This window comes from Schistocerca nitens, chromosome 1, assembly GCF_023898315.1.
Source record: "Schistocerca nitens isolate TAMUIC-IGC-003100 chromosome 1, iqSchNite1.1, whole genome shotgun sequence".
Lineage (NCBI taxonomy): Eukaryota > Metazoa > Arthropoda > Insecta > Orthoptera > Acrididae > Schistocerca > Schistocerca nitens.
Genome location: NC_064614.1, coordinates 609,222,335 through 609,294,423, shown reverse-complemented (window position 1 = coordinate 609,294,423; position 72,089 = coordinate 609,222,335). Strand labels below are relative to the sequence as shown.

At 42.3% G+C, this 72,089-nt stretch overlaps 1 protein-coding gene across 1 annotated transcript; it reads right to left on the bottom strand.

The window, feature by feature from the left end:
- Positions 1–32,205: 32,205 nt before the first annotated feature.
- LOC126236550 (uncharacterized) lies at positions 32,206–40,895 on the bottom strand. Its single transcript, XM_049945963.1, has 2 exons — positions 40,827–40,895; positions 32,206–32,780 (listed from the first exon to the last, which is right to left on the bottom strand). Exons 1-2 carry the CDS (start codon positions 40,893–40,895, stop codon positions 32,499–32,501), a joined length of 351 nt encoding a protein of 116 aa, XP_049801920.1. The 3' UTR covers positions 32,206–32,498.
- Positions 40,896–72,089: the final 31,194 nt, after the last annotated feature.

Below are 72,089 nucleotides of genomic sequence, written 5' to 3'. Positions count from 1 at the left end.
GGATAGCCATCTTGGTTTAGGTCATGGGTGGGAAGTGGGGAGGGCAACAGCGCCCTCTGGTAGCGGTGTTGTGAACTAGACCAGTTGGTCTCCGAACCTCAAGGTGAGCACCTACTGTTCATTGTGGAAAAGGGTGAAGTTAATATTGGTAGTTAGGCAATTTCAAAATAGGTAGGCAGTTCAAGCACAAGCAGCTATCTGTGCGAGTTCTGAAATGCATCTTCATGCCATGCTGCTGCATTGCCATTATTTGTTGATAAGTATTGTCCACATGCTCATCCATTTTATTTTCTTTCCACTCGTTGTGTAGCAGGCTATGGCTACAGTCCTCAGCTGTGTGCTTGCTTATTAAATTCATCCCTGGTCATCACCAGCATTTCATCAATTGTACATATGAATGCTTGTGGCAGAGTGGGTGAACATCTTGCCTTTTGCACTTCGGAAGACTGATAGGACCCCATCCTGCTGCATCTTCATTATTTGATGAAGAATATTCGTCTTCTTCATATATTCACCAAATATCATCGCTGCATGATTATAGCTAATATACCCATTAAACTCATCCTTCTCCAGCACAGACCTCTCAGCCATTGAACACACAGTACACAGTAAACAATTACGTCCATCCTTTCGGGAATCTCAGCACAGACTGAGCAAATTCCCCAGCATTTTTCCCTGGGCCACCATCTTCGATTACGTCACAGGAGGGGAAGGGGAGGGGAAGGACAAGAGCCAACAGCACCCTCTGGTGGTGTTGTGAACCAGGTCAGCTGGCCTCTGGACCTGAAGGTGAACACGCTGGATCGAGTTACTGTCTAGTGTTCAATCAGTGTTACCTCTAATTGTTTAAATAAACAATATACTACACTGCATACAAAATGAAGACTGCGGGCAGTCCAGCACAGACAGAGTCATAGCCCCACCATTTCCAGTTGGGTGAGGGAAGGGTTGGATTTAGGATAGTGGAGATAGCCTAATTAACCTATTTTCCCGCCATGATGTCAGAGTGACATTGTCACATCCATCTTGAATGAATTTGACAACAGTGTAGAGTGGGGTCTTATCAACTTTAGCCTACTACAGTCATGTGATGACAAAAGTCATGTAACTGGAATAACAATAAATTTGATTTGTTATTTTTATGTATAAAAATTGCCCATACCCTGGTCCCAAACAAATCTGATGCTCTCCCTGAAGCACGCAGAACTATAATGAAGAGGCCTACGCAGTTACTCTAGTTATAAAGGATGAAGAGGGGGGATGTATCTTATTAGTCCAGGGGAACTGATGGGGGAAGGCTTGCATGGGCAAGATGGCGATTCCCCGTGGTGAGGGGGAGTGGGGAGTGACCTTGCACAATTCCCTCAGGTGTGTAGGCTGGATGGTGCTTTCCCAGGGCGAGGGGTTGGGGTGACCTTGAAAATAACTAATGGCTGAAGTGTAAAATGATATTTTCCTTATCAGTGGATTAAACACGATATAAGTAGCTATAGCCTGATCATCAGTCATACCAGCAGTTGATGTACGTACACCTAGACCTACATATACGTCTGCAACAAGTATAAGAACATCAAGCAAGCTCCTTCCTATTTACCTATTATGATCAACAGCGGGATATTATTTTGGTGCCTGCCTGCTACTGTCATTTGGTCTATTCTGAATTTTAATAACTGTTGTTATCGTGCTTTTGGAATGTAACAAATTAATAATTCAAATGGTTCAAATGGTTCAAATGGCTCTGAGCACTATGCGACTTAAATTCTGAGGTCATCAGTCGCCTAGAACTTAGAACTAATTAAACCTAACTAACCTAATGACATCACGCACATCCATGCCCGAGGCAGGATTCGAACCTGCGACCGTAGAGGTCGCCCGGCTCCAGACTGTAGCGCCTAGAACCGCACGGCCACTTCGGCCGGCAATTAATAATTAGCACTTTCAGTATTTACTAGGTTCCAAGTGTTTGACGATTAAATTCTCATAGAGATTACTCTAATACTACTATGGCACCTCGTAATACGGGAGTACCTTTGAACTATCCTGGAGTTGGGTCTCTTATTCCTGCCATACGCCAATTTCTTGTGCCTCTGAGGACATTTCATTAAGTTCTGAATGTTGAATTTTTCCCTGTATTTTTACCCTTCCATGTTTCAACTGATTTGTTACGCTCTTCCATTTCATTTTTGAGCTGTAGCACCATCTTCATCTCTCCAGACTACTATACTCAAAGTTTTAAGAGGCATATGCTACGTATGAAGTAGTAGAAATGAGAACAGCGAGAAACTTAACATCAGGATTGATGGTCACGAAGTCAGTGAAGTTAAGGAATTCTGCTACCTAGGCAGTAAAATAACCAATGACGGACGGAGCAAGGAGGACATGAAAAGCAGACTCGCTATGGCAAAAAAGGCATTTCTGGCCAAGAGAAGGCTACTAATATCAAATACCGGCCCTAATTTGAGGAAGAAATTTCTGAGGATGTACGTCTGGAGTACAGCATTGTATGGTAGTGAAACATGGACTGTGGGAAAACCGGAACAGAAGAGAAACGAAGCATTTGAGATACGGTGCTATAGACGAATGTTGAAAATTAGGTGGACTGATAAGGTAAGGAATGAGGAGGTTCTACGCAGAATCGGAGAGGAAATGAATATGTGGAAAACACTGATAAGGAGAAGGGACAGGATGATAGGACACCTGCTGAGACATGAGGGAATGACTTCCATGGTACTAGAGGGAGCTGTAGAGGGGAAAAACTGTAGAGGAAGACAGAGATTGTAATACGTCAAGCAAATAATTGAGGACGTAGGTTGCAAGTGCTACTCTGAGATGAAGAGGTTAGCACAGGAAAGGAATTCGTGGCGGGCCGCATCAAACCAGTCAGTAGACTGATGACCAAAAAAAAAAAAATGCTACGTATCTATTAATTCTCATTCCCTCTACAATTAACCCATTTATTGCTTCCACTACTGCGAAATTAAGTAAACCTTACTGTTTTATCACATACTCCAACAGTCAGTCCCCCGGTTTTTCGTTGAGAGTGTTCCATATATAGGGTGGCTATCATCAAAAATGCAGTACTTAAGAGGGCCCCCATCAAAGACGAGTGATTGCAGAACAATAAAACTTCGTGGAAACATTTGTAAGGCCTGGAAACATTTGTAAGGCCACGCAGAAGTGAAATAACAAATAAACCATTGAATGAGACACTTTTTAACTTCCATATGAAAGAGTAACATTATTAAATGCATACCATCTTTACGTCCAAGTTACAAATGTTGATCAATGTGCTGACCATCAGTATCCATGATAGCCTGGAACACCACTAGAGATTGCTCTACTGCTCTACTGATGCCTCCTTCTCTATGCTTTTCAGCCACCAATGTGTGTTAGAGTTCTGACAATAAACTCGGTCTTCAGGTAATCTCACAGCCATAATTCACATGGTTTCAAATCTGATGATCTTAATGGCCATGCAGTTAGGAACGATCGCCCAGCGATTCGGTTTTCTCTGAATGTGTCATGGAGCAACCAAGTGACCCCGGAAGATGTGTGAGGTTGAGCTCAATACTGTGACAAAACAGCTAATTCCAAAGCATCTCTTTCCTATAGAATAGGGATCACGTGTTAGTGAAGCAGATCACAGTAATATCTGCCATTCAAGTTGCATGTCCTTGGTCCTTGGGGGTTTGAGTTCCTCTTACAACAACATACCAGTACTGGTGCCTAATGACTAATGACAAACCATGACGCTAACAATACTAACAAATCCTGCAGTGCCCAGTCTAAACATAATTCCTATCCTATCAAGTTGTGTACCCATATAGTTAATAGTTTTTCATCTACACTGGTTCAAGTAGCGAAAGGTTACATTTGGACAGCAGAACACATCAGTTTGGGAAAACAGGAAATTTCTAAGTTCGTCAGCTGAGCATTGCGTCTGCAACCTGGTCAGCTGCAGCGTGTGTCTTAAATAAGCATGCTTGGCGAGCAAATCGACAGAAGCAGCTCATAGGCAGTATGTGACTGCGAGCGATTCAGCAGAAAGTGTGCGACAGAAGCAGAGCTAGGTGAGGCCCGAAGCACCTCCACTGGTCGCTTTGCAACTTCACTCACTGTGGGTCTGCCAAGAGAGCTAACATTCAGAAACGAATAGTTGATAAAATGTAGCAATGAGACGGTTGATGGCTGGGAATACAGGGGGATGGTTTGGTCATTACAAATGATGTCTAATAGCAAAACCCTTCCCAACTATAATATATACCCCAGCCAATAGACCAGTAGGCACTCGATCAGAAGGATCGATGGGATTCGCCTCATTTGCACTTGATTCTTTGATTGCTGTTAGGTAAGTTTGCACAAGATTGTTCTACGTCGTTCTCCATTACATCTCTGTTACACTTCTGGGCGAAAATGACTGCATCTTCATGAGCCGCCAGGGGCCATCTTCGAGACTGGAACGGCTACTGCCACCGATGAGCCACCTAGAATACTGTCAACATGACACTGAGCTGGGACACAAGCTGCTCTAACATTGCAACCTCTGACCCACCAGTTTGCTGAAGGGTGGGTCAGAATTGGTGAACAACAAGACATCAAGACAATGCTGTTACCTGATGGGCAGTAGCATTGGTCACCATCACAATCGACAACATGGTAACATGCAATGCCTGGTAGGGCTGTAGCATTAGGTACTACGGCACCTGACAGATGCACAACAGGGTACATGGAGGACCACAGCAGCTGACGGGCATGGAGGTCCGCCCCCATGACCTAGCAGAGAATAGAAGACGCCATCTGGATTGTAAAACACCCGAATAATCATGTTTTACCACTGATTCTTCTGTCTGTTATTGCGCTTGCCAGTGCATTCAGGAGACTACCACCACCATTCTCAATACAGTAGGGGCACCATCTGGTTGTGCTGCGCCCTACAGTTTGACGTCAGAAGTGCTAACGACAGCTATCACTGCAGTCTGAGAACCTTGCCTGCAACAGTGTACCAATAGTCAACACCTAAAACAGCTGCGGGGTGCGGGGGCAACAACCACTAGTGCATATCGCAGGGAATTCCATCTGATTTTCCACAATGGGAGCGAATGGAGAACCCTGAGGATCTATCCACGCACCTCAGGATGCGATACACTTGCAAGAAGTATGTAGTGTGAGTAGGGCATCTTGGGAATTGGAAAACATTTTCAGCAGGTAATGAGTGTTACCGATGTGGGAAATAAGGCTTCTAAGTTCACAGCGTCACGCGTCACAGTGTTTTAATTGCCAGCGTTTTGGGCATAAAAATCGGGAGTTTAGGGCTAAGAGGCAGGAGAAACAAGTTGATGCTCAGAAACCGTTAAACAGCAATGGGGATGTTCCTGCCATCGGGAGTCATTCCTAGTAAACAGTGGTTCAAAAATGGTTCATATGGCTCTGAGCACTATGCGACTTAACTTCTGAGGTCATCAGTCGCCTAGAACTTAGAACTAATTAAACCTACCTAACCTAAGGACATCACAGACATCCATGCCCGAGGCAGGATTCGAACCTGCGACCGTAGCGGTCACGCAGTTCCAGACTGAAGCGTTTAGAACCGCACGGCCACGCCGGCCGGCCGTAAACAATGGTGCTAAGGAAGCTAGCGCAGAGGCATAGTGTTGTTTGATGGTTTGGGTGAAAAGTAAGAGGTGCAGAATTTTAGTGGACTCTAGGGCACACATATTAGTTGTCAGTCTGGCCTCATGGACAAGAGGGCACTGGAAACTCTGAAGTGCAGATTGTGCACAACAGGGGATAAAAAGTTAGACTGAGTAGGGACAACAACGCTCGAGTTTAAGATTGGGGATGTATGGTTCTGTGAGCAGATGGAAGTGTTGCCAGCTGTGGGGCAACGATATTCCTCAGTAACTGGGTTAGACTTTCTGATTAGGCGTCATGCTAAGATGAACCTATTGTAACACACACTAAGATAGTGCCAGTTAAACTTTGTACAGGTACATTAAAGGTGATTTCACATGACAGAGTAACAGCAGGTACAGGAAGCTTATCTGAGTACTGTTGGGTATTGATATGCCACAACATGGTTTACGTTCGGTGGAACTGCTGCCAAGTGAAGATGTGTTAGGTGTGAAGCCTTGCTTTGTTTGTATGAATATAGCAAATGCGAGGAACGTAAATGGACTAACTATGATACTGTTAAGCTTGGACAACTTCAGGCAAGTGGAAGTGGATCTCCCGAAGGAAGTGGTAGTTGCCACGGGAGGATATCGATAATTCGAGTTAGACCATCGGTGCACTTGTATTGCAGAATAATGTTGGTCATTTGAAAGTGGATGACTAGGTTAAGGTGGAGGCATTATTACTGAAGTGCAAAGATTTATTTGAAGTGGAAGAACCTTTGCCAGCTACATAAATAACTCAGAATCAGATTCTGACAGGGAATTATCTAACAGTATACCACAATCCATACAGATTGGGGAAGCATCTACAACTGGTAGTGGAGCAAGTAGTAGATCAGCAATCAGCCACAAATTTACTTTCAGTTCTTTTATTCAGAGGGTATCATTACCGGTTTCCAATCGTTGTGATTCATCCTCAGACGGTTTACACGCTTTCTTTATGATATGTGGTGTGTTTTTTATAGATTAATTGTCCTAAAATATAAATAATACATAATTATAAACACGCCACACACAGGTGGTTGCGTTACAGATTTTCGTTGCATGTGACTAACGTGAAACGTCAGTTTGGAGTGTTTGTTTTCATAACATTCGTCCAACAGATGTAAATGCATTCCCGCTGCATTATTATTGTTGCACACGTAAATTGTTCTCACTGAACACTTTATATTTGTCACTGAGAAGGTTTCTACCACGCACCACATGTTTTGACACATGCAAAGAGCTTACAAAAATATGAGTATCACAGATGCTATGATATATCGTAACATTTGACGATGAAGTCCTATGTTTGGAAAGGATCATATATTCATTTACGCAACTGTAATGCCTTTCACACTAGTACAGAGACATTGAATTTTTGAGTTGATATTGTTAAATTAATTATAAAGTTATTTTTAATATATATATATATATATATATATATATATAACTGTATAGGTAAATTAGTATATTATTTAATTACATTTAGCATCATGAGAATTGTTGTTGTTGTTGTTGTGGTCTTCAGTCCTGAGACTGGTTTGATGCAGCTCTCCATGCTACTCTACCCTGTGCAAGCCTCTTCATCTCCCTGTACCTACTGCAGCCTACATCCTTCTGAATCTGCTTAGTGTATTCATCTATTGGTCTCCCTCTACGATTTTTACCCTCCACGCTGCCCTCCAGTACTAAATCGGTGATCCCTTGTTGCGTCAGAACATGTCCTACCAACCGATCCCTTCTTATAGTCAAGTTGTGCCACAAGCTCCTCTTCTCCCCAATTCTATTCAATACCTCCCCATTAGTTATGTGATCTACCCATCTAATCTTCAGCATTCTTCTGTAGCACCACATTTCGAAAGCTTCTATTCTCTTCTTGTCCAAACTATTTATCGTCCATGTTCCACTTCCATACAAATACTTTCAGAAACGACTTCCTGACACTTAAATCTATACTATATTGTTAACAAATTTCTCTTCTTCAGAAACGCTTTCCTTGTCATTGCCAGTCTACATTTTATATCCTCTCTACTTCGACCATCACAGTTATTTTGCTCCCCAAATAGCAAAACTCCTTTACTACTTTAAGTGTCTCATTTCCTAATATAATTCCCTCAGCATCACCCGACTTAATTCGACTACATTCCATTATCCTCGTTTTGCTTTTGTTGATGTTCATCTTATACCCTCCTTTCAAGACACTATCCATTCCGTTCAACTGCTCTTACAGGTCCTTTGCTGTTTCTGACAGAATTACAATGTCATCGGCGAACCTCAAAGTTTTTATTTCTTCTCCTTGGATTTTAATACCTACTCCGACCTTTTCTTTTGTTTCCTTTACTGCTTGCTCAATATACAGATTTAATAGCATCGGGAAGAGGCTACAACCCTGTCTCACTCCCTTCCCAACCACTGCTTCCCTTTCTTGCCCCTCGACACTTATAACTGCCATCTGCTTTATGTACGAGTACAAACTGTAAATAGCCTTTCGCTCCCTGTATTTTACCCCTACCACCTTCAGAATTTGAAAGAGAGTATTCCAGTCAACATTGTCAAAACCTTTCTCTAAGTCTACAAATGCTAGAAACGTAGTTTTGCCTTTCCTTAATCTTTCTTCTAAGATAAGCTGTAGGGTCAGTATTGCCTCACGTGTTCCAACATTTCTACGGAATCCAAACAGATCTTCCCCGAGGTCGGCATCTACCAGTTTTTCCATTCGTCTGTTGTAAAGAATTCGTGTTAGTATTTTGCAGCTGTGATTTATTAAACTGATAGTTCGGTAATTTTCACATTTGTCAACACCTGCTTTCTTTGGGATTGGAATTATTATAATCTTCTTGAAGTCTGAGGGGATTTCGCCTGTCTCATACATCTTGCTCACCAGATGGTAGAGTTTTGTCAGGACTGGCTCTCCCAAGGCCGTCAGTAGTTCTAATGGAATGTTGTCTACTCCTGGGGCCTTGTTTCGACTTAGGACTTTCAGTGCTCTGCCAAACTCTTCACGCAGTATCATATCTCCCATTTCATCTTCATCTACCTCCTCTTCCATTTCCATAATATTGTCCTCAAGAACATCGCCCCTGTATAGACCCTCTATACAATCCTTCCACCTTTCTGCTTTCCCCTCTTTGCTTAGAACTGGGTTTCCATCTGAGCTCTTGATATTCATGCAAGTGGTTCTCTTTTCTCCAAAGGTCACTTTAATTTTCATGTAGGCAGTATCTATCTTACCCCTAGTGAGATAAGCCTCTACATCCTTACATTTGTCCTCCAGCCATCCCCGCTTAGCCATTTTGCACTTCCTGTCGATCTCATTTTTGAGACGTTCGTATTCCTTTTTGCCTGCTTCTCTTACTGCATTTTTGTATTTTCTCCTTTCATCAATTAAATTCAGTATCTCTTCTGTTACCCAAGGATTTCTACTAGCCCTCGTCTTTTTACCTACTTGATCCTCTGCTACATTCATTATTTCATTCCTCAAAGCTACCCATTCTTCTTCTACCGTATTTCTTTCCCCTATTCCTGTCAATTGTTCCCTTATGCTGTCCCTGAAACTCTGTACAACCTCTGGTTTAGTCGGTTTATCCAGGTCCCATCTCCTTAAATTCCCACCTTTTTACAGTTTCTTCAGTTTTAATCTACAGTTCATAACCAATAGATGGTGTTCAGAGTCCACATCTGCCCCTGGAAATTTCTTACAATTTAAAATCTGGTTCCTAAATTTCTGTCTTACCATTATATAATCTATTTGAAACCTTCTAGTATCTACAGGGTTCTTCCATGTATACAACCTTCTTTCATGATTCTTGGACCACGTCTTAGCTATGATTAAATTATGCTCTGTGCAAAATTCTACCAGGCGGCTTCCTCTTGCATTTCTTAGCCCCAATCCATATTTGCCTACTGCGTTTCCTTCTCTTCCTTTTCCTGCTGTCGAATTCCAGTCACTCATAACTATTCAATTTTCGTCTCCCTTCACTACCTGAATAATTTCTATTATCTCATCATACATTTCATCAATTTCTTCATCATCTGCAGAGCTAGTTGTCATATAAACATGTACTACTGTAGTAGGCATGGGCTTCGTGTCTATCTTGGCCACAATAATGCGTTCACTATGCTGTTTGTAGTAGCTTACCCGCACTCCTATTTTTTTATTCATTATTAAACCTACTCCTGCATTACCCCTATTTGATTTTGTATTTATAACCCTGTATTCACCTGACCAAAAGTCTTGTTCCTCCTGCCTCCGAACTTCACTAATTCCCACTATAACGTTATCCTATCCATTTCCCTTTTTAAATTTTTTAACCTACCTGCCCTATTAAGGTATCTGACATTCCACGCTCCGATCTGTAGAACGCCAGTTTTCTTTCTCGTGCTAACGACGTCCTCTTGAGCAGTCCCCGCCCGGAGATCCGAATGGGGGACTATTTTACCTCCGGAATATTTTACCCAAGAGGACGCCATCATCATTTAATCATACAGTAAAGCTGCATGCCCTCGGAAAAATTACGGCTATAGTTTCCCCTTGCTTTCAGCCGTTCGCAGTACCAGCACAGCAAGGCCGTTTTGGTTAGTGTTACAAGGCCAGATCAGTCAATCATCCAGACTGTTGCCCCTGCAACTACTGAAAAGGCTGCTGCCCCTCTTCAGGAACCACACGTTTGTCTGGCCTCTCAACAGATACCCCTCCGTTGTGGTTGCACCTACGGTACGGCTATCTGTATCGTTGAGGCACGCAAGCCTCCTCACCAACGGCAAGGTCCATGGTTCATGGGGGGTCATGAGAATTATAATATCATAAATTTGCTACTTGATCTGCAGATAGGTGTACTAATATTAGTTGCTTTGGAGGCTGGAAAGTAATTTTTGGAAATTTTTTAGGAAAAGGTAGTTAGCTAACTCTGTTTTTTCGTTAAGGATATAGTCTGGGGCGTTGTTTTTGTGTGTGTGTATTTCTAATTCTTCTAATATATTCATAGTGGTTCCTTTTTCTGCTAGATGCAAAATTTTTTAGTTGTCCTCAATGTTTCCCACTGAATGGTTTTCTTCTGCAATATGGGCTGCAAATGCTGTTTTGTTCAAGTTACCAAGTCTTAAAGCATCAATATGTTCTTTGTATCTAATTTCAAAACTTCTGCCTGTCTGTCCGATGTAGAATTTTGGGCATGTATCACATTTGAGTTTGTATATTCCTGATTTACGGTAGGGACTCGTGGAGGTATTTACATCATGGATTATTTTTTGTTGTAATTGACTATTTGTGGAAAAGCTGATCTTGTTGTTTTTCTTCTTTTTAAATAAGTTTGCTATTTTGGTATGAAAGTGGGCCTATGTATGGGAGAGTAGCATATTTAGGTTTGGCTTCAGTGGCACACTGATTTGGCTTGAAGTGACTGCTGTGATGTGGATCTGTGGTTTTTGTCTGCATTTTGTTGTGGAATTTTTCTAACATTGTGGGTTTATATTCATTATTATGAGCAACTGTTTTAATTATATTGATTTTTTTTTTTTTGGCAAGATGAGTTGCCAATACTGACATTTGTGGTGGTAGGTTTTCTGTAAATACTAAATTGATGTTTGTTGTTACTATTGCAAATTTTTAGGTCAAGAAAGTTAATGCTTTTATTATTAGTTTCATCTTCAACTGTGAATTTAATATTTTTGTGCATTTTGCTTAGATCTGCTGCTAATGTATCTATTTCCTTGCTTGTACCATCGAAAAGCAAGATTGTATCATCAACATATCTTCTGTAGTAGACTGTTTGAGATGTGGTGGTAGGTTGAGAAGAATTTTTGTTCTATATGGTTGATGTAAATGTCAGCCAACATCTCACCTAAGCTACTTCCCATTGCCAAACCATCATGTTGTTGGTACAGTTTGTTGTTGAAGCTAAAGTAATTATGCTCTAGAATAAGTGAAAGTATTTCTATGAGTTCACAGATCTCTGCAACACTAATTTTCTTATATTTAAGCAGATTGTTTCCTATAACGTTAACAGTCTCTTTGACAAGGATGTTCGTGTACAGGTTGAATATACCTAGTGATGCTAATTTACCTGTTGGTGGGATGTGGATGTCTTTAATTAAGCTGATGAGTTCATGTGTGTTATGTATGGTGTAGTTATTTTCAAATGTATAGTATTTGGTAATGAGGTCTTTTAATTTACGGCTTATGAAGTATGCAGGGCTGTTTCTTGAGTTAACAATCGGGCGAATGGGACAATTTTCTTTATGAACCTTTGGCTGTGCACGCAGTTTTGGTGCTGAGGGATTCATTGCTATGCAGTTACGTATTTCATATTTTTTCAGTAAAAAGTTACAGTTTTGTAGTAGCTTTCGGAGTTTAGATTGGAATTTTACTGTAGGATCTGTCTTTATTTCAGTAATATTGTCGCTATGGAAAAATTGCAAGGTTTTCTCTACATATTCTCTTTCATGCATTACGATTAAAGAATTTCCTTCGTTAGCTTTTACTATGAGTGCTTTACTTTCAGACAGTTTGCTGTTAATATTTTTCAAATCTTTAAGTTCAGTGTTTTTGAGGGTATTATTTGTTTGAAGTTGTTTCATTATCAGTTTATTTGTCTTGTACGCAACTGCATTTTTCTCACATGTGTCTAGTTTTGCTGTGTCACAAGCAAATTTTGTGCAGGCTATGGGATTTTTAACACTGTGATTATTGAGATTTGTTCCAATATTATGTTTCCGACCTTTATTTAATAAAGTGAGTTCACAGCTGCTAAATTGGATGTCAGTTGTATTAATAACAATATCAAAAAATTTATGTTGGCTTAGCTGTTTGTTTTTATCAACCTCTGAATTGTTCATAGATTTTAAGGCTTCAATTTTCTTTTTGTGTTTGGATAAGATAATCTTTTGTTCTTTATCTAATTTATCGTCTATGTGCTGTAGGATGTGTGAGAATTGTAAAGGTGAGAGGCTGTGTCCTAGCTGCAGATGCAAGTTGTACATGACATTGTTCAAGTTTCTTTTTTCTTGCATTGCATTTTAATCTCTGTTTTTAGCCATATATTTTCACATTTTTGCTTAGGAAATCTGGCAGCTTTAGTTTTGCAGTTAATTTTGACTTTGACACATTTCGGAACTATTTTAAGTGACATACACTCTTTGTTGAATTTAATGTTAAGAGACGTTTTCATTAGGTTAACTTTATGTTTATTGAAAGCATGTATATTTCTCATTACCTCGCGGGGTAAGCTTAATGCAATTTTGTCATATGATGACATGATGGAGACCGTGGCTGTTGTTTGAAGACAAATGTTGACGGTGTAAGGACAGCAACCAGCCACAAATTTACTTTCAGTTCCTTTATTCAAAGGGTACCGTTACCGGTTTCGAATCGTTGTGATTCATCCTCAGACGGTTTACACGCTTTCTTTATGACATGTGGTGTGTTTTTTACAGATTAATTGTCCAAAAATATAAATAATACATAATTATAAACACGCCACACACAGTTGGTTGCGTTACAGGTTTTCGTTCCATGTGACTTACGTGAAACGTCGGTTTGGAGTGTTTGTTTTCATAACATTCGTCCAACAGATGTAAATGCATTCTGAGCGGTGAGCAGCCGCGCGTCTGGTGTGAACTCTTAACTTTTCGCATAGTTAACGAGGTGGAGTATTGGTCTGGTAATTCGCGATGACATTGTGAATGATCGAACTGTGTCAAATGGATATGCGCTCGAGTGTAACAGTAATTCTAAATACGACCACTTTCGCTATTAGTTTGCTTTCTGAATAAACATTATTCTCGCCAAATCGCAACTGTGTGCACGTCATTTATGGGTCGTTAATTTAGTTCCCGATATTATTATTACTGTTACTATATGTTATATTAACTTTGTACTTCGCAAACTTGCCATTAGCCAGACAATTTAACCAAAGGGTCACAAGTGTCTAGTTTAGGGCGTGTAATGAGACACGTGAGGTTCATCGTCTAGACGAGTTTGAGCGAAGACATTTCGGCGTAGAGGAACCGCATGTGAAACCGAACATCTTTGGGACGTTTTCTCGCAGGATGTACTACTCGCAAACCATAAGTGGGCACTGAGGCTTATACTTGACATGTGGGGTTGGACGAAACGATGTGTGTTAGTTGCAAGAGGTGTTTTAAATTTGATTACAAAGCGACAAAGAATCAGATGTTAGCAGATATATGGGATAAATATCAAAAGCTAGACTTTTCTTGGAAGGGGTTAAGACTTCAGTTCCAAGAACTGACGGAAGTCATTCCAGAGACTCGGGTGTGAGTGAAGAGGGGTTGTTTGAATGCAGGGGGTAAACTGCTCGACTGTATTTGGGACAGCTGACAGGGAAAACATCGAAAATTTGAATAACACCATATGGAATGTACAGGAAATGGCCAGTAACACGATAAAATTAATGGATTTGTGTACGGCACAGATTAGTGGTATTGGTCTTAAGTTACTAAATATCACAAAGGTAATGCAGCAGGTAGAAACAGATTTGTAACAGTATGTGAAGCAAACAAGGGACACGCTAAACGGAGATCTAAAACATGCATGCGACTGAAGTACAACGTCTGATCTTTACACATAACGGATGTGCGCGTTCAGATCGTTAGACGTATAGTTGACAACATACGTAAGTGTGGGGCTGCCCCTGAGACGTGCATGGATAGCCAAATGGTAAGGCGACCGCTCACGACGAGCAGAAAATTCGGGTTCGAGTCCCGGACCGGCACAAATTTTTATTGTCGTTATTCAGGTCTACAGCCGATAGTAGCCATTACTCGCAATTGCAAATTCATCTGGTGTGTTTATAACGGCTGTGGTCGCCGCAGTGCATCGTCATCTGAATAACACAGGCATTGCAATATCGTAAAACATATACAGTCACACTTAAGACCGTTAGATGAGGAATTAGTAATGGCCAAATTATTGTGTGAATTAATTAATAGTATATGGGATGCTAGATTAGAGATTAGTGATTCACAGGAAGCGATTCACCGAGTTACACATTGACAATTAAGTATTACATCATTAACAGGACAACAGTTTTTAAACGGTCTGCAACAGATAGAGAAGGATTTCCCAGCAGGGTTACGACACATAGTCACATTACTAAGTAGCAGCGTAGCATTATTTTAAAGTGTTTCTAGGGTTAAGGTTTTTACATATAAAGATAGAATGTACACAGAACTACAGTTTCCTGTAACTGTATTAAATATGCACTACCATACTCTCTTTTAAATTCTGAAGGAGGCAGGGGTAAAACACAGGGAGCGAAAGGCTATTTACAATTTGTACAGAATCCAGATGGCAGTTGTAAGAGTCAAGGGGCATGAAAGGGAAGCAGTGCTTGGGAAGGGAGTGAGACAGGGTTGTAGCCTATCCCCGATGTTATTCAATCTATATATTGAGCAAGCATTAAAGGAAACAAAAGAAAAATTCGTAGTAGGAATTAAAGTCCATTGAGAAGAAATAAAAACTTTGAGGTTCGGCGATGAATGGTTCAAATAGCTCTGAGCACTATTGGACTTAACATCTGAGGTCATCAGTCCCCTAGAACTTAGAACTACTTAAACCTAACCAACCTAAGGCCATCACACACATCCATGGCCGAGGCAGGATTCGAACCTGCGACCGTAGTGGTCGCCCGGTTCTAGACTGAAGCGCCTAGAACCGCTCGGCCACGACGGCCGGCGTTCGCCTATAACTCTGTAATTCTGTCAGCAAAGGACTTGGAAGAGCAGTTGAACGGAATGGACAGTGTCATGAAAGGAGGATATAAGATGAACATCAACAAAAGCAAAACGAGGATAATGGAATGTAGTCGAATTAAGTCGGGTGATGCTGAGGGAATTAGATTAGGAAATGAGACACTTAAAGTAGTAAAGGAGTATTGCTTTTTGGGCAGCAAAATAACTGATGATGGTCGAAGTAGAGAGGATATAAAATGTAGACTGGCAATGGCGAGGAAAACCTTTCTGAAGAAGAGAAATTTGTTAACATCGAGTATAGGTTCAAGTGTCAGGAAGTCGTTTCTGAAAGTATTTGTATGGAGTGTGGCCATTTATGGAAGTGAAACATGGACGATAAATAGTTTAGTCAAGAAGAGAATAGAAGCTTCCGAAATATGGTGCTACAGAAGAATGCTGAAGATTAGATGGGTAGATCACATAACTAATGAGGAGGTATTGAATAGGATTGGGAAGAAGAGAAGTTTGTGGCACAACTTGACTAGAAGAAGGGATCGATTGGTAGGACATGTTCTGAGGCATCAAGGGATCACCAATTTAGCATTGGAGGGCAGCGTGGAGGGTAAAAATCATAGAGGGAGACCAAGAGATGAATACACTAAGCAGATTCAGAAGGATGTAGGTTGCAGTAGGTACTGGGAGATGAAGAAGCTTGCACAGGATAGGGTAGCATGGAGAGCTGCATCAAACCAGTCTCAGGACTGAAGACCAGCGTTATAGTGTACATCTGTCTCTTCTGAAATGGGAATGCGTTAATAAATGGGCGCAGGTTCAAACTCATAAAATAAAGTTGGTATCGGGTAAGAGGAATACCCATGACATGTCAGCAGCAGATTTCAGCAAGTATATCAGTGAGTTAGTTACCAGGTGTCCAGCACGAGTGGTACGTACTGACAGGGGATATGTGAGACTAGGCTGTTATTGGGTCAGATGGAAGCAACAGAGTGGAAGGAGTGGTATCTTTACCTGGGCCACATTTCCAGAGAATAGTTAATTATCGGATATATTTCTGTGACAGTAAATTGTTTTGAGACTGGCACTTTTATGGGTCTAGCAAATTTGTAGTTATAGGGGAACGGGCTATGATATTAGATTGCTTCGTATTATGATTACTGGAAGCACTATAATTGCAGATACGTGACCAGTGTTGTATCGACTGGAAACACCTTTGTGCATAGTACCGACACAAAATGTAACCAATGTGAACAATACTTTAGATTTCACGTTGTTACACTCAGTTGATGACCTGATGGAATCAGAAAGTGGAGAATGTCTAAGAAAGGAAAGGAAAGAAACTGATGATATTAACTGAATCAGGACTTTGTGTGGAATCGGCGGCAACGAGTGAAAATGTGCGGACTGGGACTCGACCACAGGATCTTCTGCTTACAGGCAATTACATTAACCGCTGTGCCCCCGAACACAATGTTTACTGCAAATGCCTGGACTAGCTCAGCGTGCTCCCCAGCCGAACCCCCACTCCCACCTACCCGCAGTCCCCGTCCATAATTTCAGAATCTTGCCAGGTGTCGAACGGTACTGTGCGTCCACACTGTACGTTGTTGATCGCCCATCGAGGCGAGCATGGACTGCAGATAGGTGGCACTAGGCGGAATGAGGGTCGGCTGGGGAGCGTGTCACGCATTTGCACTATGCACTGTGTCCATGTGATGCAGTGGTTAACGCTGCTGAGTAGTAAGCAGGGTTCGAGTCCCGGTCCATCACTCATTTTTACTCGTCGCCGCCGACTCCGCATAAAGTCCCAGTGCAGCTGACATCTTTAATTCCATCCCTTCCTTTTCCTTTCTCCTCCTCCACCGCCAAATTTAGATAATATGTATCGCAGCTGCGGATTCTGCATGATGACTGTTCTTTTGAACATCACCAGAATAACAAACACTACACATTCGTATAAGTATCAATGAGTCACATGTTACAACATGTGGAGGAGTATTACAGATCTAAATGGAACATGATAACGGTTGGTGTATCAACCACTAGTATTAACGTGTTGCTAGCATTTAGCCGGCCGCGGTGGTCTCGCGGTTCTAGGCGCTCAGTCCGGAGCCGCGCAACTGCTACGGTCGCAGGTTCGAATCCTGCCTCGGGCATGGATGTGTGTGATGTCCTTAGGTTAGTTAGGTTTAAGTAGTTCTAAGTTCTAGGGGACTGATGACCACAGATGTTAAGTCCCATAGTGCTCAGAGCCATTTTAGCTAGCATTTGTTTGTGAAGTGTGTTATATTCATAGAAAAAAGTTCAAATGGCTCTGAGCACTATGGGACTTAACTTCTGAGGTCATCAGTCCCCTAGAACTTAGAGCTACTTAAACCTAACTAACATAAGGACGTCACACACATCCATGCCCGAGGCAGGATTCGAACCTGCGACTGTAGTGCTTAGAAAAAGGGTCAGGGATGTAAATGGAAGACTGATTTACAATATTTCTGTAGAGTGGATTAACACAAACAGGTAAAAAGATAGACAACTGCCGGCCGCGGTGGCCGTGCGGTTCTGGCGCTGCAGTCCGGAACCGCGGGACTGCTACGGTCGCAGGTTCGAATCCTGCCTCGGGCATGGGTGTGTGTGATGTCCTTAGGTTAGTTAGGTTTAAGTAGTTCTAAGTTCTAGGGGACATGACCTAAGATGTTGAGTCCCATAGTACTCAGAGCCATTTTTGATAGACAACTGTGCGAGTAACCTACGTAAATAGGGTAAACACGAGTTAGTGATTAGCAAGTAGAACTATTCTTATAACTAGATGGTATGATAGACAAAGGAAATAAACAAAATTCGGGACGAATTTTCTAAAGGAGAGGAGGGTGTTCCACAGCAGAAGAGTTCAATTTGGAAAAGCAGAAAATTGCTAAATTCACCGGCCAAGTGCTGCGTTCAACAGCCGCAACAGCCGCGGCGTGTGTCGTAAGCGAGTATGCTTCTCGGCCAGTAGAAACAGTAAGCTCAGCCAGGCAGTGTGTGACTACAGGCAGTTCAGCGGGAAGTGCACGACACGCGACAGAGCTAGGCGAGCCTCGGTGGGACTCCATATCATTATGCAAGAATGAATCGTTAAATACGTGTAGTAGTGGGAGAGACTGTTGACGGGAAGGAATAGAGGAGCAAAGTTCGGTCATTATGAATGATGTCTAATAGGAAAATCCCTGCCCCAACCGTAAAAAAATACACCACCTGATAGACCGGTAGGCACTCGAGCAGAAGGATCAATGGAGTTCACCTCTTTTGCACTCAGTTCTCTGATTGCTGTTAGGTAACAGTACTCACGATTGTTCCAGTTCTCGGGTACATCTCTGGTACAGTACAGGGCGAAGATGACTGCATCTTCGACAGCTATCAGGAGCCATCTGCCAGACCAGAACGGCAACTGCCGCTGATGAGTGTGTCACCACAACGCCGATCTGGGGCATGAGCTACTCTGACGTTGCAGCCTTCGATTGACAACCGGCTTGCTGAACGGCAGGTGAGGGTCGGCGAACAGCTCGACATCAGGACAACGCAGTCACCTGACGGACAGTAGCGCCGGTCATCACGACAACCGACAACTCGGCAATATGCAGTTCCTGGTAAGGCAATAGCGTCAAGCATCACGACATCCGACAACTCGGCAATATGCAGTGCCTGGTAAGGCAATAGCGTCAAGCATCACGACATCCGACAACTCGGCAATATGCAGTGCCTGGTAAGGCAATTGCGTCAAGCATCACGACATCCGACAACTCGGCAATATGCAGTGCCTGGTAAGGCAATTGCGTCAAGCATCACGACATCCGACAACTCGGCAATATGCAGTGCCTGGTAAGGCAATAGCGTCAAGCATCACGACATCCGACAACTCGGCAATATGCAGTGCCTGGTAAGGCAATAGCGTCAAGCATCACGACATCCGGCAACTCGGCAATATGCAGTGCCTGGTAAGGCAATAGCGTCAAGCATCACGACATCCGACAACTGCGTAACGTGGTGTGGGAAGGCGAGAGGAGCCGCGAGAGGGACCGAGAACTCCCACATCCTCCCAGAAGTCCAGTCATGGGACGAAAGCAGCAGATGGACGTGAGAGTCCGATGCCAGGACCTACCAGAGAACAGAAGACGCCGTTTGGATTGTAAAATTACTAAATAAAAATGTCTTGCAATTGATTTTTCTGATACTGCGTCTGCAGACGCGTCCATGAACCTACCACGACGATCCTGAACACAGTAACTACCCTGTACTTCTTTATTTCACCCTTAGCATATGACATCTCTTCATTTTCTCTTCATACAACGAGATAGCGCACAGGCTGACACGCCGCAGTCGTGTTGTTGAGAAGGTAACTCGGTAACACCGCGATCAAGTGCAGAGGATCACACGATGCTGATCTTCTGCCTTGTCGTCCTCTCACGTATGGCGTCATTCCGGGCAGGTGTGAATGGCATGGGAGCACATCGCTCTCCCGACTTTTCTCGGCTTTCCAAACCTCGGAGCCGCTACAGCTCATTCACGTAACTCTCCAATTGGCACCATGAGGCTGAGTGGACCCTATTTCAGTTACGCCATCAAGGAAAACTCACTGACAGCGAAAGGAATTGCATCCTGGTCCTCTGCTTGGCAGTCAGCCACGCTGATCTCTCAGTCACGGCGGTGTCCTTATTTACAAGTTTGAGTTCCCTATCTAACGTGTAACGTTGTTGCTTTAATTTGCTATGAAAGTGGTACTGATAGACAATAAAAGCGGGTTAAAGCTGTGAGCTGTCTGGGGAAGTTAACCTTGCATTACCGAGCAACTGTTTCACCAGGTATCCAGTCTAGCTTACCAAATTCCCAACCAGACTAACACTAATTATAAGCTTTTAATAGTCATACGACAACCGGTGCTATATATATATATATATATATATATATATATATATATATATATATATATATAAGAGAATTTAAATAAAAAGAAATAAATCAGTTTATATTTGGGAATTTATTTTAACATTGATCATTGAAATTTCAGCATATTAAACTTGAGTCATAACTGAGCTGGTGCCTTATTTAGGATTGTGTAAATGTGAGTTTGTAATCTTACGGAACACATCAAATCGGGAGCCAAGATTGGGAGACAACATACAACACTGCATTCATAAAATAACACACGAAGAACGTTGAAACATATGCAAGAGGAAATTAACCATAACCAACCGATTTAATTTTCCCCCAAAGAAGTTACATTCGCAGCGCAATCCTGTCCGTCATGTAATTACCACACACTGGTATACTAAATTCATACTAACTCTCTGTGAAATCTTCCCGAAAAGAATAGCTGAGGGCTACTTTGATGATTACACCACATGCTTCACGTGGTCAACTTGGTTTACACAATGAGTGTAACTCCACAATAATTTTGATAATTAAAATAAATTACATCGAAACGCAATTTACAAAAGAAAAACCTCGAACCGGTTACTAACGTCTTACTATTAACCTGATGGGTCAAACAATTGTATAAGCACGTGGTACTGGTCTCACAAAGTACACCCCACATGGGTTGAACATAAAGAAAAGTTGCTATATTAAAAAATATTGTCAAGACGAGACGTTATAATCTCACGCACATTCGCATTTAAGATTGATGATGCTAGTTAGAGTTACTGATCAACACGTGGTTCCACTTTACTCTCAAAGTAGTGACAAAGCAACTACCGGAATATATTCTGAACTTCACACTCGAATTACACTGCGTTGCAATTTAAGATAACATTAGATATTTTAGAGCTAAACCTGAAATGAAGGTGATTAAATTTTCAGTTGGGCTGAACTTAAGAAATCCATTGTCCTACGGACTTAGCAGACACGCGCTTAGCCAGAGATCTTACCACTTCAGACGCTCGCCGCGGACAGACTGACCTGGTCTCCTACCTGAGGGGTGCCTCACAAATACAAACGGAAGTGACCAGAGAGGCAGCTTCCTATACCAACATGACAAGGGACGGACAGGGCCATACTAAGGATAGAAACCTCTTTGCTTTTAGAAAGCGTAGCTACCTGTTCCGACGTTGGTCCTACTGTTCTCTAGCAGACAGGCTTGTCTGCTACCATCCAGCATGCAACTAGAAATACATTTGCTCATTCATCCTCTCACACAGAAGGGAAGGGGGATGACAGTATCTTATCATATACAGTATATAAAAGAAAGCGGATGTAGGTTCCGTATGAGACTGTGTGACATGAATTAAATATAAACTGTGTTTTAAAGTGTAGTAGTGTGACAGATCGTTCTTGTTTATGTGTAAAAGTAACACGTTCCACTACTCAGTCTCCTCCCAGACAGTCAGAAACGTCACAGTAAATTTAGAAAAGGAATTTATGCCGTAAATGACAACAGATTTAAGAAATTAACATGAATGGAATCCAACAGACACCTTTCAAACGGACTTTCGACTTACAGGGTGATTATAATTAAAGTTAAACTTTCAAAACGCCGTAGAAATAACACGACTGGTCAGAATGATGTCAAATCCCAATCGAATATTATCGGAGGAGGAGGAAAACGTATGGCAGAAGAAAAAAATAGTGTGAAAATTGACCAATAAATGGCGCTGTATGTGTCAGAATGTGCAAATGAAAACACGTGTCATGCGCAAGAATCATCGAAGTTGGTATAAACACGCCGGGTACACGGCTTTTCCTCCTTTCGCGACTGCGACGTTCGCCATGACTGTCTCAATGCAGGATAGCGCTCTGCTCGTAAAGCTGTAGTACAAGAACGATGACTGTGCACACGTCGCTCTGCAGAAGTTCCGGACACTGAAGGGTTCGAAAAAAGGTGTTGGTCCGATGACTGCCGTGGGTCTGGAGACAGTGATTCGGAAATTCGAAAACACGGGTTCTTTTGGTGTGCTACCTGGTAGAGGGAGGAAACGAATTGATTCGTCGTCAGTGGAAGTAGTGGCCACAGCAATGCAGGAGGAGACGAGTGGTGGTGTGCAAACGTGTAGTGAACGGAGAATTGCTCAAACATTGTACATAACCGTGAGCGTAAAATCCTACGAAACATCCTTCTTTGTTATGCATTCAAAATTACCCTCGTACACGAGTTGCTTCCTGTTGACCTGCCAGCAGGACAGACCTTCGCCTTAGAATTTCTTGCTTGTATGGAAGTGGACAATGATTGGCCGTGGAAGATTTTGTGGACAGACGAAGCCCACTTCCATCTAACACGGTATGTCAATACACAGAATTGTTGAATATGGGTAGCGGAAAATCCACACGCATATCACCCAGAACCGCTTAATCCTGGAAAGGTCACTGTGAGGTGCGGGTTTACGGCATCACTTATCACAGGGCCTTATTTTTTCGAAGAGACAAGTGCTTCCGGTCCTGTGACCTGTACCGTCACTGTTAAGCGCTATGTCTTTTGCGCATCCACGTCAATACAGCTCTCCAACAGTGTGGATGGGATCATTTTTATACAAGATGGCTCATCGCCGCACATTGCACATCCGGTTAAGCAGCTAGTGAAGCGTCATTTTGGAAATGGTAGAATTATCAGCCGCAATTTCCCTACAGTCTGGCCGTCCCGATCACCTGATCTTAATCCCTGTGACTTCTGGCTGTGGGGCGATCGGAAAGATGCTGTGTTCAGTGTTCCGACTGCAAACTTAGCTGCATTGAAGGCACGCATTGCGCAACACATTCTGGACGTGGCCCCAGAAACACTTCCATCAGTTGTGGAACATGCTGTTTCTTGTTTTCAACTTGCAGAAAACGGTGAACAGCATATTGAACATGTTTTGCGCTAGTGACACGGAAATTAATAATCCTATTTGATTTTGATTGATGCTTTTTATGCCGTTTTTGGCCTCAGGACAGTTAAAAACCGATTTTTCACATCCGATGTGATATGACCTTGCCGTGGTGGATGGGCTTACATAACTAAGAGTATCACACCTGTACACTCACGGACACTGGGTAGTACAGTTTGTTTAACGTCAAACGTACACTCTAGGCATTGTTGTACGATTCATTTGTCATTTGTAGTCGACCGCTGTTAAATTATGATGCTTACAGCGCCGTCTACTTCTACATTTTGTAACTATTTATTTTTCTTCTGCCATACGTTTTCCTCCTTCTCCGATAGTATTACGTTGCAATTTGACGTCATTTTGACCAGTGGTGTTATTTCTACAGCGGTTTGAAAGTTTAACTTTAATTATAATCACCCTGTAGTAGGAAAATTTAATACATTCCTTCTGTAGTGAACATTTTGCGTCTTCGACGGGCAAGTGATGAACAATGCTGATGTCGACTGTCTTTCCTGACCTTTCACTTGCGTTATCCCTCCTCCTTTTTTTGTAAACAGTGTAGAGTGCTTTTATTACCTTATCGACATGAAACTTTAAATCGTCTAGTCCCTTGTCACTTTTTATTTAAAATTAGTTTTTATACCAATAAAGTGTTACTTCAGTTAGTGATATCATGCAAAATCTGAAATATGTGCTGGTGTCCTACGAATGTAATACTCCATATAAACAAAGACACCACAATAGACTCTTGCCAATATCTGCGTAACGTTGCTTATAATGTATAGAGAAATGAAATGCACTTACTCGACTGCGAACCGTGGAAATCTGTATCGTCAACTGTAACAGAACGTGTACTGATAAATTTGTGAAATAATTAATCTGTTTCTCTCCTGTAAGTGGCGGAATTTCGTTGGACAACAGTTCGAGTCATTAAAAGGCCTACCTCTGGAATACATCCGTTAGTAGATTTTTAGCAATCCATACCTATTGCCATCCTGTGTACCTATCTAGAAAGACCGAGTGGCTTGGTGGTTAAAGCTCCGGACTTCAATTCGGAAGGAGAGGGGTTCAGATCCCCGCCTAGTCATACTCGTTTTGATTTTCCGCAATTTACCTAAAACGCAGAAGACAAATGCCGGTATGGTTCTTTTGAAGAAGTACACAGACGGTGTCCTTCTCCATCTACGAGTACGTCCACTCAGTGACTGAGCTTCATTTCTGATGACCTCTTCGTCGAAGGTACGGCAAATACTAAACCCCCTTCCTTACATTCTTTATACTCTAAACACAACTTTAAATAGTCATTTTTCTTTTCTGTAAGATGACAAAAAAATAACACACTACTCTCCTCTCCTGTGAAACACCTGTGCCACGCCAAAGATTTCGAAATCGCGCTTCGTCAGACTACAATAAAATAAAATAATTGTAGAAAAATTTAATATTTATGGCCAACAAACACTAACTGCTTGTGCAATTTCAGATGCTACTCCATTTTGTTTCGTTGTACTTACTATATGCTACTGAACAATGGGAACCATATAAAACCTTTGTATCTAGAATAAAATTCGAGGCGTACATGTCCTTCGGATTAAAAATTTCTTTATCGAGGCAGTTCAGACAGACAAAAAATTTTAATCTCAAACTTTGAAATAAATGCTAATAAATTTGCTCAAAATTTAAAAAAAAAAAAAAAAGACTGCCGTGTGTCATCTAGATAATAGAAAACTTACGTGATTAGTACAACACAGTTTGAGAGCAGTCAGAAGTTCCAAAGTTCCATTATCAGCTGTAACGAAACGCCGCTTGAGATTCGTACAAAATGAAGGAGGAAAAAGCAAAACGTTAATGTATAAGGAAAGACAACATACAAACTAAATACAACAACAAAGTTAAACCAGAGGGAACGACAATATACAGAAATCCTCTGCTCCAGCAACAAAATCAGTTACAAGTCCAAATCAATGCACATGAGCAACATAATAAAACCCGAAATCAGGTTAATGAACTAGAGGAACGGACTTGGAGTACTGTGGCAGGGAGGAGCTGGTACAGAAGAAACCAGAGTAATTATAAAACCATAATGGGTACCAAAAAAGACGAAGAAATGCAAGCAGCAGAAACGACAGCGTGGCTATACATCAGTAACTTAAAGAGAACCACCACAACTGCTACAGTAGTGAAATACCTTAACAAGAACGGAATACTGGGACAACTAGAATGTGAAGAACTGCGCACACTGGGCGACAAAAAAGCTTTCAAAGTAGGCATTCCGTTTGAAAAGCTACAAATCACACAAGAACCAGAATTCTGGCCAGAAAACATAAAAGTACGTCGATTTCGTTTCCCAAGACGATCAATGAAAGAGGGAGCAGAGCTCAACTAAACTAAGAAGAAAACCAGAAGAGCAAGAAATAAAAGCAGTCTTGTGGAATACAGAGGGAGTAAAAAGTGCTCTTAACCTAGCACCAACAGACATTCTGCAAAACTCGGACCTTGCAATTCTGACAGAAACCTTCCTGATAGACAGCTGGCAACATAAAGATTTCTATAATTATCACCTAATGGCAAAGAAGGGAGAAAAAGGACGACCCATGGGAGGAATATCTATCCTACTGAAACCCTGGATGACGCCCACCAAAAAAATCATAAAACAAGAAAATAGTATGCTAATAGAAGCGGCAAACATAAATATAATTGCAGCCTATTTTAAACCGCACACAAATGCTGTAGAAATAATTGACGAAATAGTCACACTCATCAAACAATGCGACAGCAAACCCACCATTATTGCAGGCGATCTCAACTGCAGAATAGACACAGAAAACTATAAAACAAAACTAGTCGTTGAAACCCTAGAAGAAGATGGTTTCACCCTACTTAACGATAGACAGATACCTACATACATATGCCACAATGGGAAGAGCACCATTGATATCGCATTAACAAGAGGAGACATAGAAGGAAGTATTCAACCAATATGGCATGACTCCATTACTCCTATACGAAAGCACACTCCAATGAAGATAAAAATAAATATCGTCACGTCACCGCCAGCAAGAAAGACCCACCAAATCACACAAAGAAAAATTGATATAGAAAAATTAACAAACGAGCAAGAACAATTAACAGAAATAGAAACTTTCATAGAGGAAGGAGACCTCGAAAAAGCAACAGACCAAATAGAAGACGTCCTAAAAAATTCAGTGATACAAACAACCCCCAAAACAAGGATGGCCAAAAGATGGTTCGATGCTGAATGCTACAGCAAAAGGAACACTGTTCTAAGAATCCTCCACAGACTAAGAAACCAGCATGACGAGGAAACATACAAACTGTACGCATAAGAGAGGAGAATCTACAAAAAACTAATAGAAGAGAAGAAAAAAGAATACATAGAAAGTGAGGCAAAAAGAGAAGCGGATGAAGCAGAGAAAGACCCATACATAGCAGCAAGACCAAGAAAAATGGCTCATACACCAAATATAGACCTGAAGGAATGGGAAGACCACTTCAGTAAGATACTGAACAAACGAGGACTCAAAACACCCCCAAAGAAAGAGAAACAACATCAAACTAAGGAAAAAGACAATACATGGGATCCCCTAAATGAAGATGATCTGAAAGAATTAATAAAAGCACTGAAGAATAAGAAAGCAGCAGGACCTGATAATATATATAATGAACATATAAAAGATGCAAAAGAGGCCCTCCAACACATATGGACCAAACTGTTTAACAAATGCCTGGAACTTGGAAGAATTCCGACACAATGGAGACACTCGACAATAAAAGTTCTCTACGAAGGTAGAGGAGACCCAATGGACCCAAACAAGTACAGAGGCATAGCCTTCGAAAATACTCAATTCAAGATGTTTTCAAAAATAATAACACAAAAAATCCAAGCCTCTGTGGACAGTCATCTCCCAGAACGACAAATGGGTTTCAGATCTGGAAGATCAACACTTACGGCAGTCAGGCTTCTTCTAAACAACATCGATGATGCACTACAAAAGAAACAAATGTTCTACACAGTGTTCATAGACTTTACCAAAGCCTTTGACCTATTGGAAAGAGAGCTCATAGTCCGAAAACTGGAAAACACAATGGGAGAAGATAGCGTATGGGCAAGAATAATCAAATCGATCCTCGAATACAACTTAATTACAGTATCAGACAAGCTCTCTTTTTCGAACCCCATTCTGCAATCGAACGGAGTCTTACAGGGTGACCCAATGAGCCCTTTGCTGTACATTCTTGCCACTGAAGAAGTACTCCGAATTGGAGAAAATGAAGAAGATGTGTATGTATATGCATACGCTGACGACATAGCCATAGGTTCAACAGATATACAGAAGCTGCAGAGAATCATTGAGAAAATAGACAGATGGTGCAGTGAACACAAACTACACATAAACATAACAAAGACAGAAATGGTAATTTTCAGAAAAGGAGGAAAAACACCCAAGAATGCGGAAATCAGTATCAGAGGACAAAAAATAAAAATCTCATCAGACTTTAAATACCTAGGAGTGACACTGCAACCAACAGCCAAATGCTTCACAAAACATACAACAGAACGTGCAGCCCAAGCAATAATAGCAATACAGGACATCAAAAACATCCACCTACTCAGTCTAGAAACAGCCATGAAATTATTCAACACAAAAATCTTGCCAATCCTGGCCTATGGGATGGAGGTTATATGGGACCACCTGACAGAAAAAAATCTAGAAACACTAGAAAAGGTAAAATCGACCTATCTAAAAAGAGCACTAGGTCTCTCAAAGACAACAAGATCTAGACTAGTGTACCTGCTAGCGAAAGAGACATTCCTAACGGAAGACATCAGACTTCGATATATGATGCCACACACCAGGGCTTCCAGAAAGCAACTGAAGATCATGGAGGACATACGAGAAAAAATATGGCCGGAGTTTTATGGCACCGAAGCAATGACGAACCGCTCATGGACAGCACCAAACTTCGAACAGCGACATGTCGTAACTAGACTTTCTATTCACGGCTTTCATCATCTGATCTGCAAGAACAAAACTTATCATGACCCAACCGAAACATGTGTATGTGAACTGTGTAACGAAGCCTGTGAACGATATCACATAGAACTGTGCAGTAAAAGAGTGAAATCGATAAATGAATATGCAAAAATGTAAAATGTAAATGTGAAATATTAAGCAAAGTAACTGTATATGGCTATTTGGCTGCAATTTTATTAAAAAAAAATAAGGAAAGACAAGTGGTGCGCAAAAAAGGCGGCAATAATTTCAGCAGCGAGAGGGAAGCGGTTTGTTGTTATAGCAGATTGCAAAAGAACCAATCTGAAATGTTTAATGATTTTTACGAAATGGATTACTTTAGAGCAAGCAGATAGTGTTGCAAAGTGGAATGTGATATTCAGAAACTGAGAAAAGACTTGATAATCGTATGTGTGGAGGATAAAGACCAGTAATCTCTTTTAAGGTAGATGGGGATGAGTAGGTGTATGGTTTTCGACTGAATGGAAAAATAATTCAGTAACTGCGAAATATTTTCACCAATATTGACAGAACAAATAACATGTCATCGAGTGACAGGAGAAACAAAAAGAGACTTAAAGTCATCTCTTTGTGAAGTTTTTTATTTAAAAAAAAAATAAAACATACTGGTTTTTGTAGGCAGAATGCACTTATGTTAGAAGAGAATTAGGAGTAAAAAAGAATAACACTTAAAACAATTCTGAAGAGTAAATTAAGTTATGTAATATCAAATTACGAATAATTAAATAGAAGGAAGAAAAAGTATTGCTCTACTGCAAGAAGAATGATAAAGCCCACACAGACTAGTAGTATGATTTCTCCCGAAGTACCCAAAGATAGCTGACCTTACAACGTAAGGATTAAGGGAACTCAAAACTTTTTGAGAAGGAAATAGGTTTTAGTATGTGATGCATGTAACTGATTACGGTTCCTGAAACAAAAGAGGCACAATCTGATAACGCTCGCTCGGCGTCGAACTTACAACCCTACTATTATATGGTTTTAAAACAGTCACAGACAGTTACAGGTAACGACGAATTGTTATTAATTTCATCCTGCACGAAATAAATTGTTTTAATCACCCCTCCCCCCTTAGTCTCCACGTAAGAAACTAGGGGCCTGATAAAGATTTTCAAAGTGATTAAAATGATTACTGCTAATTTTTAAAAACATTAGTGTCTAATGAAAATAAGACCTATGACTCTCTCACTAATGTCCTGCATTAAGCACATTGCTTTTAACAACATTTTGCAGTGTTCATATTTTCAGATTATTTCTCGTCATATGTAATTTTATGTGGTTGATAAATATAGCATAATGCATGTACGAAATTTTTCCAGTCGTACCTGACAAGCAATAAACAGGGCCCGCTCGTGTTTTCAGCGGTGTAAGTTGCGCAACATGTTGCCACAATCGAAGTTGTTCTTTACTCATTTACTTTTCATGCAGCAGTATAAATTGACATGTTTTCAGCCCCAAGTATCTGTGGGTAAGTGTGCTGTTATCGGCTGCAATTTCATATATATTTATATACAATAAAATAACGTTGTATTTTGACATTTTTCTCGTAGTTCACTCAGTCCCTAATGACACATCGTTAATGTTCAGTTTCCAGCCGCAAAATATTTAACTTGACCTTATGAAATACTTCATTCTCTGCTTCTTTCTAGCATCATGATTCCTGTATAGGAAGAGTGGACAATATCAAAAATTATGAAGATAATTATACAGTAAGATAGTGCAACAATAGAAACGTTTGGTGAAATCGCTGTCACCAACATCATTGCTATTTGTTTACTAAAATTATCCTGATATTTCATTCCCTCCTCCTCCACTGACGTACCACAGGACAGGAGTGATAGAAAGTAAACGAGAGGTCATGTAAAAATGTATCACAAGTGCTTCTCTCTGTTTTTAATTAAATAGAGTTGCTAACGAAATCATCTACTTTTTTGCGCTATCCTACTATGATGAACATAGGCGAATCGATGAACTGTTACCTTTCCTATAGTTCATGCAATCTGATAGTATTGAGAACCTTACATGTAAGTTCTTTTGAAACTGAAAATAAGTAGAAAGAATAACTTACCACAGTTTGATGAAAGTGCCAGGTGGCAGCTTAATTTTACCCACAAGTGATACATCTGACATTAATCTCTGAGAGCCACTGAATTGGAATGTTCTTTTACTATGAATATGAAGTAGAAAGGCGAATACTTACCAGAGATATAACTACTAAAATATAATTGTAAGACAGTGTGTGATATTCGCTATTTTTGACTTCATTAAAACAGCAAATACGAGTAGTTAATACTTTCAGCCAGAAGGCAAATACTTGTTTATAAATAATGATTAATGTATAATGAGGCGTCGCATGGCGACGGTGGAATTTTCTAAATAATGTAATTCGTCGTCTTTGGGCGGCAATATAAACAGAAAAATACGGATAGATATGCGATCCTTCACTATTTTGTTCGCTGGAGAACAAATGAAGCCTTGAGCGCTAAAGACTTGTACTGTTTTTCTCAAGTAAAACGGACGCAGATTTGTGGCAGTCTGATCTAATTTTTACTAAATGTATAAAAACGTGTTATGTCTAAGTTCGAGTGAAGCGTAAAGAACTGTTATAACTTACCGTGACGACGCACGAACGACTCAAAGAAGACAATGGCTATATAAAAGAGCGCTCAATGAACATGATACGGACATAAAAATCTACCGTCATTGTAGTATTAAGCTTAAGGTACGATATATGTTTTAGTTATAATAAATATTTGTTCTGGGAATACTGAATCATTTAGCAGTGCTCATTCCTATTATCTCCTCAGTATTATTTTCATTTTAATTATGCATTTTGCTAATATTACAGACACCAAGATCAGCAGTCCAATGTGCGTGTTACATCGATAAAAAGAAAACTGTTTTATCGTCTTCTTGCATCAGCTTGAATATTGAATTTCCCTTTCGTGTGATGTTACAGTTGTTTTTGCGCCCTTAAGAACTTTCTGGTCCCTTAGGAAATTGTTTTGTCATAACAATAACTTCATAACCGGGTATGATCGTATCTACGATCATGAAGTAATTAGAAAGACGATAACGCAATTTCTTAATCAACAGCACGCTAGTTGTGACTGCCTCAAGCCACGCGAAACTGCAAGTAAAAAACTATTCACATCTCATAATGCAATATTTTATGACAATGGTCAGTCCATGATTCTTACGCCAATTGTGATTGATAAAACAGTAAGCTAAATCTCAATTTCCAACTTTCCATTGAATAACAACATCACTTTTATTTTGTAACATCACAAGTGCTATTCACCTTTTCTTTTCACTTTTATCTGAACTTGTAATTCCAGGCTCGTTATACGCTGATAATTCGAATTTACTTTAAATATTTTTTTGTGAACTGAAAAATTCAAGATATCTCTGTTCTTTTCCTAAATAAAAATATTGTTCATGATTCAAGTTGGAACATTCCCTGGGCTACACAATTTGAATCTGGTCCTTCGTCTCGCAAGACTTTGGTGGAACAGCTTTGCAAAAACCAGTGTATTGCAATTGGAGGATAAGAGACAGTAGAGTACTATAGACCCTCTGCAACTGAATCTATGTACGTCATTAATCATAAGAGAAATAATTGTTTTACATGCAGACTTTTCAGATGGTCTATCTTTTATAGGTTCTACAACAATAAAGAGGTAAAAAGGGATTAGAAAATTAAATTTCTTTTTATTTACGTATTTGAATATTATTTTTTGAGCAAATTATCACAATATTTTTATATTTAAATGTACTTTATACACTATCTGTAAGCACTGGATCATTATGAAAGACTTCTTTTAGATAAATGTCTATAGCATATGTATTATACAATATGTACAACAGGAAGCACAGATTTTCATGTAAATATACTCTATCTTATATTTTAGGAAATTTGGTAAAAAAAGACTTATGTGAAAAATATTTACAACTGCAGTTTAGAGACAGCGATACAGAAGTTTTGCTAAACAATATAAGAATAATTTTTAGATCGATAAATAAGATGTATCTACATTTATCAGAAAGCGTATATCTTGTACTCAGGTAACAAAGATTCACTTGTTCAAGTGAATGTTTACGAAATACTGCTAAATGGAAGTATTACTCCAATATAATATTTGTAATCGTGTGCGTATTACAAAACGCTAATAAAACTTGTTCTACGCAGAATGCGAGGTAGAAGTTCTGACGTTTCACACGTATTGTGCGGATGCTAGCAGAGCAGCGAGGGGCTAGCCACTGGTGCAGCCGCCGCGCTGGGCGGCGGCCATCTTGGCCTCGAGCGCCTCGTTGAGGCGGTTGTCCATGTCCTCCAGGTCCGCGACGTCGTCCAGCCAGGTGAGGACTGTGAGGCGGCTCTTGGCGTCCTCCGGCTGAACGTCGGCCGGCGGCCGCTGCGGTTCTGCTGAGCAGACGGCGGGCTCGCCGCAGGAGAAGACCGGGTTGTCGCTGGCCGCCATGGCCACGTGGTGGCGCGGCCGCCGCGCTCCACGGGGGCCCAGTTTCTTCAGCACCTGCAACACGAAAGCAGCACACGTTAGTCGCCACCTCGCCACGTCCATAAACAGTCTGCGTAGGACGCGCTACCGTACATATCTTCCCTCCGATCGCGTATGAGTAATCAATCATTGTATTGTATGTATGTTAACCGGGGACCTAGAAACGACGACGAGGCTCCGTCCCCGCCGCAGCCGCAGTGGTCCACAACCCCACGACGACTACCGCAGTCCACTTCACCCCTCCGCCGCCCCACACCGAACCAAGGGTTATTGTGCGGTTCCGCCCCCGGCGGACACCCCCCCCCCCCCCCCCCCCGGGAACGTCGCACACTAGACGAGTGTAACCCTGTGTTTGCGTGGTAGAGTAATGGTGGTGTACGCGTACGTGGAGAACTTGTTTGCGTAGCAATCGCCAACATAGTGGAACTGAGGCGGAATAAGGGGAACGAGCCCACATTCGCCGAGGCAGACGGAAAACCGCATAAAAACCATCTACAGACTGGCCGGTTCACCGGCCCTCGTCACAAATCCGCCGGGCGGATTGGTGCCGGGGACCCGGCGGTCCTTCCCGCCCGGAAAATCAATCACACTTTAAATGTTTCTTAAACGTATGTGGTTGAAAATACTGTGCGGGGGAACAGATTCCTCAACCAGTCACGAACTGTCCTTGGTGGTTTCTGTTATACGGACAACAGACCGTGATCTAAGGTACGTTTCAGTACGTAACGCTTCGTATTATGATGGTGGAACATCATCTCAGGGTATCAAGACTCAGACACCGCTAAATAAAATAGAAATGCCGTGTGGCTAGGGCCTCCCGTCGGGTAGACCGTTCGCCGGGTGCAATTCCTTCGAGCTGACGCCACTTCGGCGATGGGGATGAAATGATGATGATAAGGATAACACAACACCCAGTTCCTGAGAGGAGAAAATCTCCGATTCAACCGGGAATCGAACCCAGGCCAGGCCCTTAGGTATGACATTCCTTCGCTCAGACTGAGACTTCGAGGCTACTCATTTATTTATTTATTTATTTATTTTTTTTTGACTCCAATGTCAGACTTACAACCTTTGCTGAACATACATTTTGTTACACTAGCGCAGAAATAGTGTCTACAATGTCCAAATGTTGACAAATGCCCGCATCTCGTGGTCGTGCGGTAGCGTTCTCGCTTCCCACGCCCGGGTTCGATTCCCGGCGGGGTCAGGGATTTTCTCTGCCTCGTGATGGCTGGGTGTTGTGTGCTGTCCCTAGGTTAGTTAGGTTTAAGTAGTTCTAAGTTTTAGGGGACTTATGACCACAGCAGTTGAGTCCCATAGTGCTCAGAGCCGTTTTTTTGTTGACAAATAGTGGCTAACTGGAAAATTAATTAAGTAAGGAACTGAATAAAACTGAAAACGTCCAAATGAAAAGGACATGAAGACATCGCGGATAGTACAAACACAAAAGAAACATGCTCCTCTAGCAATGAAATGGAATTCGTGTCGGGGGCGACACCTGCTAACAACCCGACGTTCGATAGAGCAATAGAGCCATCTATCGACACGTTCTCCAGACTTTGGTGTAAGACTGGGTCGTCTTCTCGAAATTAACTATTCGTGTGTCCATCCAGGAGAAAATGCCAAAAATCCATTTTGTCCTTTTCCGGTTCGTTATAGACGTAGCCCACAACCATTCCTCGTACCCATGTCACTGCATTGGTTTCTTAGACCGGAAAATAAGATTCTTGAGGGGGGGGGGGGGGCTCTCAGCTACCACGGGCAGACGTACCGCTAAATAAGGCAACAGGGTCAACTCTTCTGCACCACAGGCTTCATAACACAAGTCGGCGCGAATCTGAGATCTTAGGTAGCGGTCTGTTGTCATGACTCGAGTCTTTCGTGTATAAGTTCGGATTGCTGTGCTTGTTTGAGTTTGAAATTACTATCAGAGTCTTTATGGGAGTGACTGATGTCTCCAGCATTAGGAAGCGCAACGTTAGGCTCATGCAGTAGACCAAGGCCTAGTGCCGACTTTATAGAAACCAACAAGGACGCAAATACCGGCCGTGCTAACCAGCCTTTTATGGTCTCTGGACTTGGATATTGTATCACTTAAACGCTGCTTTTCATCTTCTCAAATTCATGCTCGAATAGTTTGATAAACAGCTTTTGCAAGTATACGGAAAAATGGGCTGCTATACGAATTGCAGTCATAAATTTTCAACTATCAGAATGAGAAAATAAGGGTATGTAATTAATTTGTTTGTTTGTTTGCAAGCACATTTCTGTAGCCCTGTTGCACATTGCAATCACTGAACCACATTAACGTAGCACGCCAGGACAAAATGTCGCAGCTCATACATAAATAAAGGGGAGTACGATGCGGGAATTGGTTTTCGGCAGCAGCCGAAACTTTGCCGTATGTCAGGGCAAGCCAGATGAGTTATTTACCATTCTAGATTGGCCTGATACACTGCAACATTTCCACTGCTGCAGAAAACGAATTACCGCACCACATTGCTCTTCATCTACGAGCTGCGACATTTTGTTCTGGCGTGCTACGGTACTGTGGTTCAGTGATTACAATGTACTTGTAAAGAAACAGAAAAACAATATGCACCTGTATTTTTTCGAGGTGATAGATACAACTTTTTGACTACCCCTCGCAAAACTTTACTTGGCTGTAATTACATCCTACTTCTTCGTCATCTTCTCGCAGACTTGAAGTCCGAAGTAGTAAATACCACGAGACGACAATTACAAAATACTTTAAACATACAGTATTAACTGTAAATGTACATGTTGTTGTTGTTGTTGTTGTCTTCAGTCCTGAGACTGGTTTGATGCAGCTCTCCATGCTAATCTATCTTGTGCAAGCTCCTTCATCTCCCAGTACCTACTGCAAACTACATCCTTCTGAATCTGCTTATGGTATTCATCTCTTGGTCTCTCTCTACGATTTTTACCCTCCACGCTGCCCTCCAATGCTAAATTTGTGATCCCTTGATGCCTCAGGACATGTCCTACCAACCGATCCCTTCTTCTAGTCAAGTTGTGCCACAAACTTCACTTCTCCCCAATCCTATTCAATACCTCCTCATTAGTTACGTGATCTACCCACCTAATCTTCAACATTCTTCTGTAGCACCACATTTCGAAAGCTTCTATTCTCTTCTTGTCCAAACTATTTATTGTCCATGTTTCACTTCCATACATGGCTACAAACAAAATGGTTCAAGTGGCCCTGAGCACTATGGGACTCAACTGCTGAGGTCATAAGTCCCCTAAAACTTAGAACTACTTCAACCTAACTAACCTAAGGACATCACACACATCCATGCCCGAGGCAGGATTCGAACCTGCGACCGTAGCGGTCGCGCGGTTCCGGACTGTAGCGCCAAGAAACATACATGGCTACACTCCATACAAATACTTTCAGAAACGACTTCCTGACACTTAAATCTATACTCGGTGTTATCAAATTTCTCTTCTTCAGAAATGCTTTCCTTGCCATTGCCAGTCTACATTTTATATCCTCTCTACTTCGACCATCATCAGTTATTTTGCTCCCCAAATACCAAAATTCCTTTACTACTTTAAGTGTCTCATTTCCTAATCTAATTCCCTCAACATCACCCGACTTAATTCGACTACATTCCATTATCCTCGTTTTGCTTTTGTTGATGTTCATCTGATATCCTCCTTTCAAGACACTGTCCATTCCGTTCAACTGCTCTTCCAAGTCCTTTGCTGTCTCTGACAGAATTACAATCTCATCGGCGAACCTCAAAGTTTTTATTTCTTCTCCCTGGATTTTAATACCTACTCCAAATTTTTCTTTTGTTTTCTTTACTGCTTTCTCTATGTACAGATTGAATAACCCTGTCTCACTCCCTTCCCAACCACTGGTTCCCTTTCATGCCCCTCGACTCGAATTTGAAAGAGAGTATTCCAGTCAACATTGTCAAAACCTTTCTCTAAGTCTACAAATGCTAGAAACGTAGTTTTGCCTTTCCTTAATCTCTCTTCTAAGATAAGTCGTAAGTTCAGTATTGCCTCACGTGTTCCAACATTTCTACGGAATCCAAACTGATCTTCCCCGCGGTCGGCATCTACCAGTTTTTCCATTCGTCTGTAAAGAATTCGCGTTAGTATTTTGCAGCTGTGATTTATTAAACTGATAGTTCGGTAATTTTCACATCTGTCAACACCTGCTTTCTTTGGGATTGGAATTATTAAATTCTTCTTGAAGTCTGAGGGTATTTCGCCTGTCTCGTACATCTTGCTCACCAGATGGTAGAGTTTTGTCAGGACTGGCTCTCCCAAGGCCGTCAGTAGTTCTAATGGAATGTTGTCTACTCCCGGGGCCTTGTTTCGACTCAAGTCTTTCAGTGCTCTGTCGAACTCTTCACGCAGTATCGTATCTCCCATTTCATCTTCATCTACATCCTCTTCCATTTCCATAATATTGTCCTCAAGTACATCGCCCTTGTATAGACCCTCTATATACTCCTTCCACCTTACTGCCTTCCCTCCTTTGCTTAGAACTGGGTTTCCATCTGAGCTCTTGACATTCGTGCAAGTGGTTCTCCTTTTTCCTGTAGGCAGTATCTATCTTCCCCCTCGTGGTATACGCCTCTACATCCTTACATTTGTCCTCTAGCCATGCCTGCTTAGCCATTTTGCACTTCCTGTCGACCTCATTTTTGAGACGTTTGTATTCCTTTTTGCCTGCTTCACTTACTGCATTTTTGTATTTTCTCGTTTCATCAATTAAATTCAGTATCTCTTCTGTTACCCAAGGATTTCTAGTAGCCCTCGTCTTTTTACCTAATTGATCCTCTACTGCCTTCACTATTTCATTCCTCAAAGCTTCCCGTTCTTCTTCTACTGTATTTCTTTCCCCCATTCCTGTCAATTGTTCCCTTATGCTCTCCCTGAAACTCTGTACAACCTCTGGTTTAGTCAGTTTATCCAGGTCCCATCACCTTAAATTCCCACCTTTTTGCAACTTCTTCAGTTTTAATCTACAGTTCATAACCAATAGATTGTGGTCAGAGTCCACATCTGCCCCTGGAAATGTCCTACAATTTAAAACCTGGTTCCTAAGCCTCTGTCTTACCATTATATAATCTATCTGATACCTAGGCACTTGGTAAATATGAATAAGTGCCATATTCCACTTAGAGCTTTTAAGTCCGTCAACTGGTGATGAAACAGTCGAAACTAGCAAGACGAAGTTTGCGATGTAAATGAAAATGACTTTTCAAACATTTTTCCGTGTGCCTGATGGGTTAACAGGTCGGCATAGTATTTTCGATGTAGCTCCTCTTAACTTAAAAAGACAGACTGTCGATCTTTTTTTTATGTAGCAGCCATCATGGAAATGTAACATCAACGCATTTTTCTGTTACATTGATACAATAAACTCGTGTTGAGGCTGTTAGTCCGTTGAGATATCGCGGTAAACGTCAGTCATGAATCACTGGCTAATGTAGTCACTGCGAATACCACCTTGTTCAACAGGTTTTAAAGAGCCAACGTCGTCATTTATCGAAAGTCTGCCATGGGTATGTCTGTTAACAATGATGAATTGCCGAAGCCTTTTGACGACAGATTTTATCATTGCTTGGAGCTGTGAAGAGTGCCGAATATCAATGTGTTATGGAATACAGGTACAGTAATTTTACTGCATCGTCTGTCCTACCTACACAGCGGACAGCAACTTAGCCAGATATAATGTCAAATTCTCTTGCGATCATATGAAATCAGACATGAATTTTCTTGATTTGAATATAGAGTGCCTGTGCTACTGTGGACGGTATACAATAAAAGCGCATGATACCTTGTGTTTTTTTTATATGCTGTCTACGGACAAAAATACTATTTCTAACGTTAGCATATAAAAGACTTCCGAAGAACCATTTTGTCTGATCTTGCGATTGCAGTATAACATCAAAATACGATTACGGTGAAAGACAGGTAGAAAATCACACTTGGAAACATAACCACATATATTTATGTAAACAAATGCACTTGAGAATGAGAATAAATTGTCGAAATGCATTGTGCTAAGCACGAAAAAATGCGTAACTGATGCAGTTTTTCATTACTTAAATCACAAACGCAACTGATGTGTCACTCCACGGAGCGATTGCTGAACGTTTTAAATTCGAAACAATGTTATGTAATAGTTATGACACGAATAATAAGCAAAAAAAGCAGAATTGCGTATGTTTTTAAAAATGTGTCATTTCGCGAAGCAAACAGACATAATTTCAGCAACAAATTAACGGTTTTGACCGTCATCGGCCGTCTTTCGATCATAAGAAGGAAGCCTAGTTCATTCCCAAGCAATCTGTCACCTACTGGCATCCCGGGTTCGATTCCCGGCGGGGTCTGGGATTCTCACCTGCCTCGAGATGACTGGGTGTTTGTGTTGTCCTCATCATTTCATCATCATTAATGGGCGTGGCGAGATTGGACTGAGAAAAGGTTGAGAATTTGTACGGGCGCTGATAACCGCGCAGTTGAGCGCCCCACAATCCAAACATTATCGACCTACTGGCATTGTCCATTGACAATATAGTTTTCACTAAGTGCTCAGGAGTGAAGTACTGCTTCCTTCTTATGATGTGAACATGGCCGGAGAGCACCGAAACCCGTAATATCTTGTGTTTCAATTATGTCTAAGCAGCGATCTGCTGTGGCTTGTCACAGGTATCACTAGGTACCTGCGGTCGGACGACATATCTGGCGTAGCGGTCATAAGTTATGTAAATAAACCTTCCTCGTGAATCAGGAAGTCAATTAGTGAAAACCGTATGGCAATGCCTACAAGTTTTCCTGAGATTTGGCTTCCCATACAGAGAGAAAAACGAGGCGGGTTAGTTTTACTTATAATGTATATAGATTGTACTAAAAAAGTAAACCATTTTTAATCAATCGCAGACGTTAAGAACTATCAGCATTGCAGCGCTTCAGCAATCGTAAGTATCGAAATAATAATGAAACATTCGCCTCGATTGCACAAACTACCTGGTGGTTACCTAGATTTCAGCGTGGGTAACCACGCCTTCTTCAGAACAAATATAAAGCAGCTTGCCTAAATAGGCATAGTCAAAGGCTAAAACCAACACCTACAACGGCTAGACCCCATAAAATTTTTTTACAAATACACGGTACATATGTACCAAGTCAATAATATTACTCATCTCAAAGCTGTGTGTGCTGCCTCGCCCCAGCCAACGTACGATGGTCACAGGCTCTCCACCGAACTGAGGCGCCGCAAGGCTGCTCTCATGCGCGGCTATCGAAATCACTGCGCATGCGCGATGCCAGGAAACGCTCTTCTTATGCATGGGAGCGCGATTACAAAGTTAACATGGACTGGGACGTAACTGATTGCCAAAAATTGGCAATGGGAGCGGGGTTGGCAAATCATTTAGGTCCCGGTCCGTGTTAACTTTGTAACCCCGCTCCCATTGCCAATTTTTGGCAATCAGTTAGGTCCCAGTCCATGTCAACTTTGTAATCGCGCTCCCATGCATAAGAAGAGCGTTTCCTGGCAGTGTTTTCGATAGCCGCGCATGAGAGCAGCCTGCGGCGCCTCAGTTCGGTGGAGAGCCTGTGACCATCGTACGTTGGCTGGGGCGAGGCAGCACACACAGCGTTGAGATGAGTAATATTATTGACTTGGTACATATGTACCGTGTATTTGTAAAAAAAATTTATTGGGTCTTGCCGTTGTAGGTGTTGGTTTTAGCCTTTGACTATGCCTATTTAGGCAAGCTGCTTTATATTTGTTCCGAAGAAGGCGTGGTTACCCACGCTGAAATCTAGGTAAACACCAGGTAGTTTGTGCAATCGAGGCGGGTTTTTCATAATTATTAAATCGCAGACGTCTCCGACACATCTGAAATGTCGTTTACGAAACTGCATACGCTGCACAATAATGACAAAATAGAATGTTGTTGCCGGTACAGGGCGGACGCGTCGAGTTAATGAGGTGATAGCAGAAGCAACACCGGCGAGACTACAGCAGTGGCAGCGACGACGCCGAGCGCAGAGCGGACTCACCTTGGCGCACGTGGTCCGGGCGGCGAGGACGGCGTGTCGCAGGGCGGCTGTGGCGCTGCCTCTCGCCATGTCTGCGGGGTAATAACACCCCGCGGGCCGGCGCCGGCTTATATACAGCGGACAGGGGAGGGCGCCGCGACAGCTGGCGATGCCGCCCCCACCGCCCCCGAGGCGCCGCGCGTCGCGTGGCGCGGCCCGGCTAGGCGGCGCCGCGTGGGAACCCGGGCCGTTCCCACAGGAGGAGCGGCCGCCACGCGTCACTCGCCACCGCTGCCCCCATCGCTCGCATCCCTGTTGCGTCGCCCACGGGAGTCAGCTGCGCCAACCTGGGCCGCGTACCCACCTGCCGCGCGACACAGGAAGCTGCAAGTGGAAGCGGCGCCGACGTGCGGGTCGGCCCTCGTCCAGTCCGGAAGTCATTCTCCCCCTGCCGGCCCGCTAATGCCCGCCTCGCCTCTCCTCGCCTCGCGTCGCCTCGCGTCGCTTTTCACTCCTGCCCGCTTTCTTTGTCGGGCAGTCCGCAGCTGCAGTTCGCAATCGCTCGGTCATTCATTCAGCCATACGACTGCGAAACAACCTACCCTGTAAAACATGCGTAGTATCCAAAACTACTCTGCATGCAATAGGGTATTAAATGCTTATACGAATTTAGAATTAATTTTAATACCTTCAGCTGCTGGCAGGCGTTGATATACCGGGTGATCAAAAAGTCACAATAAATTTGAAAACTTAATAAACCACGTAATAATGTAGATAGAGAGGTAAAAATTGACACACATGCTTGGAATGACATGGGGTTTTATTAGAATAAAAAAAAAACACCTCATATTGCTAAACGCGTGAAAGATCTCTTGCCCGCGTCGTTTGGTGATGATCGTGTGCTCAGCCGCCACTTTCGTCATGCTTGTCCTCCCAGGTCCCCAGACCTCAGTCCGTGCGATTATTGGCTTTGGGGTTACCTTAAGTCGCAAGTGTATCGTGATCGACCGACATCTCTAAGGATGCTGAAAGACAACATCCGACGCCAAAGCCTCACCATAACTCCGGACATGCTTTACAGTCCTGTTCACAACGTTATTCCTCGACTACAGCTATTGTTGAGGAATGATGGTGGACATATTGAGCATTTCCTGTAAAGAACATCATCTTTGCTTTGTCTTACTTTGTTATGCTAATTATTGCTGTTCTGATCAGATGAAACGCCAACTGTCGGACATTGTTTGAACGTTTGTATTTTTTTGGTTCTAATAAAACCCCATGTCATTCCAAGCATGTGTGTCAATTTGTACCTCTCTATCTACATTATTCCAAGATTTATTGTTTTCAAATTTATACTGACTTTTTGATCAACCGGTATATCAACGGGGACAGGTGAAAATGTTGGCCCCGGCCGGGACTCGAACCCGGGATTTCCTGTTTACAGCCGGCCGGGGTGGCCGAGCGGTTCTAGGCGCTACAATCTGGAACAGCGCGACCGCTAAAGTCGCAGGTTCGAATCCTGCCTCGGGCATGGATTGGTGTGATGTCCTTAGGTTAGTTAGGTTTAAGTAGTTCTAAATTCTAGGGGACTGATGACCCCAGAAGTTAAGTCCCATAGTGCTCAGAGCCATTTGCACCATCTCCTGTTTACATAACAGACGCTCTATCCATCTGAGCCACCGAGGGCACAGAGGGTAGTGCGACTGCAGGAACTAACTCGTGCACGACTCCGGCGAGACCCACATTCTCACCTTGTATGTCCACACACTACATTCGTAGTGTCTCACCTCAACACTCTCATTACTCGTGGAAGACATTCTTACCAAGTCCCGTCAGAGTTCGAGGAATATGTGTTCATCCGCACAGAAGAAGAAGGTTGTGGCCGACATTGCCAGAATTATTAATCGAGGATTATCCCAGCACCGTTTGCTTCCTATAACACGGAGTGGCTGCAGAGATTCCACCTGACAATCCGCCAGTGAAACGATGCCATCTTACCATTCTCCACATGGTGGAGTAATTTCTCTTAACTGAGGTATTTAAAGTCCATATTCGCAACTACGCAGATTTAGTAGTTGAAGAGATGGAGTTAGGATTTGTTATGTAAGTATACGGCAACGAACACACATATAAGGCATATAATTACTCTGTACTGATGATGAACTAAGATACTCATGAACATAAACTGTGATAGAAGATTGGTTCCACATTGAAAAGAAAAAGTATGAAATCAGCTCTCTTCATTCTTCATGTCGTAAATGACACAAATCCCAAACATTCAACTGCTGGATATGGGGTCTGTTCTTTCAGATATGTCCGAAAGAACAGACACCATATCCATATTGTAAGTAGGCTGTTTAGGTTTTTTTTGGTAACGCCACCTCTGTATAAAAAAATCACTGGCTGTGCTGTGTGCAGTCTGTGGCTGCTTTTCATTGTTGTAATACTCGCCATTGTAGTGTTAGGCAGCTGGCTGTGAACAGCGCGTAGCGTTGCGCAGTTGGAGGTGAGCCGCCAGCAGTGGTGGATGTGGGGAGAGAGATGGTGGAGTTTTGAAATTTGTCATGAACTGCTATATTTATATATTATGACTATTAAGGTAAATACATTGTTTGTTCTCTATTAATATCTTTCATTTGCTAACTATCCCTATCAGTAGTTAGTGACTTCAGTAGTTTGAATCTTTTATTTAGCTGGCAGTAGTGGCGCTTGCTGTATTGCAGTAGCTTGAGTAGCGAAGATTTTTGTGAGGTAAGTGATTTGTGAAAGGTATAGTTTAATGTTAGTCAGGGCCCATTCTTTTGTAGGGATTATTGCAGTCAGATTGCGTTGCGCTAACAAAATATTGTGTGTCAGTTTAAGCACAGTCGTGTATAAAATGTTCAAAGGGGACGTTTCAATATATAAGCAAATCTGTAGACTATATGTTTTCATCGACATAGATTCTCTCTCGGCACATTCCAATTGACTGGAAGCATGCACCCATATTATACCGAGTGTCTCTCGTAAGAGCCATTAGGCGCATTTTCTCTGGCGTTTCGGCAGATATTTGCAATTTTAGTTTTTGCATTATGTAGCTGGGGTCCGCCTAGACAGTTACAGCAGCTTCATGTCTTTCGTGCGAAGCCCAGTGTCAACAGAAAACTTCGGTTTTTTTTTTAAATTGGGACTTGTACACGTCCATTCGACAGTGCACTCCCAAATTAGTAAAGTCCAATATTCCTTTTATCAATATGCATTTAACAGGGACAGTGAAACACGAAAAACAACAGTCCAGCAGTGACTCAGCAGAGCTGCATGCTTGCAACTAGCAGTCAGCGCGGGCTAGGGCAGTGATGTCACTGCTGGAGTACTGGTTATTCTTCGAGTTTTACTGTTGCTGTTAGCCGGCCGTGGTGGCCGAGCGGTTCTAGGGGCTACAGTTTGGAACTGCGCGACTGCTACGGTCGCAGGTTCGAATCCTGCCCCGTGCATGGATGTGTGTGATGTCCTTAGGTTAGTTAGGTTTAAGTAGTTCTAAGTTCTAGGCGACTGATGGCCTCATAAGTTAAGTCGCATAGTGCTCAGAGCCATTTGAACCATTTTGAACCATGATTTTGCGATCGTCTCTCAGTAGACTTCCCATGTCGCTTTTCGTTTGGAGTGATACTGTGTTACCTGAATGCAGTATTTGGGGTTGGATTACCCTGTGGTACTGTCTGTTCTTCGTGCAAATGGGTATGCATTCCTTACTATCTCCTGTGAGATCTTCTCTTCTATACGTGAGAGGATTTCAGCTAGGTAACTGTAATGTGCAGCTCTGTTCGTCTTGCCGCATATTGAGTCTAATTTTTCTATAATTTTGAGCAGAAATATTCAGATTTTTAGTATTTCTACTTGTTTGGTTGCTGTCGCTTAGTTATCATTATTATTACTCAACAACTTTTATTATAACCCACAAAGGATGTCTGGATAAATGTAAAAATTTTTCATAATGACCGTCCCATGTTTATATCAAAACAGATTTTTTAAAGCCGACATACTTAAGTCATTCCTTAGTATGGTTCGGAGTCAGAGTAACGAATACACGGACAGTAAAGTAATCAGTGTATTATCGACATCTGCAGACTGTATCATAATTAATAGGAAAAACTGGCAGGTTAAAGATATATGACGAAGGAAGCAAAGACGCTCCAGTAAACATGGGACGGCAAAGGAACCTTTTGCGAGATCAGTGAGAATGTGTGGTTATGAGGCGCCACTGGCTGCAATGTGAAAGCTTCCCCTAGTTTAATGGTTTCCAAACTGGGGGAAATTACCCAGTAAGGTGTAAAGTATGATTTCCTGAGGGGTGAAAGCAAAAGGGTTCAGCTGTGCTTCTAACTAAAACTTTTTTGAAAGATCATTACTATTAAAACTATTTTTTAAAATTATAATACTGATTATGTGTGTTACCAATAATCACATTTTTTTCGAATACTATCATTAACGCATGATACAGTGTTTTGTGTTTGACATGTACGAGAATCACTAAACTGGAACTTGCGACACTCCACACTCGTGTTATATTTCTTGGTAAGGTGGGCCGTGGATGAAATTTGAGTAGATGGGGACTTAACTACAAACTTTACGTTTCAAATCATTTGTACTAAGACAGTATTTGAAGAGTGGAAATTTCAAAGGTTCTAAGTGTCATTTTTCACAAAACGCGTTTTCAGTGCTATTGTGTTCTCGAAATTCTATTCCAGGTGGCAAATCGTGGAGTAAAAATGGGAGATGAGGTAGTGGCAGCAGCGATGCTGTGAGAAGGGGTCGTAATTTGTGCTTGGATAGAGCAGTCTGTGGTTCGCTTGCCCCCGAAGGGCACAGCTCCTACATTCGAGTCCCAGCCAGGCACACAGTTTTAACCTGCCAGGATGTTTCAGGCAAAAAAGGTTTCAAACATTCAGTACTAGATGGCACATGGTACAAGAAAGGTAAGCAAGGTCTTTTTCCGTAAGTCCTACGCAAGAGTAAGTCAGCTGAAGATGTTAACCCATTCCATGTAATTCCTATGAAGACAACTGACTTCCATGCTTTTGAAAATGCTGCTGAAAGATTTTCAAATGCATTGTGATGAAAGTGTGACACACTCATCCATCTCAAATAGATATTACAATCATTATCCTGAAAAAAAACTGAAAAATTTCGATGTCTTCAAATACGAAAGACAACACCTCATGTGTGCCATGCCGAACTGAAAGAGCAGTTATGTTTATGACCTGCAAAACAGGGAGATCTGCTGACGATGTTGCCATTTCTGCCTTAACTGCTGTAAACTTTACTTCTGATACCAAGATTGGAGTTGTGCGGGAAACAGAAGTCGATATTGAAAAAATTTTTTACTTGAATTTGATTTTTTTATTGTCTTGAAAAAGATTTAAAAGATACGTGAAATGTTTATTGACTACAGTTCTACTGGTTAAAATATTACTGCTGTATTTCTGTCCCCTTGTACTATCACAAATAAAACTTAGTGCCTTTGTATTATTGGTCCTAGAAAATACACCTAACTTCAAAAATGGCTCTAAGCATAAACCTAACTAACCTAAGGGCATCACACATCCATGCCCGAGGCAGGATTCGAACCTGCGACCGTAGCAGTAGCGCGGCTCCGAACTTGAAGCGCCTAGAACCGCTCGCCCACAGCGGCCGGCCGCCTTACTTCGTGGAGTTATGTTCCGTCTATGCAACTAATTGAAGGCAGTTTGTTTATTGCCACATGTGCTTCGCTTCTTTTATTTGTGAAGCATCTTCATTGTACTGTAATACATGTTTCTTTATACATATAATAAATGTATTATGTAGTAGTAACAATATGCTACTATGTTACATTTTGTCATGTTTTTCTCTTGTTCTTTTTTTTTAGGTTAGAATCAACTTTTGTAGCACAAATTGCGTGATGTGAAATTATCGTTCGGTGTTACGATTTCCAGCGTTATTAGCTCATTCGTGTGGTCCTGGAGATGTGTTTTCTTTAGTCTCCACGCTACAGTTAGCCAGTTTCCGACGTTCTTTCATCCACATTTGTTTCAACACAGCCGGCCGAAGTGGCCGTGCGGTTAAAGGCGCTGCAGTCTGGAACCGCAAGACCGCTACGGTCGCAGGTTCGAATCCTGCCTCGGGCATGGATGTTTGTGATGTCCTTAGGTTAGTTAGGTTTAACTAGTTCTAAGTTCTAGGGGACTAATAACCTCAGCAGTTGAGTCCCATAGTGCTCAGAGCCATTTGAACCATTTTTTTTGTTTCAACACACCGCATACATTACTTGCACTTTACATTTTGTGTTCTCGGAATCTTTCTGAAGTTAGCTAAATCGCTGCAGGGCATTAATTATTAATTTGAGTGCAGGGACAGTTTTAAATATGTCTCGAGGGTCAAAGCACGGCTGACGACCCTTATTTAGACTAGTTTTAACAGTGTAGCTGTATAGACGATTAATCCGGTTTCGCCAATAACCGTTTCGACTAAATGTTTGAAGCAGTACATTGCCTAATTTGTCACGAGCCCCGCGCGTCGTTGAGGGGCGTGATTTCCTGTGGCGACCGCTGGTGGATATCGGCACGACGCCGCGGAATATCCGAGAGGGACGAAAGCATCGTTTCAAAATGAGGACACGTCGAACCGAGAGGACTAGTGTTTGCCACTGAGCAGTGACGCGAACGTGCAGCCTGAGGAGATTCTGCTTCCTGCGTAGTGGGTGCCCAGGCGTAACTGCATGCACGCAAAAAAAAAAAAGTTGAGATAGCTCTAAGCACTATGGGACTTAGTATCTGAGCTCATCAGTCCCCTAGACTTAGAACTACTTAAACATAACTAACCTAAGAACATCACACACATCCATGCCCAAGGCAGGATTCGAACCTGCGAGCGTAGCAGCTGCGCAGTTCCGGACTGCAGCGCCTAGAACCGCTCGGTCACAACGGCCGCACGCCAGCAGCCCGGAGCAGGGCTCACGAGTCGAACAGCCACACTGGTTGTAGTGCTCCCGAACCCTGGTCTTTAATTCATCGAAGCTGCCACTTGGGCTGTCGTATCACTGTATTTCGTGTTCGCTACCAAACATCTTAAATCCCTCGTTCCATACACGCCTCACTGTCTTATCTATTACAGCATGACATGTCCCGTTCACAGAGTCTGATCACTTTGCTCTCTAAGAACACCATACTGCTGATGTGCCGTTTGATGTCGGCGGGGCGTACTGGCATTTGATTTCATTGGTAACCACTTTATCAAATAATGCACAGTCCAGTATAATAAAGTAGAACCCAGTATGTTGTCCTTGACGGCGAGTGTTCTCAGAGACAGGAGTGCCCCAGGGAAGTGTGACAGGACCGCTGTTGTCCTCTATATACATAAATGATTTGGCGGACACGATGGGCAGCTGTCTACGTTTGTTTGCTGATGACGCTGTGGTGTTCGCTAAGGTGTCGAAGTTGAGTGACTATAGGACGATACAGGACAACTTAGAAAAAATTTCCAGTCGATGTGATGAATGGCAGCTAGCTCTAAATGTGGAAAAATGTAAGTAATATGCGGATACTGTGTTACTAGTGTCCCGCTTGACACAGTCATGTCGTTTAAATCGTTTAAATAACTGCGCGTAACGTTGCAAAGCGATATGAGACGGAACGAGCATGTGAGAACTGTGGCCGTGAAGGCGAATGGTCGACTTCGGCTTATTGGGAGAATTTTAGGAAAGAGTGGTTCACCTGTAAAGGAGACCACATATAGGACGCTGGTGCGACCTATTCTTGCGCACTGCTCGAGTGTTTGGAATCCGTACGAAGTCACATTAAAGGGAGACATGGAATCACTTCAGAGGCTGGCTGCTAGATCTGCTACCGGTAGGTCAGAACAACAAGTAAATGTTACGGAGATGATGCGGGAACTCAAATGGGAATCGCCAGAGGGAAGGCGATGTTCTTTTCGAAAAGCCCTACTGAGAAAATTTAGAGAACCGGCATTTGAAGCTGACTGCAGAACAATTCTACTCCCGTCAACAGACCACGCAGATACTCTTATTACTTTCCTCATAAATCACTTACAAACTACACTCCTGGAAATGGAAAAAAGAACACATTGACACCGGTGTGTCAGACCCACCATACTTGCTCCGGACACTGCGAGAGGGCTGTACAAGCAATGATCACACGCACGGCACAGCGGACACACCAGGAACCGCGGTGTTGGCCGTCGAATGGCGCTAGCTGCGCAGCATTTGTGCACCGCCGCCGTCAGTGTCAGCCAGTTTGCCGTGGCATACGGAGCTCCATCGCAGTCTTTAACACTGGTAGCATGCCGCGACAGCGTGGACGTGAACCGTATGTGCAGTTGACGGACTTTGAGCGAGGGCGTATAGTGGGCATGCGGGAGGCCGGGTGGACGTACCGCCGAATTGCTCAACACGTGGGGCGTGAGGTCTCCACAGTACATCGATGTTGTCGCCAGTGGTCGGCGGAAGGTGCACGTGCCCGTCGACCTGGGACCGGACCGCAGCGACGCACGGATGCACGCCAAGACCGTAGGATCCTACGCAGTGCCGTAGGGGACCGCACCGCCACTTCCCAGCAAATTAGGGACACTGTTGCTCCTGGGGTATCGGCGAGGACCATTCGCAACCGTCTCCATGAAGCTGGGCTACGGTCCCGCACACCGTTAGGCCGTCTTCCGCTCACGCCCCAACATCGTGCAGCCCGCCTCCAGTGGTGTCGCGATAGGCGTGAATGGAGGGACGAATGGAGACGTGTCGTCTTCAGCGATGAGAGTCGCTTCTGCCTTGGTGCCAATGATGGTCGTATGCGTGTTTGGCGCCGTGCAGGTGAGCGCCACAATCAGGACTGCATACGACCGAGGCACACAGGGCCAACACCCGGCATCATGGTGTGGGGAGCGATCTCCTACACTGGCCGTACACCACTGGTGATCGTCGAGGGGACACTGAATAGTGCACGGTACATCCAAACCGTCATCGAACCCATCGTTCTACCATTCCTAGACCGGCAAGGGAACTTGCTGTTCCAACAGGACAATGCACGTCCGCATGTATCCCGTGCCACCCAACGTGCTCTAGAAGGTGTAAGTCAACTATCCTGGCCAGCAAGATCTCCGGATCTGTCCCCCATTGAGCATGTTTGGGACTGGATGAAGCGTCGTCTCACGCGGTCTGCACGTCCAGCACGAACGCTGGTCCAACTGAGGCGCCAGGTGGAAATGGCATGGCAAGCCGTTCCACAGGACTACATCCAGCATCTCTACGATCGTCTCCATGGAAGAATAGCAGCCTGCATTGCTGCGAAAGGTGGATATACACTGTACTAGTGCGGACATTGTGCATGCTCTGTTGCCTGTGTCTATGTGCCTGTGGTTCTGTCTGTGTGATCATGTGATGTATCTGACCCCAGGAATGTGTCAATAAAGTTTCCCCTTCCTGGGACAATGAATTCACGGTGTTCTTATTTCAATTTCCAGGAGTGTATTACTGCACCTAACATTATTGAAAACAGAGAATACGACATTTGTCATGAGAAAATTGGACAACACGTCCTTCACATCAGACTTCAGGTTCATCAGTAAGGCAAATTACTATTACACAACCGGACAAAAATGTGGATCAACCAGAAGAGGAGGAGGTAACAAAATGAAACTTCGCGGCCTGAGAGGGACTGATGTAATTACAGAGCCGAATCATTTACAAAGAACTTGGCAGTATGAGACAATTTATCAGTATGAAGTTGCACCGCCTCTGCCTTGCATCCACTCACTGATTCGGTTGGGAAGACTGTCGTAAGGCCATTGGATCCTCTCCTGAAGCAAGATGGCCCACAACTGTTGTAGCTGATCACTGATATGCTGGACACATACTGGAAGGTAGTTGGCGTCAGAGCTAGTCCCACGCATGTTCTGTTGGCGGACAGATCTGTAGATCTTGTTGTCCACGGAAGTTCCTCAAAACCGCGCAGACAGTTCACAGAGTCACGCTTCATGTGTCGGCGAGCAATGTACTAGAGAAGAAAAAAAAAAAAAAAAACCACCACGGTACCGTTGTGACACCAGAATTCTCTCAGTCGCTACCAACCGTGACCTGAAGTCTTACCCCAAGGGTCACGGCAGCGTTACATCTGGATTAATACTGCTTTACCTATCCAAAACATTGGAACAATGGAACATCTCCCGAAGTGGTCGCCATTCTCAGTGATAGTGCAGAACGCCAGTTCATCGATGAACGCAACAGAATGAGCACAATGGGACACTATTCATAAGCAGTCCATCCTTCCCACTCGCGGCAGCACTCCAAACCCAGCTGTCAGTGTTATGGTGTTAACAGCAGCCTACTTCGCCTGGGACGGTAATTCCCGAGTCTGGCTGCTGCTAGTCTCCGACTAGTTGTGCAGGATGACACAGAATGTTCGAGGAAGTCCATTACTTGTTCTCAGATGGCATTCACAAATGTGAAGGGGTTACGATGTGCTTGTTGCGCAATACGGAGGTGCTCCCTCGTGGTGATCAAACGACATCGAGTGGAAACTTGGCGAGTTCGCCTAACCTCACGTCCCCATGGTCTCCAAAACTGAGCCGTGTCACAAATCTTTTTATTTTACGATTCGACTACTAGGCCAGACGGAACCTCACAGTGATGCCCTTTCAAACCCTGCCAAATGCTCATAGCGCTGTCTCACGCATGTACGCAGCATCTTCGTGTGATCACTCAACAAAAATGGTTCAAATGGCTCTGAGCACCTTGGTACTCAACATCTGAGGTCATCAGTCTCCTAGAACTTAGAACTACTCAAACCTAACTAACCTAAGGACATCATACACATCCATGCCCGAGGCAGGATTCGAACCTGCGACCGTAGCGCTCGCGTGGTTCCAGACAGGAGCGCCTAGAATCTCTCGGTCACAGCGGCCGGCTGATCACTCAACATCTGATGCTGTCCACGCACTTTATATCCTCCACGAGGCCTTGTAAAAACACTAAACACGAACAACAGTAATACACTTTCTCTGTATGTCCATCTTTTTAGAGATGGTTGCGAGAACCGACTGTTCGATATGCGATGTCAAATTAAACGCCTTTCAGCCGTTTAGTTTCCAACGTACTTTATTTGGCAACCAGTTTCGGCGTTTTACCACGCCATATTCAGGACCCTGACCGACTTGTAGGAAGATTCTACTTCGGTTGTGATCCAAATAGGGGCCAGAAATACTGGTTATTTGTAGACTTTTGCTATAGCGATCACTTCAACCATCATCTCGAAAGATTGACGTCATTCTACCGATCCAATCGTGGGTGCGACACAAAATGGGGACCCAAATGAAGACTGAAAGTCTGCTGTGCTAAGCACTGTGCAGCGCCTGCTGAATATTTCAAGACGTGTTCCGTTCTTCTGTAACCACCCTTACTTCTGAAACTTCATCAGAAACACAGAAAGGCGGCACTGAGTCGCCAGAACCGGTCGTTGTGGCTGAGCTGTTCTAGGCGCTTCAGTCCGGAACCGCGTGACTGCTACGGTCGCAGGTTCGAATCCTGCCTCTGGCATGGATGTGTGTGATGTCCTTAGGTTTAAGTAGTTCTAAGTTGTAGGGGACTGATGAGCTCAGATATTAAGTCCCATAGTGCTCAGAGCCATTTGAACTATTTGAGTCGGCAGGAGCAAACAGTGATCTTGTTTTGTGAGTTTGTCTACAAAGCACGTCATATATAAGATATACTCGTAATTATAAACGGTTGCGGTCGAATTAGAACACCTTCAGATCTGTAATATGGAGAGCATAGCCGTCGTTACGCACAGTTGCGCGGCTTTTTGTATCAGCACCAGTGGTGTTCAACATATATATTGAAAAGTTATTACAGAAACTCAGACGAGGATAAAATTGTAAACGGTAAGATAAGTAGCACGAGAAACGTTGCCATGTAAAAGTTCACAGACGATTGTGATTAAATTTAAGGGGAAAATGAAAAGTAATAAATGGGACAGACAGATTGTTTAGCCCTTAATTTAAATTGAGGATCTACAAGATGTAGATAATGTAATAAATATTTAAAAAGTAGGGGTACAACAAATAAAACGTAGTAAAAAAATTGAAATAATTGTGACACGTAGGAGGTAGAGTTGCACCACGTGATGACATGATCTCACAAGAGAAGAATGCATTCAATGAAAGAAATCTACCACAGAACTTTGGAAGAACTGAAAATTGCGTGCGTGGAGATGAAACTTGGAGGATCGAAGAATTGGAAATTTCGTTTATGACGAAGATCATCACTACCATGCTGTTCATATTTTATACCTGAAGATTACCAAATTCTGCTGAAACAATAAAAAAAAGCATGCAGAGTGTGATTTGTACATACAATTAATGAAAACTGTTGTTGACGGTAAGGTGCTTGCTTGTTGGGAGTGTGGTTAGATGCTGAATATTTTGCCGTGGTTATGCCGTTGACCGGCTCTTGAAGAGCTTTCAGTATACGGTATTGCCATGGGAGTCGGAGGTGTTAACTTCTACATCATAAGCCAAATTTTGTTATGCGCGAAATAGTGCGCGGTTCCACCGCGGAAGCTGACTCGACCCGTCAACGTGATAACATCGGCACCGAGTGTGGAGTGTGCAGTGGAGGGCGACGCCAACCCTCCCCGGCAGGGCACTCGGCCGGCGCAACAGTGGCGTCCACTGGGGTCGGCCTTTCCCACGCCACGGCCTCAGATCTGCATGCGGCGCTCCGCTGCTTTCGAGCACTCGACGAGGGCCCTTCGGTCGCGACTTGCTATCGTCAATGTTTCTTCCCTCTGCGGACTCTTTTCTCCCGAACCGTTCCTCGAGCTTCGACAAAAGAGGCCACTCGAAGGTCCTAGTAATGTATTATTGAGTTCTGCACGGGGGTAACGAGGACTGAAACAGTGGATCGCAACGCGTACCACCGATCGAGTAACTGCCGTCAATGTCGTCCAGGAGTCCAGAAGCACTTCACGCTAAATCTGCATATGAAATGCGTGTTTAAGGTAAAGCCGGCCGCTGATTAGACAATAGTAGCGCAGTAAGTTCGTACTGCGGGGAGAGAAATCGAAGTTACCAACCAACTCGCCGTCATCACTAGTCTGAGAAAAGGCCTGTCCATTGTTCTGCCCGGCTCTTGACATCAAACTTTATGCCATACGAACAATTCTCATCTCATACAAATTTTTATTCTGAAAGAAAATCAGCAGAAATTGTGTCGATACATGCGCTTACGGTGACGACAAAAGGCCAAGCCACCGCCGTCTCGATGGGAGCCCTCTACAGTGGCTGCAAAACACAGAGACTCCACAGCGAAATCTCACTATCCAATCGAGTTGTTTTCATGATGCAAATGTCAGCTTGCTACTCCACATTAATTTCTACGTATCAAGTACTGTGTTAAGTCCAGATTGTGCCCTCCCCTATTATATCTCCCATCATCTGCGCCCATCATCCCATTATTAACGATTTTGTATACCACAGTTCATATATCATCAACTTGATCTCTCATCTGGTGAAGGATTCATACAGCTCTCTTTCGCCACGGATTCGAAACATGATGCAACTTTTACAACTGCTTCCTGGGTGTCTTTTATCGATTTTTCTAAAGTTTCATTTCCGCTATCTGTCACCTTCAAACACACGATTTCCGTTTCTACCACAGTCTATATCATTTCTTTTCTTTAGCTCTGTTGACTGCTTTCCATCCTTGTGCCGGTCTGTTATTCATATTACCTCCTTGGAAATACTATTTTTGCGAAGCAAATTTCTTTTACTTTTTTACTACATTTTCCTTTCTGCTCGTACTCTCCTACTCGTCATTACGTCTGTATGCGGTTTGCTTATTCTTGATTTAAATTAAATGCTAAGCAATCTGTTTATTCTATTGAATAATTCTCGTTTTTCCCTTCACTCAGCTGGCGCTGCTGACGCTATCCGCAAGCCTTTGCATGCTAATGCATGCTGCAGCGCTTGTCTCTTTGTTTCTAATTTTCCTTTCATTTCACTTTCTACTTTAGTTTTGACATATATCTTAAACATCAATGGTTCTGAAGTGCAGCACCATTGCAAGTTTCTTAAGTTTATGTTTCCTGCATTTTCATTTTTATTGTTTGTACTAGGGTTTAGTATACAGGTATTGAGTAAATTATTCCGTTGCCTGCTGGTTTCATTGCCGCTGCCCACGACGTTTCAAAAACTTTTTATACTACTTTACGTTACTGTATTTCCACTACTCATGAATTATTTTTTTATTTTCTATTCATTTATAGAATTCAGGTGTCAATAATTTATCATATAACCAGTTAAACGTTTAACCAGACCTGAGGTTTTTGCAAGAGATGTAATTCTAGTCTGGATGATTTTACTACGAGTGACGGATAGACATTGCTAGAAACTTTTGAACTGATTCGAAATGGTCAACATTACTTATTGTTGACCGTCTGTTCAAATGGTTCAAATGGCTCTGAGCACTATGGGACTCAACTGCTGTGGTCATAAGTCCCCTAGAACTTAGAACTACTTAAACCTAACTAACCTAAGGACAGCACACAACACCCAGCCATCACGAGGCAGAGAAAATCCCTGACCCCGCCGGGAATCGAACCCGGGAACCCGGGCGTGGGAAGCGAGAACGCTACCGCACGACCACGAGATGCGGGCGTTGACCGTCTGTCTTACAGGCATTATTCATCAATGTTTTACTGATAAGAAACAAAAAAGAAATAAACATCCAATTTCCACGGCCCCATCGAACAACGTCTGAGAGGCAGAGAAGAGCCAACTAATATGCACCTGCGGGAGCTTATTTAGAGGCTGTTCCGTTGTTATAATACAAGGAAAAAATTTTTTGAAAGTTTGTGGTAAGTTCCGATGGGACCAAACTGCTGAAGTCTTCGGTCTCTAGGCTTACACACTACTTAATCTAACTTAAACTAACTTACGCTAAGGACAACACACACACACCTACGCTCGGGGGAGGACTCGAACCTCCGCCGGGGGTAGCAGCACAAACCGTGGCAACGCACCTCACTGCTACGCCGCGCGGCTATAATACCAGGAAGCGTAATTTCAGAAAGTGTCTGTTTTTCAAAGCTTTGGCCCGCCACCTTCTGCTGATAACAAACCTCCCCGCGAACTAAATGTAGCGTAAATTCACTACGTACCCTGTTATGTTTTATAACTTCTACGTTCCAGTTATTATTATACTCCCTCTTCCCCCCCAGTTTATCTATCCCATAACAACGTTCAGTATTTTTGCGATTTTCGACCTATATCACTAAACCTATGAACAGATATAACGCCGGCCGAAGTGGCCGTGCGGTTAAAGGCGCTGCAGTCTGGAACCGCAAGACCGCTACGGTCGCAGGTTCGAATGCTGCCTCGGGCATGGATGTTTGCGATGTCCTTAGGTTAGTTAGGTTTAACTAGTTCTAAGTTCTAGGGGACTAATGACCTCAGAAGTTGAGTCCCATAGTGCTCAGAGCCAACAGATATAACAAAATACATTCTGGAAAGTGTGTCTGTGTGTTCCACAAATAATGTAGAATTATGTTACGGATCTTCCTGCCAATGAAACAAACCAATGTAAGTAGACAATTATGTTCCAGAACACTTACGTATATTGTTTGACCGACTTTGCGAAGAAGAAATTAAAACTTCAGAGCTTGTCGATGACGTTGTAATTCTGTCAGAGATGACAACGGACTTGGAAGATCAATTGAAGGCGTTGGATACTGTCTTAAAATAGGTTATGAGATCAATAACAACAAAGGTAAAACAATGGTTTCAGGAGACAGGAAGAGAACCTTCTCAAATGTGTGCTACATGATGATGCTGAAGGTTGTTGTAGTTTTTGTTGTGGTCTTCAGTCCTGAGACTGGTTTGATGCAGCTCTCCATGCTACCCTATCCTGTGCAAGCTTCTTCATCTCCCAGTACTTACTGCAACCCACATCCTTCTGAATCTGCTTAGTGAATTCATCTCTTGGTCTCCCTCTACCATTTTTACCCTCCACGCTGCTCTCCAAAGCTAAATTTGTGATCCCTCGATGTCTCAGAACATGTCCTACCAACCGATCCCTTCTTCTAGTCAAGTTGTGCCACAAGCTCCTCTTCTGCCCAATTCTATTCAGTACCTCCTCATTAGTTATGTGATCTACCCATCTAATCTTCAGCATTCTTCTGTAGCACCACATTTCGAAAGCTTCTATTCTCTTCTTGTCCTCACTATTTATCGTCCATGTTTCACTTCCATACATGGCTACACTCCATACAAATACTTTCAGAAACGACTTCCTGACACTTAAATCTATACTCGATGTTAACAAATTTCTCTTCTTCAGAAACGCTTTCCTTGCCATTGCCAGTGTGCATTTTATATCCTGTCTACTTCGATCATCATCAGTTATTTTGCTCCCCAAATAGCAAAACGCTTTTACTACTTTAAGTGTCTCATTTCCTAATCTAATACCCTCAGCATCACCCGACTTAATTCGACCACATTCCATTATCCTCGTTTTGCTTTTGTTGATGTTCATCTTATATCGTCCTTTCAAGACACTGTCCATTCCGTTCAACTGCTCTTCCAAGTCCTTTGCTGTCTCTGATAGAATTACAATGTCATCGGCGAACCTCAAAGTTTTTATTTCTTCTCCATGGATTTTAATACCTACTCCGAATTTTTCTTTTGTTTCCTTTACTGCTTGCTCAATATACAGATTGAATAAGGTTAGACGGGTAGATAAGGAAGTACTGAATCGAACAGGAGAAAAGTAAATTCATAGTGCAACTTTACGAAATGAAATGATCACTTGATAGCACAGGTGCTGAGGCATCAAGGAGTCGTTGATTTGGTAATGGTGGATAGGGAAGGTGGTGGGGAGGTGGCGGGGATAAAACTGAAGAGGGAAACCCATGCTTGACTGCGGCAGGCAGGCTCAATTAGATGTAGGTCGTAGTAGTTATGCAGAGATGAAGAGGACTCCACAGGTTCGATTGGCATGGAGAGCAGCATCGAACCAGTCTTCGGACTTAAAGACCACAACAACAACATTTAAACGACGCTGCTGGAGATTATGCCATTCATCTCTAGACGTATGTAAGTGAGAAAGCTTTTTCCAAAGACAATGGAACGTTCTCATCACTGTCCGGTTTGGAATCAAACTTCAAGATCTCTAGCACCACTGTTGCAACCTCGATATGTAAACGTTGTGCAAGTTATGGACTACAAGGAAAGGAAAGTATATCTTACTTACGTTTTATCTTAGTCTATGCATTTATTTTCAACTTCGAAGTGCCAAATGCATATCAAAAATCCCTAACGATAACTGTGCACAGTGCCTGTGGAACAATGATTAGGGGCTCTCATCCATTTTTATCACTGTTAACAGGGTCACTCAAATATACACCGTGTACTTCATGACTGATCTTTAAGTGACCTGTGTCACTTTACCATGGTTCTGACCGAGAAAAAAAAGAACGCTGCCAAATATATATCGCTCTTAATCAGTTAAGATACCATAATATGATGAGTGTTACATCTTGATTAAATGTGAATACGCCATCAGATATCTTTCAGTTTACAAAACCTGTACTTACTCATACAGTTCGCATATTTCAGAAGACCGCCCGTTCTGCACCAAAATATCTGTGAACAACGTCAACAGAGTAATTTCCTTTTCCCTGAAATTGCAAAAATTCGTCCGCTCTAGTTGAAAACGGTACTCCATGCTCCAGGTCGGCTTCGAACGAAATCGTGAATCCTTTCTAATTTCGGTGTTATACAGGCGATACAAATCTGTTTGGTAAATCGCTTGGAATGCACCATCAATAAACAACCTCAGCTTTAAAGTTCTTTACCAACGCAAACCGACTGTGGAATGTGTTACTCTGTTTTTAAACGTAATACATTTCGAAATCGGTTGCGTTATTAAAGCCAATTATGGCGCTAGTTGTTTATTAATGATACATTTCAAGTGATGTGCTGTTGCCACGACACTCAGTGAAGAGTGTAAAAGATGCCTAGGTTGATGATAGAAAAATATTTTTCTTGTTCCCTTCAAGCCGGTTTCCGTGACCAGCCCCTCCCCGATCTTCCTAGATCCAGTCATCCTGTGAATGTCCTAGATCCTTTTATATTTCGAGTGTAATTTATGACTATTGATTCTTGTCCAACATTCTCTTTCTGTTTACCATGTTATATTCACATGTGCCTCTTTCATTTCCGACACTTGATTTCTTTTTCACTTTCTATACCCTCTTTTCCGCCAAATGAAAGAACAAACTGAAACTGTGCCAGAAATATTATATGTGTCTCACTGTCTTACTTCTCGAGCTTTTGCGAATGTTTCTGGAAATATTGTTACATTTATTTAAGTTTCCAACCAAATCTATATATAGACTCTCGTACCCGTGGTATTAATTTATTGCTCAGCAAGTGCTGACAGGTGTGAACTATTAGTTTAAGTAAACTATTATTTTAATAAGTCATGGCTGTAAAATAATCACAAAAAATTTTTACAGAAGAAGTGAAAAACTAGTAGAAGCCGACCTCGTGGAAGATCAGTTTGGATTCCGGAAAAATGTTGGAACACGCGAGGCACTATTAACCCTACGACTTCTCCTAGAAGGTAGGTTAAGGAAAGGCAAACTGACTTTAAATACAGAGAACGAAAGGCTATTTACAACTTGTACAGAAACCAGATGATAAGAAAGGAGGGACATGAAAAGGAAGCAGTGGTCGAGAAGGGAGTGAGACTGAGGTGTGTCCTATCGCCAATGTTATTCAATCTGAACATTGTGCAAACAGTAAAGGAAACAAAAGAAAACTGGAGTAGGAATTAAAGTTCGGGGAGAAGAAACAAAAAATTTGAGGTGTGCCGATGACACTGTAATTCTGTCAGACATAGCAAAAGACTTGGAAGAGCAGCTGAAAGAAACAGCGTCTTGAAAGAGGATATAAGATGAACATCAACAAAAGGTGAACAAGGATAATGGAAAGTAGTCGAATTAAATCAGGTGATTAGATTAGGAACTAGATTAGGAAACGAGACACTAAAAGTAGTAAATGAATTTTGCTATTTGCACAGCAAAATGAATGATGACGGCCGAAGTAGAGAGGATCTAAAATGTAGACTGGCAATGACAAGACAAGCTTTTCTGAAGAAATGAAATTTGCTAACATCGAATACAGATTTAAGTGTTAGGAGATATTTTCTGAAATTATTTGCATGGAGTGTAGCCTAGAGTGAGGTGAAACATGGACAATAAACAGTTTGTAGACAAGAAGAGAATAGAAGCTTTTGAAATGTATTGCTACAGAAGAACGCTGAAGGTTAGGTGGGTGGCTCACTTAACTAATGAGGAGGTACTGTATAGAAATGGGGTGAAAGAAAATTTGTGGCAGAACCTGAATAGGAGAAGAAATCTGTTGATAGGACATGTTCTGAGACATCACGAGATCACAGATTTGGTGTTGGAGGAAAGTGTGGGGGGTAAAATTTATAGCCGGCCGCTGTGACCGAGCGCTTCTAGGCGCTACAGTCCGGAACCGCGCTGCTGCTACGGTCGGAGGTTCGGATCCTGCCTCGGGCATGTATGTTTGTGATGTCCTTAGGTTAGTTAGGTTTAAGTAGTTCTAAGTCTAGGGGACTGATGACCTCAGATGTTAAATCCCAAAGTGCTTAGAGCCATTTGAACCAACTGTAAAATTGATAGGGGGAGACCAATAGGTGAATACACTAACCATATTCAGGGGGACATAAGTTGCAGCAGTTATTCGGAGACGAAGAGGCTTGCACAGGATATAGCAGAAAGAAGAGTTGTATCAGACCAGTCTTCGGACTGAAGACCTCTACAATAACAACTTTAATAATTATTTTTATTCTTATAAGCCAGTCTCCTTCAGACGTGAAGGACTTCATTGTGTTGATAGAAATTTTTAAATTTTGTGTGGCTTTGCTGTCCAAATCCTGAATACATAAATAAATACTTGAAATCGTGCGCATGATTAAGTGGCAACAACAGAAATCCCCATCTTCACCCTTCTCTCTACAGCCATCATTCTAAAGAACAGATTTTGATATCACTGTGTCCGTAACATACAATTTCTTAATTTTGTCAGTACCTCGGCGATTTGTGCTTACTGTTGCTGACTCTCCATCACGGGGCTCCGAATTCGATTCGTGGCCTTAAGCGGGATTTTTCTGCGCTCGGGACGGGGTGTATGCGTTGTCCTCCCCATCATTTCATTGTCATCGAGGAGCATGTCGCCGAAGTTGCGTGAAGTAAAAAGACTTGCAACAGGCGGCTCAGTTCCCCTGAGGGGACTCCCAGCCACATATGCCATATGCACATTTCATTTGATTTCTTAGTTCTTTATTACAGCCATTAAGTGTTGCCAGTCATCCATGTGTAAGTAGAGAATCATTTCTCTTCCTGCAGAGCTTTTTGAATGGCTTCTCCTCAGTTTTCGATACTATTTTTAATGCGGTAGCTTGAGCCGGAGAGGAATGCACTCATTAATTCGCACTGCACAATAACAGCCACCCCGCTGCGTCTCACTAATTCCATTGCGACTAACCTCTACGCCGGGAGCTGAATGCAGACGCGTGGAGGGCGGTGCTAGGCTATTAATTTGTGACGGGCCGCGAGGTAACGAAGAGAAATGGACGCGCGGCCAACAATTAGCGCTGCTCGCAACGGCGACTAATGGCCGCCATTTGTCAGGCGCCGCGTCGGAAAATGCACACGGCCTCCCGATTGTTTCGCCAAGCGTTTCTTGCTTGTTTCCGTGGCACCCAAAAACAGTTCCACTGTTAACTATTTCATCACCGTGCCTTACAGAATATCGGAATCGGTAACCTCGCTGATAATAATAATATGCATTCAGTGGGCAAGGTTCTGTCATGGAGGCTGACGAACGCGTAGCCGGCAAACATCTGTGTTCAAATCCCAGTCTGAGAACAGTATCGGTTTATTACGATGGCTTCAAAGTTTAGAATACAAAAGGAATTACACTCCTAAGCTTAAAGAACGAATGGTTGGAAAGGCCTAGGCCGTATGTGAACCGCACGGAGCAGAGACAGAGTGGAGGAGGGGACTGCGTTTGTACACACTGCCATGAAGCACCTGCCAAAGATTAGGATCAAGCTGAGGCACAGGATGATGACGATGATGTCTGGTTTGTGCGGCACGCAGCTGCGTGGATATCATCGCCTGTACAAATTCCTAATCTGTTCACAGTTCAGTCACGCGACTTCTCCCGAATGATGATGAGATGATGAGGACAACACAAACACCCAGTCCCCGAGCGGAGAAAATCCCCAACCCGGCCGGGAATCGAACCCGCGGAGCAAGTAGTCAAGTGGGGAAGGCACCTGTCGTTCTGTGTACTGCCTGTGTCTTGTCGTACCTGTTGTCGGCGTGTGTCAGCTGTTTCTTGAGGCTGAGCCCTGCCAGTACTGACAAGAGAAACTCTTCATCCCCCCCCCCCCCCCCCCCCACACACACACACACAGATTAAGTGATAAGGTGGCCCAGTGGATATACCGTCAAACACTCAACACGGATCAAGCATGAAAACAGGAAGAAGTTTTACAGAATTGTGGAAAAAAACAGCAAAATAGAAAAAGTGGACGGTCCAAGCTTAAGATGTCCAGCACCGAGCGGACTCACCGTGCCACGGTGTCGTTGTTATACGGTCACGGTCTTGGACTGTGAAGGAGGTGGTCCGTGTTCGAATCTCCCTTGTGCTCCTTTCTGTTTTTTCTTCTCATAAAATTATGAACTGTCCGTCCGGCCATTGACGTATCTGTTCGCAGTATTCAAATTTGTGTCTGCGTCGTGCTGTAAAGTCCATTTGCACCAGCGAGGTGTAAGGAAGGGGCTTCCAGACATAGGTACCTCATACTTGTACTATACAAGTACCACATGTGTCCCTTTTTGGAAGTTTTTACTCTTGAATTCCTTTGTTGTAACATAGTTCAAATGGTTCAAATGGCTCTGAGCACTATGGGACTCAACTGCTGTGGTCATAAGTCCCCTAGAACTTAGAACTACTTAAACCTAACTAACCTAAGGACATCACACGCATCCATGCCCGAGGCAGGATTCGAACCTGCGACCGTAGCAGTCGCACGGTTCCGGACTGCGCGCCTAGATGTAACATAGTTCACACACGTTTATTTGTTGTTTTCATTTCTGTGAGGGGTCCGTGAAAATCTCACCTGCTCTCACTAGTCATCACATTTACTTCCGACGGTGATATATTCTTATCACCCGACTCATATTCTATAACCAGTGTATAGTATGACAACTACCAAGACTACAAAAGGAGAAAGATACATCAGTGACCGGACGAGAAGTTCTTGATTTTGTGAAGAAGGAGGAGGGAGTTTTGAATACGGATCTCCCGCGTTGCAGTTCAACACCGTGACCACTTAACCACGACACAGTAGCTCGTTCAGGTTCTTCGATGTTGTACTTGTTAAGCTTGGACCATTGACTATTTCTATTTTGCTTTTTTTTCCACAGATCAGTACACATTCTTCCTGTTTTCATGCTTGATCTGTGTTCAGTTTTTGACGTGCTATACGCCTGGCCATCTTACCACTAAATCTGAAGGTGTTGCGATGGGAAGCTTCCCTTCCGAGCTTTCAGCAGCAGTGTGCGCTTTTGCGAGCAGGCGTCACCAAAGGTCCGGCTTTGGCGGGAAATCTTCGGCTTTTTACGGACGTGTCCGTTCAAATTTACCCAAGGCCGGCCCGTCCGGCTTTTTTTATATGTTCTAGCGATGAAGTAGAGAACGCTAAGGCTCGTTCGAAGCTAATGAAGTAATCGCGAAGAATAAGTATGAGAAGGATTAAGGAGATGTACCATAAAGATGTTTACAGGAATTAAAGAATCCTATTCTTATGTCTGTCAACGTTCATCTTCGTGGGCTGAATAAGCCTTACACATAACGTCGTAATCACGATACGCGCAGAGCGGAGACAATGCAAGGTCATCAGTCCCCTAGAACTACTTAAACCTAACTAACCTAAGGACATCACACAACAACCAGTCATCACGAGGCAGAGAAATTCCCTGACCCCACCGGGTAGCCAATGCCAAGCCGCCCCTCCCTGCCACGTAGATGACACTAAATTTCATTAAAATTATGCTACAAAAAGACGACTCTGCTATTAAAAGGATTTTGGCACATGGAAAGTGGACAAATAACAGCATAATGAGGAATTTTGTTAATTATTGAATACTGACTACTGCTTTACAGTGTCGGGCAGTAATGCCAACGTCGACAGGACATTCTCCTTCATAAACGCCCAATGGATAAAGGAACGCAATAAACTGCAAACCTACAAAATAACACAGATTATGTAACTATTGTGTAATTTAAAACTATCCTGTCAAAAATTCCACGAAATAATCTCGAAGAAAAATAAAGTTTTTGGTAAAATGTGTTAAAATGTAAAACGCTAATACGTAACTAAAGGTTATCGATAACAAAATCAACTACAGTTGTAAAAATTTCTAATTTTGAAAAGGGAAGCACAACCTGGTTTCATTTAACCTATTTTAACGTCAGTTATGCATCTTTTATGGAATCACATTTTAACATGCTCCTGAATATGGACACAGGTCGTGAAACTGGGTTGTGCTTTCCTTGTGAGAAATAAATATTTTTACAACTGTAGCAGATTTTAATTTTTGCTGATGTATATCAACAGTTGTGGATGTCCAGTGAAGAATAACCGTAGATTATGATTATTACTTTATAAGTCTAATTGAAATGACTAAAGTTGTTGTTTACTAATTTCTTTTAGTTTAATCTAGTTTATGGTTAATCTAGCTAAAATTCATTGCAAGTGATAAATTATTGAAAATACCCGATGAGCCCCATAGAGAGTCCGTCTTTTACGGCAAAATGTCTGCTAAACATAACGCCGAGTCCAGATTCTCTATTTTTTGGACCTGGCACCTCTATCTGAGGCCACAGCTCACTTTCATTGTTCATAAAAAATGATTTAATGATGAAATAGTTGATTCATAAAGGACAGTCTTTATGCACGAGTACAATTAATTTAAAAAACGACAGTTGGCATCTGTTTTTCATGTCGATGTGTTTTTCAGCCAGATACGTGCCGGAAGCCTGCTAGACGCCAGTGAAGAAAGAAAGAGTTCCACATCGTACTTAAAACAGAGGAGGAAACGTTACGTGGATCACTAATAACACTTTAGTCATCAACATCATCCTGTTACGAGTCGCCAATTGAGAGTGTATCTAACAATGCTTATGTGAATAGCTCTTCTGCATGTACTACAGCTGCGTCTACTTCGGAATGATATTGTACTGATACGCATTTTAAACAAACTGCACCACATTCGTATGTCAGGTCTATATTAGAATTCCTACTAATTTTTGAAATAACGTATGAAGTTGCTTTTAATTCTAACAGATATCGAGAGAAAAAAATACATATTTTAATCACTAAGTCTTTGTTTAGCAGTATGTGAATCTCTGCAAAGTCGAAAGTTTTCCATGAATGCTTGAACAGAAACTTCCGTAGACAACGCATATACGCCATGTCGTCTTCGCTTTTGCTTATAATTGCCACCCAACAGAGATTTTTCACTACTCTTGCGTATACTGCACAACAAAACAAAATTTCTTAGTTGCGAATGATAATCAGAACCGCGCCAATTCCCCCTCATCCATGTGGTTCACATTGACAGCATGTCGTAAGGCACTAATAGGATTCCAATACACTGTTTTGTAAACAGGAAGACGCAACTCCCAACCGTTTTCGAAAGAAATGAGTTTGAAAATTTTAGGCGTGCTCATATACTCTGTATGCTCGCTTGTACAGAAGGACTCCGCAGCAGAGCGAGTAAGCTTTTCATAAGGGCGAGCTATCTGGATCGAATCTCGCTGCCGGCACTCTTTGTTTTTCCATTCCCTCGTAATTCTAATAACAAATATGCATGGTACACTACGAAATTGTGAGATGACCGAGAATCGTTTATGAATGTACCCAAGTTTGTTTTGCAATAAACGCGCTTAAAAACCATGGCGTATGTCGCAATAATTATTGTTTTCCGTGTTTCTACGATCAGTATCATTTTCATTCGTGCAATGCTTCATAGGTTCCACATTATACATGTCACAAATGTAGATACAGTAATGTAAATAAAATGGTTATTATACTGATTTGGCTGAAAGTTCTTGTGTATCCTTTTTTAACTTGCAGTCTCCTTACGAAAAAAATTTCCTTTTTTTATGGATAAAGATTATGGAATGAATAATTAAATACTGATAATCTGTAAAATCGTAATAATTAAGTTTTTATAATTTTGTCGGAAAGAAGAAAAGTGGCGCAGGTAGCTTAGATCCAAAGACCTCGCGCTTTTGAAACAAAGCGGTTACTCGCTTGGCTGTGCAGTTCTTCAACACTAGCGACCATATAAACTATGTAAGCACGCCTAACATTTTTTAACTAGGCTAAAAACTGTCATAGCCGTGCCCTGCAGACGCTGTCAGTAAGAATCAAATCGGTGAGGGGAAGTTCGTTCGAACCTCTTGTCGGAATCTTTATGTAACTGCACCGAGGGTTTCCAGTGCACACTGCACGACATGCTGTGTTATGTGTGCGGTAAATGCGCTAACCTGCAGAGGTCCTTCTGCTCCGTTGTGCCTCTGCCTCTGCAGCTTGAGGTGTGTGGCCAGCTTTAAGCGTCGCACGGGCACCGTGGTACTGATGAACCTACGTGGTCCCTACGTTCCCATTTTAGATTTTTTTGTTAATAAAGTGCTTTAATATAATACGTGAATATAATGTCCAATAACAAGTTATTTCACTAATGTAATAACTAACGGATGCTTTGCATGTTTATATTTTTGAACCATTGCCTGAGTAACATTACACAAAACGTAAAGAGTACCCATCGAAATTGATTCTTAGTACCTCGTTTCACAAAGCAAGGAAAATAATGAGACCAAGCGCTACAAAATTGAAAGAAATTTTTGGGACTGCTACCTACGTAGGCCGCGAATACAATGAAACCGACGAAATGACTAGGGTGCTCTCATTCCTGCTTTCATTGAGTGGCGAGAATAATATTGTTAATTTTTCCATCCATTCTCCCTCACTTGTTATTTCAGTCATGTCTATTATGTAGATAAGAAAAAGTCTTCTTTCGCAACTGAATGTTTGCTTTGTTTACAGCTAAGCATGTCTCGCCTCTTTGTATTAGGCATCATCAGTAGTTTGTATTTTTCTACTCTTTTCATCTGTCCATTGATTCGTCTGTAGGCACTAGATGCACGCAGTAAACTTTTCTAATTGACACTATCAAGAGTGCAAGTGTGCAAGACCATGTAGTGAAACGTATAAATGTGACCTTCTATCGGTTGGGAACTTGTACTGTATGCATCCAGTGCCTACAGAAGAACCAAAGGACACATGAAAAGAGTAGCAAAAGGAAAACTGCTGATGATTTCTAATATGAATAGGTGAAACATTTTTGGTTGCTGGCCGGTGTGGCCGAGCGGTTCGAGACGCTGCAGTCTGGAACCGCGCGACCGCTACGGTCGCAGGTTCGAATCCTGCATCGGGCATGGTTGTGTGTGACGTCCTTAGGTTAGTTAGGTTTAAGTAGTTCTAAGTTCTAGGGGACTGATGACCTCTGATGTTAAGTCCCATAGTGCTCAGAGCCATTTGAACCATTTTTGGTTACAAACAAAATAAACATTCACTTGCAAAAGACGGAATTTTTATTACCTACATGACAAACATAGAGGGGAACAGTAAGCTAGCCACTGTACTAAATTTTTTTCAAGCAGAAACTGAAATTTTGCCTTCATTACAGGTGCTGTCAGGAAAATTTATAATAAAGTACTTCGGCTCACGTTAAAAAAAGATATAGGAAGATTAGAATTTAACATCCCATCGACAACGAACTATTTAGAGACCGTGTCTCACGTTAAAAAGTGAAAAGTGTCGTATGATAAACTTATAAAATTTAGAAATTACTGAACGCTAGGCGTATTGCATAGTTATCGGGCGATACTATATAACGCTCGCTTTATTTACATCTGCGATCAGTCTTACTAGCGGAACCGGAAGCGGTGAACTGTCTACAAACTGAGGGAGGATATATAAAAGGCTCGTACCCTACAGAAAATTTTTGTTCCACATAGCTCTCCGCCTGTCTGTTACGTAAAAATAAACAGTATTTATAGCAAAATTGAAATTATCAACGTTTAATCCAGATATTATTCGAAGATTGAGTCGTAACTTGAAACAGAGGGATTTTGTAGAAAAAAAGAAAACATGACAAATTTATTACACAACACTAGAAAACGCGATTTCTTCAAAAGAGGTGAAATGAAAAAAAAAAAACCCAAAGTATGTCGGAACAGCGCTTCAATACTTCACTAATTTATACAAACCGTGTTTCTGTTATTCATAATCAACTTTCGCATTTAACAATAATAACAGGAAACTCGTTTCTTTGATCATGATGAAGCATGTTCTATCGAATACAAAATAACAATATTTTTTAACGCTTGTGCATGCAAACTATATTGCATCAGAGGTAATCATTTTGGTTACATGAAAGCGCAGAAGTTACCCAATCAATAATTTTTATTACGTATAAAAAATGGCTCTGAGCACTATGGGACTCAACTGCTGAGGTCATTAGTCCCCTAGAACTTAGAACTAGTTAAACCTAACTAACCTAAGGACATCACAAACATCCATGCCCCAGGCAGGATTCGAACCTGCGACCGTAGCGGTCTTGCGGTTCCAGACTGCAGTGCCTTTAACCGCACGGCCACTTCGGCCGGCTTATTACGTATAAAATGCAATTCTGTCAGGATATAAAGTACACAATGGACTCACACTGAATGATGTGCGATTCTAATAATGTGCTAAATAAACACTCAAACATACAAAAAAAACAAAGAGAAGTCGTCATCTCATTCTTACACATTCATGTGCATTTCAAAAAAAAGAATGTTCAAAAGTGTGTGAAATCTTATGGGACTTAACTGCTAAGGTCATCAGTCTCTAAGCTTGCACACTACTTAACCTAAATTATCCTTAGGACAAACACACACATCCATGCCCGAGGGAGGACTCGATCCTCCGCCGGGACCATGTGCGTTTCCTTCCCTCCAGCTGCTCCCAATACGGTCGATAATCCTACCGTTTACTACGTTATTTATGTAGTGTACGAAAACTATCGAACTATAGTTTTGGTAGAACGCAACTCTACTCGTGACATGTCGGTTAGTAAATCCTAGTCTACGTCGGACACGTTGGTGGAAACTGGAAATCTAACACCGCAACATTCGGCGGGGGAGAATGAGAACAGTGACGTTACTGAATGGGTTAAACGTTGCAGCATACACGCAGATTCTACAGAAATGCGCTGAAAAACATATTGTACAGACACAGTGGGCCAGAACTTAAAATTAGTGAAAGGAACCTACAACACGATCGCAAAACAATACCAAGTTAGCTAGGTTATTACTAATGTCAGTTCAAATGAACGGCTACCAGACTAATCTCTGGTTGAAAAAATATCCCGCCGTCTGGTCCGACATGTCAGCAAACTACTTTTATGGGAGGTCAATGATCTGTTTTTCCAGTGCTTCAAAAATAATGAACATTCATCCGAACACAATGTGCTAACCGTTAGTTTTCCCCCGAAAAAAGTACCAAAATGATGAGGGACCAGCTGTGCTTCAGGGCCCGTAGCATGTTCTATATTGGTAAACCGCTAGTTCTGAGGCACTCTATGCGGGATCAGACTTGTCTGCTGATGCTATTGGAAGAGAAAATTGATGTTGGTTTGGAAGAGAAAGCGATTCATTATTTGAGTCAGAGTTTAACAGAGCTTTGGAAGGCACGAGAGCGAACAAGGCAGAAACGTGGCGCAACATTTCTTCGGAATTTCTAAATTAATTCGAGGCAATGCTAACCAGACGATTCTTCAAAACTATCCACAATATGTGGAGTTACATCAAAAGACTTTTGGAAGAATATCAGCCATACAATTCAGAAAACAGTAAAAGATAAATGTGACAGCTATCGCAGAAGCATCTTGGAACAGCTCATGCATCAAATCCAATTTGTTGACCATATTTATGTACAAACGAATGGAATATAAAATTATAGATATGTCAGAGGACGATCAGTTTGGCTTTAGGAAAGTCAAACGCGCCAGAGAGGTAAATTTAAACAAACGTCAGATACTAAGGTATCATTTGGACCAGTAACGCCAGTGACACAACCCTAAACTGAACATGCCAGGAAACAGTTCATGTGAAAATTCTTCATGAGATCACACCCCAGTTTGCAACAGAGAACCAGAACGATTCGGTGTCGCATATTCTTTGTTCGCCTTTGTGGCTGGGAATGTTGGACCTTGCAGCTAAGTGCTGAAAAACAAATTAAGGTCTTTGAAAGACGTTTTTGTCTTAAGTAAAATTTGTATATCGAAAATAGATGTCGCAAAGCAAAGAAAGATACACTATTTGCGACGTACTGTGAAGGTCGAAAGATACCATCAATAACAACTCAAGTGTTAATGGGAAAATACATAGCAAAAGATCCATTGGAGGAACTCGAGGCTGAAAGGCATTCGAATATGACCCAGCTGTTCATTAGAAGCTCTTCATGATGCACTAACAGAATCAGGCCTAACTATGTGTGTCGCTAAGATGGTATCTTCAGAATAACTTCAGTCTGTGTATCGAAGAAGCAGTTAAGGACAAAAAATGGATAATTCAGAAGAGGGAATAAAATTCAAGGTGGAATGATATCAGTGATAAGCTTCACTGAGGACGCCGCTATCTGTTTTGGAGAAGCTTTACATGATCTATCGAACGGAACGGTCTGTTGAGCACATAATATGGCCTTAGAGTAGGCTAACGAAACACCAAAGTGACAAGTAGTAGTAGAAAGGAGATTAACCATAAACTCAACATCAACACTGGGAACCACATAGCAGACAAAGTAAATGAATTCTGCTATCTTGGAAGCAAAATAAGTTATGACGGATGCAGTAAAGTAGGATACAAGAAGTAGACTAGCGCAGACAAAGAGGGCATTCCTCACTAAAAGAACTCTGCTAGTATCTATCACAAACCGCAAATTGATGAAAAAAATTTTACTTTCGGATCACAACACTGTGCGGAAAATGCGGAAGGAAACGGAATCGCAGCGTTCAAGATGTGGTGTTACAGAAGTGTGCTGATATTGACTGATAAGAAATCAAAAAATTCTGCACAGAACTGACGAGGAAAGGAATGTCTGGAAAATACTACCTAGAAGAAGGGACGGATAACAGGACATGTGTTGAGGCCTCGGGAAATGGCCACCATTGTACAACAGGCAGCCACAGAAGACAAAAATTGCTGGGAAGAGGAGATACTGAGGAGGATATAATATATACATCAAATAACTAAGGTCGTTAAGATTATTGCAAGGGAGAAACGCACAGCACGCCATCGCATCAAACCAGTCAGAAAACTACGTTTTATACACATAAAATACAGTACAACATTAGGCATTAGCGTTTCCCAATTACACCGGTGGCTGCAAGGAGCGGCCGAGCGGTCTATGAGAAACTCGTGCAGCGGCTTCATGGACTGTTTAGCTCTACGCTCGGACGTGCTTCCTAGCTGAACCAAGCAGTCCTTGTATAGTTTTCGGTGGTGGATGGCGCAATATAATTAGAAATTATTTTCTTTGGAAAAACTGTAGGAGATGACTAGGCCTCTTGTGGATATGGTATATCAAATGCGAATGTTCTGGTTATAAAGAGGTTTTCGAGGACGCCATGAGGGTTGTTATCAGACTATAAATGCAAGTTTTGTGTACTCGCATATTCCGATACAAAGCGTCACAGCTCAACAGCATAGAAAACATTGTACAACATACAGCTCAGTTTTCTTCTATAACCTGTTGAATGCATTCATAGTATTATTACATTCGCTCCTCAGTCTGTAGGCGCAAAGTGTTGAATAGCTGTGACTTTATATGAGAACTGACAGTGGTTCTACAGCATGTGTGTAGTTCCAACAGTGATGCTTTCTTCCTTGGTCCTTTTAACAGAAGACAGAGCATTTGAGGGTTCGCCGGCAATGTGTGGCCGTGCGGTTCTAGGCGCTTCAGTCTGGAACCGCGTGACCGCTACGGTCGCAGGTTCGAATCCTGCTTCGGGCATGGATGTGTGTGATGTCCTTAGGTTAGTTAGG

Bases quoted from the DNA above. Each gene is read 5' to 3' on its own strand.
- LOC126236550 (XM_049945963.1), bottom strand. From the start codon at position 40,895: ATGGCGAGAGGCAGCGCCACAGCCGCCCTGCGACACGCCGTCCTCGCC. The intron at 32,781-40,826 runs GTGAGTCCGCTC...TTCGTGTTGCAG, and splicing joins CCCGGACCACGTGCGCCAAG to GTGCTGAAGAAACTGGGCCC.